The 72089-nt window shown below is 35.2% G+C and overlaps 4 protein-coding genes and 3 pseudogenes across 4 annotated transcripts in view; 3 read left to right on the forward strand and 4 right to left on the reverse strand.

Moving 5' to 3' along the window:
- Window positions 1–6249: 6249 nt before the first annotated feature.
- Window positions 6250–9503, reverse strand: LOC120183399 (wall-associated receptor kinase 3-like). The gene is made up of 3 exons (XM_039188105.1): window positions 8523–9503; window positions 7628–7744; window positions 6250–7472 (listed from the first exon to the last, which is right to left on the reverse strand). Exons 1-3 carry the CDS (start codon window positions 9457–9459, stop codon window positions 6265–6267), a joined length of 2262 nt encoding a protein of 753 aa, XP_039044036.1. The 5' UTR covers window positions 9460–9503; the 3' UTR covers window positions 6250–6264.
- Window positions 9504–29056: 19553 nt separating this feature from the next.
- LOC120183392 lies at window positions 29057–32694 on the forward strand (annotated as a pseudogene).
- Window positions 32695–32802: 108 nt separating this feature from the next.
- On the reverse strand, window positions 32803–34066 carry LOC120183401 (annotated as a pseudogene).
- A 20672-nt stretch (window positions 34067–54738) lies between these two features.
- LOC120183402 (wall-associated receptor kinase 2-like) lies at window positions 54739–55459 on the forward strand. Its single transcript, XM_039188106.1, has 2 exons — window positions 54739–54971; window positions 55027–55459. Exons 1-2 carry the CDS (start codon window positions 54739–54741, stop codon window positions 55457–55459), a joined length of 666 nt encoding a protein of 221 aa, XP_039044037.1.
- A 1457-nt stretch (window positions 55460–56916) lies between these two features.
- Window positions 56917–58198, forward strand: LOC120183393 (wall-associated receptor kinase-like 2). Its single transcript, XM_039188103.1, has one exon. The coding sequence runs from the start codon at window positions 57031–57033 to the stop codon at window positions 58189–58191; it is 1161 nt and encodes a 386-aa protein (XP_039044034.1). The 5' UTR covers window positions 56917–57030; the 3' UTR covers window positions 58192–58198.
- A 9776-nt stretch (window positions 58199–67974) lies between these two features.
- LOC120183394 lies at window positions 67975–70503 on the reverse strand (annotated as a pseudogene).
- Window positions 70504–71645: 1142 nt separating this feature from the next.
- Window positions 71646–72089, reverse strand: part of LOC120183403 (MO25-like protein At2g03410) — a gene marked incomplete at its 5' end in the record, with an annotated part of 2888 nt that continues 2444 nt past the window's right edge. The window contains 2 exons of the mRNA XM_039188107.1: window positions 71646–71701; window positions 71806–71908. Coding sequence (XP_039044038.1) covers window positions 71646–71701; window positions 71806–71908 — 159 coding nt within the window. The remainder of the gene's footprint in view (window positions 71702–71805; window positions 71909–72089) is intronic.

Genomic DNA, 72089 nt, shown 5'->3' on the forward strand with positions numbered 1-72089 from the left:
TGTAAATGCACTTGATGTGTGTGAGGAGGAACATTCAACCCTTTAACTCAAAAGAAAAACAAAACCTCTTGAAAAAAACTTGGACAGATCTGAAAGCAAAAAAATCAAAATGATAGTAAGACAATAATAAAATGAAGCAATTAAAAACTTCAATAAAAGGATCATAAGTTAACTAAAGACTCGAACTCATAATTTCCACCAAACGACAATGTGTAAACGACTTACAGAATGACTCTCAAAAAGTAAGTCCCCAGCGGAGTCGCCAAGCTGTCGTAACCGTTTTTTCTGTGGGACAATCGTTTAATTGTTTTAGAAAAATAGTTACGACTTTTAATTTTAGAAAATGGTTGATTTTGAATTAATTTGGATTAAATTGGAAAGAGTCGCCATCGACCTTTGGGTTAGGTAGGTCGAATACCTAAAAACGTCTTTTAAAAATAATTTTAAGAAAAAAATCATTTTTAAGACAAAAGTTGGTCTGCGTTTACCAGAGGTTCATTTTAAAGGGTTCGGGAGTCGGTTACGCGTGGGGAATGATTAGCACCCCCACAGCGCCCAAAATTGGTACTGTATAGCTTACATATCGTCGTAAATAGTAGAATTTATGAGTTGAATATAAAGTTAAAATATGATCCGTTTATTAAATATTAATTAATTTTCTTCGTAAATTAATGGAGTAAATTCAAAAGGACTGAAATGAATATAAATGAATATTACAATCCTAAATACAAATAGAAAAAATAAGTATTTGAATTTATAAAGACCAATATAGAAAGAAAAAAAAACTTTAAGGATCGAAATAGAAAAAATAAAAAATTAAAGGACTAAAATGATATAAATGAAAACTTTAAGTCTTAAAATAGTAAATACCAAAATTTAAAAGTTCAAAATAATAAAAACAAATTCTAAAGGGATTAAAATGAAACATTTACTCATGCTAAAACTTAAACAATAACTTTCAAAAAGTAAATAATAATTAATAATTTTAGCCGAATCCATTTACATAAATAAAGAATAACGTGAAATCAAGAAAATAATAAAAATGAGGAGTCATGTTGCAAAGGTTAAATATTAAAAAAATAGAATGGTCACATGCAAGCATAATATTCATTCTAAACCAAGTATCTACCCACGGATTAAACAGAGCACTATAAGTTAAAATTGTCATTAATCATGCACGCTGCCCCAACAACAAAATTATAGTCAAATATTAATAAAATATTAAAGCATATAAATGGTGATTTAAATTCAAAAGTTAAAAAATAAAATCCCAAAACACAATAATACAATACTTAAATTATTGGTTAAAATGAAGTAATTGAAAATATTGTAACCAAAATTAAATATTCACAATAATAATATATCATGAAATAATATGACTAAAATATAAATATTAAAAATTAAATGCTAAAAACGAAATAAAGCAAAACTTCACTTAGTGGCTAATATATACAAGGACTAAAATAATAAAACTAAGAACTTAAAAGACTAATTCCGAAAACATCAAATATTTAAAGGATTAAAATAATAATTAAACCAAACAAAGAACAGTGATAAAAATTAATAACATTAAAATAACATAACTAAATTAAAACAAAACAAGGCAATGACTAAAATGATATATTTTCAAATGTTATAGCTTAATTCTAAACATCCCTAAAAATACACAAAACACTAAATTAGTGACCAAAATAAACCATTTATAAATATAATGACTAAAATCGAATATTCACATTAATAATAAAATAAACAGAAAATATGACTAAAATATAAGTATCTCTCTTTTTCTCATGCTTCTTCACCGAGAAGAATAAACGCGGCTCCCCGGCCACCGTAAATCGGTGGCCACAGGGAGCAAAACACAAGGTTGGATCTGGCTAAAGGTATGTCTCTTTTTTTCGTTCGAATCTGCCCTTTTATTTTTCTATTCGAACCCCCTGTTCGAATATCTCTATATTCTTTTCTTTCTTGTTTCATCCCCCTCCCTCTCTCTGGTTTCCATGCTTTTATAATGGAATTTTGGTTGCTGTTTTGATGGGTTTTCCACTGATATACGTATGGTGGTAGGGTATATTAGGTAAGAATACCTAATTTCTGAAATTTTAAAATCTGTTTAGTGGATGTATGATTTGGATGATAATGTCTTCTTTGTTTCGTGATTTTTGACGTAAGTGATGATGCTTAGTGGTTGTTGTTGGTACAGTGGCTCGTCGTTTCGGTGAAGAAGTGCTCGACATTTACTGTTGTGGCTGGGTTCATTGGCGGCAGCAATTTGTTCCTATCATTAGAGGTGGCTGGACTTTAGGGTTTCCAAAACCCTAGTTGAAAATGGGTCGGATCCGGGTCACGGGTCGGGTTACTGGACTCGGGTCAGATCTGCTGTTGGGTGTTGTTTGGGTCTTGAGACTTGTAATCTGGGCTCCTGATCTGCTGGGTTTTGGTGTAATGTGGGCCTGCAAACATTGTAACCAAAATTATTATTAATAATAATACTAATAATATTAATAATAATAAATATAATAATAAATATAATAATATAATATTTTTAAGCCCGGTCAAAAACGGGTGTCTACACACACCTAATGTACATGTACAATCTTAACTATTTTCAATATTAACACAATAATATATATTAAATGAGAAAAGATCTAAACTTCATTTTTAGTTCATTTGAGATATTATAGTGACAATACGTAATCTCACATATACTTTTCGATGATTCCTACGGTTATTTTTTTTTAAAATATCGAGGATTCCTACGGTTACATTATGGGGATTCTCACAGTTACAGTTCGATTATCCCTACAGTTCGGATATAACAATCTCATTTTCATCCCCATTTGAGCTTAGGGGATAAAACTTCCCCTATTCACATTCTCGTAGGTGAAGATTCGATTATTTTCCATCCCCATCTATTCAAATCCCCACGATTTTCGATTTTTATTCACCCTATGGCCACCCCTACATTTAACGAAGCTTTACGTCTATTAAAAAAAAACCAACAACAACAACAAAAAAGCTTATAGTGATGGCTAGAACTGTCGGTATATCGCCTGAGGTAATATACAGACATTTTTGGCCCAAAAAGGCAATATCGACCACATTTTAACAATAAGAAAAAAATAATCAAAATCTCAAGAGAATTGAGGTGCTATACTAACGAATTCTTTTAACTCCAGTTAATGTTTACTTTCCAAACAAAAGTTTATTTCCAAACTAAAAGTAGTGTTACCGACTGATAGCCCTAGGTTACTCCTAAAAGGTATTATATTTCTAGCATCACATGTCCCAAAATATAATCCTCATTTTAAATTAATCCTTAAACTTTTGGATATTTCAATTTCATCCTCAGTCTCATTCTAAATTAGTCCTCAAATTCTGAATTCATCCTTAAACTATGTCCCTCTTTCTAAATTGGTCTCCATACTTTTGAATATTCCAATTTCTTCCCCAAATTATCTAAATATGTAATTAGTTTCAACCATAGTTTAACGTAATTTTTTTCAAACATGTAATGATATAACTTGGTCTAACGATTTATTAACAATGGATGTGAGTAATATAAGTACTGTTCAAAAAGTTTGGAGACCAATTAAGAATGAAGGTCATAGTTTGGAGATGGAATTAAAATGTTCAAAAGTTTGAGGACTAATTTAGAATGATAGTCATAGTTTAGGGATGAAATTGGAATATTTTAAAGTTTAGGGAGCAAATTAAAATGAGGACCATACTTTGAGGTCATGCAATGCAATTAACTATTATAAAATTTCGTTTTAATCATGAAATTTTATCTCTTAACCCTTAAGAGGGTCTCCAGAATCTCCCGATTAAAGAGGACATAATTCACAGATCTTGTAATACTTATTTCATATGTCAAGTCATTATGCATAAGACCCAATCAAAAGATTTGGAGACTTGGAGGACCGAATTGAAGAGCGAGGAGAGCTTGGAGGACCAATTGGCGTGAAATGATACAATTGGTGGCAGAATGCGTTTGGTGGATTAGAATCCGTGCCCCAAACCTTGAAGGGATTGCAAATCACCCATGGCAACACCAAGCTTGGCTCGGCGGTACCCTTGGTGCTTTGCAAATCCCTTTAACCCCTGTGGGTTCTGTGGCCCTAAGCGGTCATTCTTCTCCCATTTGAATTTATCCACCAATTTTGCCTCATTGATCTTCCAAGGTTTTTCCTTTTGTCAATTTGGTCCTTCAGGTCTCCAAAATTTTCAAGTAAGCTCTCACATTGTGGCTCAATATTCAAGATAAGTACTTACATGATCTACCGATAATATCTAGGGGTGGTTATCAAGTGAGTCGATCGCGAGATAGGCAACCTCGACTCGTGCTCGTTAAAAAATTTTGTTGCTCGACTCAACTCTTTACTCGTTAAGCCCATTAAAATATTTCTTGACTAATGCTTGTTAAGAAAACTTGTTGCTCGACTCATTGCTAATTAAACTCACCAAAATTTTTATTTTATTCTTTAACTATAGGTAAAATCTACTAATATTATATAGAGCTCAATATAAACATAAATTGACAAATTTAAACAACAAAAAAATATCAAAAGAGTGTAAACAAATTCAAAGTCTAAACTTCAAAATAACAAAAGAGTGTATGAAATAAATTCAAAGTCTAAACTCCAAAATAAAAATTCACAAACACATTAAAATAATAATTATAGTTTAATTTTGGGTGTAGTAAAATAATAATTATTAATTAATAATTTAGTATTTTTATTAGAAAATTAATAGATTTTTCATTTATCATCTATTAGTAAATTAGTAATTCTTTAATGAAATAATTTTTAAGATAACTAGTAAAATATTAAAAAAACTGACGAGCTGTTCGCGAACTTATCAAGTTGAGTTGGACTTTACTTAGCTCAGTTCGTTAAGATATCGAGTTGAGCTCGAGTTTGAGTCAAGTCCATTTTAATCGAGCTTTTACCGAGTTTTGATCTAGTCGAGTTTGAACTGCTCAACTCATTAAGCACCCCTAATCGTATCCATGGTTTCCAATAGCAAACCGCTAACACTATAGCGACCACTATTTTATGGTCGCGCCACTATTCGAAACCAATATTGTTGAATTTAATGGTGGGTAACGGAATCACGTCGATAGCGGTCCGTCGTTCCCGTAATTTAACGGGTAACGATAAATAGAACCGATAACGAGACGCTATTACCGTTTTTCAACTGTTACTATAAAAAATAAAAAGAATAAAAAAAGCTGGAATTCTCAATAAAAAAACACAAAGCTCATCCAGCAAAAATAGAGAATGAAGAGAAAAAAAACTCTGTAAACATAAAAACCAAAAACAAAGAGCACATCAAACAAGACTCACCATTCACGCAAAGATCAAACCAGAGAAGAAATTGAGCAGCAATGGAACAAGTTTCGAATTCCATCTAAGAAGGTAAGAAATTAAGAAAAACAAAAGTTTTCATCCCTAGATCTAATTATCTCCACCACCGATGAATATGGTGGAGTGGACACTATTAAAGAAGAAAGCACGAAAAAACGAGAAGGTGGGTGGGGTGGTTGTTGGGGGAGTGTAGGATTAAAATATTTTAGGGTTTATTGGGCTTAAAACATAATTCGCTCACGTTCCTATTTTCCATTTATAATTTTTAATGGATATATTAATTTGTCATCCCTACTACTTTTTAAAATTTATAATTTAATCCTTAGTTTAGAATATATTTTTTATTTTTTTATTTAATTTAGTCTTAATTTCAATCATTTAAATAATAATGTATTCACAATGTTATCTTTAATTAATTATCTTATTCTATTACCAGATTTTTAAAGTCTTCTATTTAGTTATATATATATCATTTTCACTTAAAAAACATTCAAGTTATTAAAAATAATTCCTTATAATTATAATTATTATATTTTAGGATAAGTTATGCGAAATTTAAAATAATTCACTATCGCGGCACCCGCAATGGCATCCGTTATGTCCGCAATCGCAATAAACACGACGCGACCGCGAACACTATTTAAATCCCTGATCGAATCCTCTTTAATCGAGGTGTTCGTAAGACTTAAAGATTGAGAGACAAAAATTTGAGAGCTAAAACAGCAGTGCAGGGACCTCAGGAATACAATACCCCTTTCGGTTTTTGGAGGTTCTAAGCGAGCAATCTGAAGATCCCCCAACATAAATAACTAAAAATCCAACATTATTAGAAGAGACAGACACGAAACAGTAAAATGGACATGAAGGATTAAAACAAAATCTGCTATGCGAATGATCACCGAGGGAAGTTCATTGGAAACGGCTCTGAACTGTGAGTGCTAAATGGCATATCTGACATGTTGCTACAAAGTTCCACTGTTGAAGAACTCTCAGCTACGTGTAACTCCAATTGTTTATCGAGCAAGCAGGTAGTCTCCTCATGGTTGGCATGATCCCAAGGATGTTTGGAAATCCCTCTTGACCCTTCAAGCTCCAACACCACTTCTCTCATTGTAGGCCGTTTTTCGCCCTTCAATTGAACACATCTCATTGCAAGATTCGCAACAGCATTAAGTTGTTCCATGTTCCCCTCATTTGCGAGTCCAGGCTCGAGAATTTGGAAGAGAGGATCCTGTTGCATTGCAACAATGAAGTAAGAAGATAAGTTCCTTTTGGCATCAGGCCTTGCAAATGACACCGGCAACTGTCCTGTTAGTAGTTCCATTAACACCACTCCGAAGCTGTAAACATCGCTTTTCCCTGTTAGTTGACTTGTTTGGAAGTACTCTGGGTCCAAGTACCCGAGTGTTCCTTTAACTAGAGTCGTTATTTCAGTCTGATCAGCGGGAATTAGCCTCGAAGCTCCGAAATCCGAGACTTTTGCGGTGTACCTTTCGTCCAATAATATGTTGGAAGACTTGACATCTCTGTGAATGATGGGAATTACAGCTGCAGAGTGGAGATAAGCGAGAGCGTTCGCGGTTTCGGCGGCTATCCGTAACCGATCTTCCCATGAGAACGAGCATGCCCCATCAGGATTGTGAATATGGTAGTGGAGGCTCCCATTAGGAACATATTCATAAACCAACAGGGGAACCTCGGTTTCCAAACAACACCCCAAGAGCTTCACGACGTTTCGATGATTGATTTGAGTGAGAACAACAACCTCATTGATGAACTCCTCGATATGGTTCTTGTCAACCATTTTTGACTTCTTCACTGCCACCACTCTACCGTCGCATAGGATTCCTCTGTAAACTGTTCCATTGCCTCCTTGACCAATCACTCGACTCTCTGCGTAGTTTTCAGTGGCCATAGCTAACTCTTGTGTTGTAAAGATTTTTGTGGGCTCACCAGAACTTTCATGGAAAGCAATTCGCTGCTGCAACAATAAACCTCCATTTTGTTGGAAGAATTTTTGTTTGAGTTTGATCAACTTTCTTCTCTTCATGCAAATGTATAAAGAAGGGGTTAGGAGAAGCAAGAACAAGGGACAGCCTATACCTGCGGGATAAATTAATACGAAATGATAGTTCAAATAGGGATAAAATGTTTAGATATCAAATTGAAAAAACCGGAATAATTCAAGAATTAAATCATGCATAAGGTTCTTCTTTTTCTCCCGAAAACAAATCATTATATCCAAGTAGGAGGTTTACCGAGAACAAGCTGCAATGTTGGAAACTTTGAAACCTTGCATTTATATCCACCATCTAAGTTAATGCAAGTCCCTTCGCCTTCACAAGGATTGTGTGGACCCTTACACTCATCGATGTCTTCAAGAATCAATATTCAACATTATGTGTCAGCTGGTAAGTAGACAATTTGCTAGATGTCTCTCAAAATAATATCTTTTAGGGTAAAATACACAAATGATTCCCGATTATAGGGTGTTATTTTTATGAATCCATCGATTATAGGTTGTTGTTTTGTTGAATCTTCTGACTACTAAAAGTTACAAAATAGTGTACTAGATTATTCATACGTTTCAAACTCATCATTCTCCGTTAAAAAATTGACAATAGCCTGAGTTGGACCTTAACCTGCTAATTGAGATATGATAATCATATTTTAATTATGTCTACTGACATCGTCGTTGCGTTCAAACACTGGCTCGACGACGTAATGTTTCAAACACTAGCTCGACTTCATAATGTAAATAAAGAGTCGATCACAAAATACAACTCAAGCGATTATGGGACCAGATTTTATCATATTTCAGTCAACAAGTTAATGTCTAACTCAGACAATCACTAATTTTTTAAGGGAAAAAGGACAAGTTTGGAACATATGAATAGTTGGGTGACCATTTTGTAACTTTTAATAATTGAAAGACTCAACAATGCAACGCACTATAATAAGGGATCATTTTGTAACTTTTAATAGTCGAGAGACTAAATAAAGTAGCACTATATAGTCGAATGACCATTTGTGTAGTTTACCCTACTTTTAAGAATTTAATATGATATGATCCGATTTAGTATTTACATAAAGCCTTTTGACCATGCTTTGAGTACTTCTAACGTGAGAGTTTTAAGCAAAGATTTTTCATACCATCGCATCCTGAGCTGTTATAAGGGTTCCCTTCATAACCCTGTTTGCAATTGCAACGATAACTCCGACCACCATAGAATGTATAGTCCCGGCAGTCGCTGTTTATCCCCTTGCAGGCATAAGTATCCAAACTTTTGTTAGCTGCTTCACAAGTCTCGTCAGCAATAACCCAATCAAGAACCAAGAAGGAATTCTCGATATTCGACGATGAACAATTACGATTGAGATCCGATGCCTTGAACCTGTAGCTCTCTTGGTCCACAATGAAACCGTATCCGCAATTATTAAGAGGTTCGGAGATACGTGATGTGTTGTACAGATCCCTTCTCAAAGAATCTGGAACGAAGTTCTGGATAACCATCTCAATTGTTTTAACACCGACATTAATGGAGCTTTGACAGCAGCCAAACCCAGAGCAAGACCCGTCCATAACTCCCACGAGGTTGTCGTCGCAGAGAGACAAGCAGCCTGTAATGATGTTTCCATCTCGAAGGGATAATAGACCAACGGAGTTACAGCCTGTGACGGTGAACTTGTTTGCAGTGTTGTTGAGAACGAATGGTGTACCGGTCAAGTTGATGCTGGCTTCACTCAAAACTGCAGTTCCATTTGGATGGTAACCTCTGGCATCGATCCTAGGGCTCCTTACACGAGCCTGGTTGTGAGCTACGGATATGTGGACAACCTCGTGCTGCGTAGCTCCCGAGTGTAGGAATGGTTTAGGTGGACTGTAGGAAGCATTACAGGTTATTTCGAAGCCGTGCATGAAACATCCTTCTCCAATACCGAAAGGGTAATCGATTGTGACATTCCCACAGCTCCGTTGGCAGCTGGGCATCGGGTTTACCACCTCGGCTGCTGCCGATGATAAAATTGATGCCAAAACAATAATGCACCATGTTCGAAACCTGAGCAAAGGATGCTGAGATGAAAACATTTGTTTTTGGTCGTATGTTGTTTACTATCAATTGTTATTGATGAAGTAGGCGACCAATTCTTTATTCTTATACTGTTCTATATGCCGTAAGAAAGAAGAGAACATTGGAATTTCAGACTTTCATTGTTTGAAATTTATTATGTTCACACACTCGTTTTCCAAGAAATTTCAACAATTTCTAATTTTTAAAAATACACGTATCTCAAATTTGACTCTTTTTTTTTTGTTAATTTGATCATAAATATTTTTAAGGGTAAAGTATACAAATAGTCTCTGAACTTTTAGGGTACTTGCATTTTGGTCACCCAACTTTTAAAACTTGTAATATAGTCACCGAACTATTAGTTCATCTCAAAAAGGTCCCTCTCATTACCTTCCGTTAGTTTTATATGACGTGGCACAATTCGGATAACCCTCCTTTTTCTTCTTATTCTTCATAAGTTGGCATCTTCCAAATTGCTAGGAAACAGTCCATTGACCTCAATGAGGACTCAATGAAAACAAACAAGCCTACAACCCGGGTGCCTCTGACATATTTGAGATTCGGCTTCAGTGCGCATGAACCCTGCATGTCAAAGTTGGGTTTTGGCGTCTTACTTTGTTTAGCATCGTGTTTATTAACTAATTTTTGTATTCCTTTCATGGATATGGATGTTTCACATTCCTTTCCAAATGACAAAAGTATGCAGAAAATAAAAAATAAAACTCCAACTTCATATTCTAACGACTGTCTTTAAATTTCCATTGTCTATTATTTTTTGAGATCAACATTATCCCAAACATAAAAAATTCATATAATATATGTTATATAGATTTTTGTTCTCTCTCTAAAAGTTGGCTGCTTGGGAAAATGGATCGTTATGAGATACAGGAAGATATCGGTTCAGGGAACTTTGGTGTTGCAAAGCTGGTTAGGGATAAATAGTGGCGAGCTTTATGTTGTCAAGTGTATTGAAATAGGACCCAAGGTTACGTGTTCTTTTCAATGGTCTTCCATATGTTTGCTTTTATATATTATTCACTAAGCTTCAGTGGCCGGAGCAGCATATTAGAGAGTGACCATCATGAAATCTAAGTTTTTTTTCGATTAGTTACTTATTTTACTATCGGTGATCACTCTTAAATTTTTCGTTTACTAGTGAACCCCCACCAAGTTCACAAGCCACGTGAATTATACCATATCGTTTAACTCCGACGATATTCTCCACGACAATAGTATTGAAGAAACCATCTAGACTGACGAAAGCGCCGATGAAAAAAATTAAAAATATCAGATGAAATAAAGAAAAATAGGTAAAAAAAAAAAGAATTACTCAATAGGGCATATGTTGGCGCCTACGATGGTGACTTGAGAAGTGCAATTAATGGATCATTTTTGGTGAGAGAGTAAAGAAACAGTGACAGACTCTTTGTCTTGGGTTTTGATTTGGAACGACTGTGCATTCTCTGACATGGCCTTAGATGGCGCGACGTTTTGGGCTGGTTGGTGGAGCTTGGATGGAGGCTTCAGACAAAATAATGAGTGACAGGGGAATCAAAGGTAGAAGGAGGATGCAGAAGAAGGAGAAGAATGGTTAACCGAAGGTAAAGTGCCACGTCATATTAAAAAGGTCATGTCAGAGTCCTTTTTGGAAATTAACTAAAACTTTGGTGATTGTATTGTCAGTTTTAAAAGTTGGGTGACCAAAATACAAATGCCCTAAAAGTTCAAGGATTATTTATGTCCTTTACTCATATTTTTAAAGGTAAAGTACACAAATAACCCCTCAACTATAGGATGTTTCTTTCTCAAGTCCCACAACTATTAAAAGTTAACAATGATCTTCGATTATAGGGTGTTGTTTTGTTGAGTCCCACGACTATTAAAAGTTACAAAATGGTCATCTGACTTTCATATGTTCCAAACTCATCCTTTTTCGTTAAAAAATTGGCGGTCATATAAGTTTGACGTTAATCTGTTGATTGGTATATCATAAAATCTGATATCGTAACCATTTGCATTATGTCTCCACTATTAATATTTGTGTTGATTTTTTAAAAATATGCAGTTTAAGGTTTTGTGTATTAAGGTTCATGTTCAAATTTGAGTTTGAGGTTTCAATCAAGTTAAATTTAAGATTTTTTTTTCCATTTCGAGCTTTTACGAGCTTCAGTTCATGATTTCGAGTTTGAGACGAGCTTGTACATTTTAGGCTCGCGAATTTTCGAGTCGAGTCGAGCTTCATTTTAGAATCTTCGAGTCAAGCTCGACTAGTTTACAACCCTTATTGGAGTTGAACAATTAACAGTTGAGCAATTTAAATATGCAAAACTTTAATAGTTCGACTAGCAAAACAGGAGCACACTAAACAATGGGTAGCTAAACATGCAATTTATCCTTTTATAATTTTATTAGGGTAAACTATCTATCTGGTCAACCGCCTATTACTTAATTTTTATTTTGGTCACTCTATTATTATTTTTTCTAAAAGCTTATAACCTAATATTACATTTTGGTTCTATTTTGATCATCCTCACGTTAAAAAAATAACAGTGATGTTGACGTGATATTTTTAATTATTTTTTAATACTGACGTGATATTAGATTATAGTGACGCATCAACATCAACATTAATTTTTTAACGATAGTGACTAAAACATGACCAAAAAATAACGTTATGTATGATTTTGATAAAATAATACGAGGGTGATCTAAACAAAAACTAAGTAATAAGTGGGTTACCAAATAAAATTTTACCCATTTTATTAATGCATCAACTTCATAACCGTGGAAAATAATCAAAGATATTTAGCAAAATTGCCAACACGTGTATGGTTCGTTTTCATATGTTCTAGTGGTGGAAAAATCAAAGTACGAGGCTCATAAGGCCAAGGGACAATACACCGATATGGATTTTTCTTTTGCTGGTTTCGGTAATTGTTGGATTAATGCGAAGGAATTTGATAATGATGGATTGAAATTATTGAAGGAAAAATGATAGATTTAATTTTTATATTTTTATTTTTATTTTATTTTTGTATTTATTTTTAATTTAATTTGATAAATGAATTTAATATATAAATAATGAGAATCAAATATATATAATTATATCAATTTTATATATCACTTTAATTTTTTTTGGCTTAAATACACCTTTGCCCCCTAAAATATACCATTTTTACCGAGTTGTCCCCTAAAGTTTAAATTATTACCTCATTTGCCCCAATCTGTTAACTCCGTTAAAAAATATATGGGTAAATTAAATATTTAGTCACTCAACTATTCATATGGTTCTATTTTTGTTTTCAAAATCATCACTAAACTTAAATTTTTGTTTCGTTTTGGTCACCCAATTCGATTAGATTTATTTTTTAAATTTACAATATATAAGAATTCATTTATATCACATATTTTTTTACTCAACACATAAATTTATGGATAATAATAAAATAATATTATAATGTAAATAATGTACAACATATTTAGTTGTTTGTAATTAAAATTTTAATAAAAGAAATATTAAATCAAAATATTACATTCATATAGCTTCAACCTTTCCGCATGTTTATGGTAAATAAATTAGAAGCGATATTCTTCCAATTAAAAGAAACCAATTAAAGCTTGAACATTACTTAACATTTCTGTTTTTGAAGAAGAGAAGTATAATTGTTGGGCTTTGCGGAAGCTCGAATCGACAACCGAAAGGGTTTCCAAAGAGGGGTTGAAACGATTTTTGTGTTTAGGGAGTAAGGAGATTGAAAGATAGAGAATTGCACAGCGATTTATAGTGGTTCTAATTCTCAACCAAGTACATCCACTGCGTTAGCTCCTCACCAAGGATTTTCCAACAAATTCACTAATTTGTTCTTTCTTTTGAGGATAAAGAGATAACTTTTACAACTCCCTAGTTTTTCACGGGCTAAACTAGAACCTTTCCCTAGCTTTTACACGGGCTAAGCTAGAACCAAAACCCCTTTACAATAAAAGGAAATATAAACAAGAAAACCTCTCTAACGTAGGTGTTTACAAGAATTAAGTTCACTAGAACAATATTTACAAGAGAGAATGAAAATAAGAATGAAAAACTTCTTCTCTTGTTTTTGATTGCTTGGATAGTTGTTCTCTCACTTCTTCAAGTGTCCTCAACTTGTATTTATAGCTTGGAATGTGTTTGAAGTCATATAGCCGTTGGGGATGTTTTGGAGCCATTTGGGGATGATTTTTTGCTCAAATAGGCTGCCGAAAACAATGTATCGGTACACTATCAAGGTGTATCGATACCCCTTCATTAAATTCAAATTTCATGACCGTTGGGCTGCGTGAACAGTGAGTATCGGTACACTGTAGCAGTGTATTGGTACACCTTTTACATTCGATTTTTTTGAGCATCGGGTACTGTTCATTACCGTTCATTACTGTTTACACAGTATCGGTACTATTTATACAGTACCGATACTATTCATACAGTACAATACTATTCATAAAATATTTTTGTGCTCAATTCCAAATTAAGTGGACTTTGAATTATTTTTGTAAACTTTGAAAACTTTGAATAAATTCAATTCAAGTCCAAAAACATTTTGTCATAAATTGTTACATCAAAACATAGTTCAAAATAATACCCTAGGCTGAATTTTTACTCGAGTTTAAAAGTAAACCAAAACTGTGCAAATCCTCTATCTAATAATTAGAAGAAAAATATGTTACATTATGATGTAAATCAGGCTACCTTAATCGTTCTATGTCAAGAGATTCAGAGGAAAACATAATAAACTCACCAAAACATTAATTTTTTTTAAAAGTCACGAAAACATTAAAATAAGCAAGAACACATGATTTTTTCGTTGGTGATAACACAAACATCTGCAACATACCCTTTCTTGAAGAGCATGTCCCATGTATCCTTTGTTTCTTTAGGGGCAAAAATACATTCATGAGGCCTCTTGGAATACTCGGTTCTCGTACAAATTTTATATGGGAGAGGTGGTGGTTTTGGAATGTTAGAGTTATCAGATGCAAAGGGAATAGGATCATTCATCACATGTAAAATATCAGCTGGATTTGCTTTGTCTACTCATACATTTGAAGATTTACAAAAGGGCTAATTAGATGAGGATAGCCATGCAGAATTAATAGCCGGTGGAACCATCAAATAAAACTGCTTCCCAGAATATATATTTACTAAAGTTACAAATAAAACCAAGAAATGAGAATAGAACAACCAAAAATGCAAAACATAAAACAAATCTTACACAGAAAGGGAAAACACAAGTTTAGAAGCATCAAAACTATTGCGTTTGAAAAAGTTTTGCATTGCCATTGATAAAATAAGAAGCACGAAAATCATCAAAAAGAAAACTGCATAAAATTTTATCCAAACATGTATATTTACAAAATGGATAATTTAATATTTAATATTTCTTTTATTAAAATTTTAATTACAAACAACTAAAATGTTGTATATTATTTACATTATAATATTATATATTTTTATATATTAAATTTATGTGTTGAGTGAAAAAATATGTGATATAAATAAATTCTTACATATTGTAAATTTTAAAAATAAATCTAATCGAATTGGGTGACCAAAATGAAATAAAAACTTAAGTTTAGTGATGATTTTGAAAACAAAAAATAGTTGACTGACCAAAATAGAAACGCACGAATAGTTGAGTGACTAAATATGTAATTTACCCATGTATTTTTAACGGAGTTAATAGATTAGGGCAAATGAGGTAACAATTTAAACTTTAGGGGAAAAACGTCTCGAAAAATACTTTATGGGACAACTCGGTAAAAATAATATAGTTTAGGGCACAAAAGTGTATTTAAGCGTTTTTAATTAAATGTTAATAATAGATGGTTATATTATTTAGATACTTAGATGATTTGATTGATAAAATTAATTTATCAATTATCAAATTGAATCTATCTCATAATTATGTGGTTATTCTTTAATTTAACTTCAATTGTGATGTTAACGAAAGTGATCACATTGACCATACTACATTTAAAAAATCTAAAAAAATCATGGACAAATGATTTTTTTTATTTTTTTGTTTATCTTAGTTTGATCATCGATTATGAAAAAGCTACGTTCTAGTCACCTTTGTTTTCGATCTATCTTATTTTGATCACCGAAACGTTAACTCTTGTTGGTTCGTTGACATGTCACACTAGTAAACATGGTTAAATTTTAACTTGACTCTTGAATTTTAGACTAATTTAACACTAAAGTTTAAGTACATTTATTAATTTAATAGTTAAACTTTAAATAAAATATAAATTTGACTATTGAATTCAGTCAAAGTCTCCCTCCATCGATTGTCACTCAGGTTATCAACAAATTGACAGCATTATTTTGATCAAACCCATGTTAGGCTGGGTTTTTCTCTTGGATTGATTTTTTTGGGTTTGCTTGATTATATAGATTGATTAACTTTCCCATTCCTTTGGCCATTTTCAATTTCTTCGAGCACGAATCGAAGTTGACGGCATTATTCCAGCTTTACTAGTGAACCCCCACCAAGTTCACAAGCCACGTGAATTATACCATATCGTTTAACTCCGACGATATTCTCCACGACAATAGTATTAAAGAAACCAGCTAGACTGACGAAAGCGCCGATGAAAAAAATTAAAAATATCAGCTGAAATAAAGAAAAACAGGTAAAAAAAAAGAATTACTCAATAGGTCATGTAGACATCAATTTTTTCATTTTAAATTTAAATTTATTATTATTATTATTATTATTATTATTATTATTATTATTATTATTATATTATTTATTAATAATACAAAGCCCAAATCATAGCCCAAATACAAACCCCAGCCCAACTAGAACCGGCCCAGACCAGATGGAAACCCTAAATATTTAGGGTTTCAGCGAAGGTTTCTAAACCCTAGCATTTCAGCCGCCAATGATCCAGAATCCTCCACGCCGCCGCCGCACTTGCTGCCAAATGCTCCAACCAGCTGTTGCCGACGCCCACTGCCACGACTCCACCCTAGCCGAGGACTTCAGAAGCTCTGCTGCCACGACAACGTTCGTCCACGTTGAAGCTATTATGGTGAGTCACCACATAGTTCGGTGACTCACCGAAATCAACCCTTGGGACCGGTCCGAGAGCCGCACTGGTGAAGGCTATAAAGCCTCAACTTACCAGCAAGAAAAAAAAACCAACAGAGGGCCACGGCAGAAGACAACGAACGGAGAACAGAAACAACGAGTAAACAAAGAGCAATAAACAAACACCCACATTCCAACAGTAAGCCAAAACCAGAAAACAAAGAGAGAAAAGCCGAGATATTTACCTCATCGGAGCCTCCCTACGCCGTTGAAACCGAAACATCGGAGGTAGATCTACATGTTTTGGTAAGATTTTAGGCTAAAACAACTTTAGATTCGAGCATAGAAAATAGAGGCTTCAATTTGGGGTGGGTTTTGTAATTTCCGGCCACCGGATACGGTGGCCGGCGACGGAATTAACGGAGGCGAACGGCTGCCGGTCGGTGCCGCTTCTCTCGTTTTAGAGAGAGCCAGAGAAAACTCTGGCTCTCTCAGCTTTGAGAGAGAAGAAAGGGAGAAATGAGAGAATGGCCCGTAGGGCCAGCCGATTTTGGGTATTTATACCCCTTCCCAAACGATGCCGTTTTGGGAGGGGTATATCTGTAATTTCGTGCATGGCCAAACCCTTTCCGCAGCCATCCTAGTTTGTAATCCTTACATTTTAGTCACTAAAGCAAATTTTAGATCCTTTTAATTCGGTATTCGAATTTTATATATATGTATTTTAGTCTTTAACCGTAATTATAAATATTTTAGGTAAATTACTGATTTAATCCTTTAATTTTAATAATTATTTTTTTAATCCCGAATGCATGTTTTTAATTTATTTTAATATGATATTCGAATTTAAGATAATTTTATTTTAGTCACTAATTTTAATACTTTAAGTTAATTACTAGTTTTTTTTATTTATAGTTTTAATTTCATTATTTTTAATTATTGTTTTATATTTTATTATTATTATTATTATTATTATTATTATGTATAAATATATATATAATAAATAATATATGTTTATTTATTTTTATAAAAATCCTATTTATTTAATTTTATAAATTACTTTTAAGAAATAGTCATATTTTGATATTTTTTTTTATATCAAAGAAAAGAGCTGTCTTAAAGCACCTAGAAGCCCTTTTATGATATTTCTAAATAATTAGATATCTCTTATATTTATATATTTTTATAAAATTATAAATTTGAAATAAAAAAATATTATAAGTTAAATATATCTTTGAATTCTTAAATTCTATTATTAGAGACAATTTATAATTAAAAAGTACTAATTTTGGGCGTTGTAGGTGTGCTAATCCTTCCCTAAACGTAACCGACCACGAGTCCTTTTTTATTATTAAAAAGAAAGAATTTTTGGTTAAAACGCATATCAGTTTATCTTTTAATCGATGTTTTCTTAAAAACTCTTTTAAAGGATGATTTTTAGGTATTCGACCTACCTGACCCAAAAGGCCGATGACGACTCCCAAATTATTTTAAAAACCATTTATTCACATCACTTTTCCCGTCAAATAAAAATTTCGCGCCCGGACAAAAATCGGTTACGATAGGTCATATGTTGGCGCCTACGATGGTGACTTGAGAAGTGCAATTAATGGATCATTTTTGGTGAGAGAGTAAAGAAACAGTGATAGACTCTTGGTCTTGGGTTTTGATTTGGAACGACTGTGCATTCTCTGACATGGCCTAAGATGGCGCGACGTTTTGGGCTGGTTGGTGAAGCTTGGATGGAGGCTTAAGACAAAATAAAGAGTGAGAGGGGAAACAAAGGTGGAAGGAGGAGGAGGAAGAAGGGTTAACCGAAGGTAACGTGCCACGTCATATAAAAAAGTAATGTCATGGACCTTTTTGGAAATTAACTAAAACTTTGGTGACTGTATTGTAATTTTTAAAAGTTGGGTGACCAAAATACAAGTGCACTAAAAATTCAAGGACTATTTATGTACTTTACTCATATTTTAAGGGTAAAGTATACAAATAGCCTTTCAACTATAGGATGTTTCTTTGTCAAGGCCCCAACAAAAGTTAACAATGATATTCGATTATAGGGTGTTGTTTTGTTGAGTTCTACGACTATTAAAAGTTACAAAATGGTCATCTGACTTTCATATGTTCCAAACTCATCTTTTTTCGTTAAAAAAAATTGACGGTCATCTAAGCTTGACGTTAACCTGTTGATTGGTATATCATAAAATCTTATATCGTAACCATTTGTATTATGTCTCGACTATTAACATTTATTTGCTGATCTTTTAAAAAATACAGTTTAAGGTTTTTATGTATTTAAGGTTCATGTTTGACTTTGAGTTTGAGGCTTCAATCAAGTTAAATTTAAGATTCTTTTTCCATTTCGAGCTTTTACGAGCTTCAGTTTATGATTTCGAGTTTGAGACGAGTTTGAAAATTTTAGGCTAGCGAATTTTCGAGTCGAGTAGAGTTTCTTTTTAGAATCTTCGAGTCAAGCTCGACTCGACTAGTTTACAACCCTTACTGAAGTTAAACAATTAACAGTCGAGCAATTTAAATATGCAAAAATTTAATAGTTCGACTAGCAAACAGGAACACACTAAACAATAGGTAGCTAAACATGCAATTTATCCTTTTATAATTTTATTAGGGTAAACTATCTATCTGGTTAGCCGCCTATTACTTAATTTTTATTTTGGTCACTCTATTACTATTTTTTTCTAAAAGCTTATAACTAAAATTACATTTTGGTTCTATTTTGGTCATCCTCACGTTAAAAAAAATAACAGTGATTTTGACGTGATATTTTTAATTATTTTTTAATGTTGATGTGATATTATATTATGGTGACGCATCAACATCAATATTAATTTTTTAATGATAGGTGGCTAAAACAGGACCAAAAAATAACATTAGGTATGATTTTGATAAAATAATACAAGGGTGACCTAAACAAAAACTAAGTAATAGGTGGGTTACCAAATAAAAATTTACCCATTTTATTAATGCATCAACTTCATAACTGTGGAAAATAATCAAAGCTATTTAGCAAAATTGCCAACACGTGTATGGTACGTTGTTCATAGTTCTAGTGGTGGAAAAATCAAAGTACGAGGCTCGTAAGGCCAAGGGACAATACACCGATATGGATTTTTCTTTTGCTGGTTTCGGTAATTGTTGGATTAATGCGAAGGAATTTGACAATGATGGATTGGAATTATTGGAAGGCAAAATGATAGATTTAATTTTTATATTTTTATTTTATTTTTGTATTTATTTTTAATTTAATTTGATAAATTAATTTAATATATAAATAATGAGAATCAAATATATATAATTATATCAATTTTATCTCACTTTAATTTTTTTTTACTTAAATACACCTTTTCCCCTAAAGTATACCCTTTTTACTGAGGGACAACTGTAGACACTCATTTTCGTCTATTTTTTATTTTATTTTATACATATATATATATATTATATAGTTTGCAAAACGGTTTTTGAAAACACGTATATTATATATAGTTTTTAAAAATATTTTGAAAATGTACATAATATATAGTTTTTAAAATATTTTTGAAAACTATATAATATATAGTTTTTAAAACATTTTAGAAAATATATATATATATTTTTAAAATTATTTTGAAAATTTATATATATAGTTTTGAAAACGTTTATGAAAACATTTATATATTATATAGTTTTTAAAAATATTTTGAAAATATATATAATATATAGTTTTTAAAACATTTTTTAAAAAATATATATTATATAGTTTTTAAAACGTTTTTGAAAATATGTATAATATATAGTTTTTAAAAAACATTTTGGAAATTTATATATTACATATTTTTGAAAATATTTTTATATATATAATATAGTATTATTATTATTATTTATTTTATTTTATTTCTTATATTATTTATGTTTTTTGTATGGTCAAAGTCAAAGATCTGTTTTGGGTCTAATATGGTCATAGTTCAATCCAGAACATGGCTTGAACCAGCCCAACAGGGAAACTAGGGTTCCCTTTCATCTCAGTCAAGCGCCGTAAGTCATGAAACCAGAACCACACAGAATCATCAGTACCACAACGATCAAGGGACGAAACGGCCGACCTGAAATCCCGGGACTGACCCATCCCGGGATGATCGGCCACAACATCAACACGAGCCCCGTATTTTTAAATTTCAATTTAAATTCTTGATTTTCGCAATTAAAGACAATTGAAAAATTAATAAGTACCGAAAGGGCGGTTCAAGGGTGTTAATCCTTCCTTGACTGTAACCGACTCCCGAACCCGACACGTTTCTTGTACGACGCAAATCAGGTAAGATGGTGTCCGACCCACCTAAATTCGTTTTAAAATGGTCGGTGGCGACTCCTAATCCATTTTCCTAAGTTGAAGCCTAATTTCGAGCCGAACCAAAAGACGGTTCCGACACTTACCTTTGACCGATTGAAATTATCCCTAAAACTAGATTAATGCTAAATGATAAAATAAAATAAAACAAACAAAGAGAATGTTAAAGATAATAAAAAAAATTAAATAAAAGATTTTTAAAAGAGCTAATAAAATAAAATGAAATTGAAAGGAATTAGTACTAGAGTTAAGATACGATAAAATATAAAAAATAAATTGAATTAAGGCGAAATAATATTGAAAATGAAATAAAATAAAAAATGAATAAAAATTTAAAAGAAAATTCGAATTAAAGGATTAAATTGAAAGGAACTAAACATCAAATACTAAATTGACATTAATTACCGGTTGCAAGAAAAAAATAAGAAGTTAGAGGGCTTAATTGCATAAATATAAAAATATGAATATAGATTAAATCGAAATAATTCAAAATTCAAGGGTAAATTCACAACAGGTGACCAAAATGAATTACGCATCAAAACTGCAGGGACTGCAGAAATAATTTAAGAATTTCATATTTATACAAAGGTCCCTCAGTTATAAATACCCAAAAACCTAAAAAAATATCATTTTAAACCTTTCACCCAAAAAAACAAAAACCTCTCAAAACACTTTCCCCTCTCCCTTTAACCGGCCTAGTGCCGATCACACTCCGACGACGCCCCGCAGCACCGACCACCGCCTCTGGTGGCCGAAAAAAATAAACTACCTCAAAATGTTCTCCTTGATCCTGTGATTACAAATCCAAAGCCTGATCATCCTAAAACAAACCGAATCGGCGTAGATTTAAACAAAAGGTTTCAGGTTTTACCTTTTCGACTTTTCTTCGCCTTTTCCCAGTGACCGTTGGTTCTCTGTCGTTTGTGATTTCTTCTGCCTATCAAGACCGAGGCTTGCTTGGTTGTTTCCTTATGATTTTCTTTACTGTTTTTTAAGCTTTCTTGCTTATGTTTTGAATGGTTTTGTTCGATTTTCTCTGGTGATTTTTCGTGCGCTTGTTGTTTTCTTTGTGTGTTCTTCGATGATGTCTTGCAGGGAATTTATAGGCCCCTATCGTGGTCGTTCCCGATTGCTCTAGTGTCATTCTCGACTGTTTCTGGGTTACTTGACCATGTTTCCCGATTTATTCAGAGTTGTTGCTTGCTTGACCGACTAAAATAAGATGGGTCAGTCCTGATTTAGCCGGGACTCATCGGCCTTGGTTGTTTTGTGACTGATTTTTTATCGAAATCCTCACCTGGTCACTTGGTGTTCTCTGGCTGCCTTTGTGGCCGTTGGATCAGGTGGCCAGATCCAACGATCCTCATGCTACGGCGCCCTTGCTGAACTTGCAACTCTAATGTTTCGGATTTAGTTCTGGGCCGGGTTTTGTGACATGTTGGGTCAGGCGGGTCTGGATCCAGACCTTGATTTGGGCTCCTTGTTGAACTATTTGGACTTATTGGACCCTAAATGAATGAATAAACAAAAATAAAAGCGTAAATAAATATAAACGAAAAAATATTATATTTTTTCGAAATCATACAGAATATAAAAAATTTCCGAATGTTTTCTAAAAATATATATTATATATATTTTCTAAAACGTTTTCAAAATTATATATATAATATTAAAATATTTTTAAAATATATATTATATATACAAAAACTATACTATTTATTATATATATTAAAAAAAATTCAGACGAAAATGAGTATATACCGTAGTTCCACTGCAACGATAACTTGGACCCCATCTGGTCATATCCAACGCAGTCGCTGTTCATACCTTTGCAGATCCCTATTTTTTAAGCTGCTTCACAAGTCTTATTACCAGCAATCCAATCAAGAACCAATGAGGAATTTTTATCTTCGACCAGGAGTAACTTTTATTAAAATTATTTATCATTTAAATATAATATTTTTATTAATCTAGGAGAATATTTGGTTGCAGGTGGTCGTGATATCTCGGCGTCTTCTTCTTCCGAGATTCGTTCTGCATGCGCCTCTTCTTTGTGTCCGAAGCGTGAGATTCGTCTGAAACGTGAGATTCGTCTGAAGCAAGTTGGACTCGAAGTCTTCAATTACTTGTTATAAAAGAGGGGTGGGTATTGTATTTCATTGCATGCAGTTTGTTGTAACTTACAGAAGCAAGTGAGGGATTTTTTTTTGCATTAGATTCAATTGAAGCTGCTGCTTGAAGTGATATTGGAGATTTTTGTTGGTTCGGTAATTTTTCGAGCTTTGGTTTAACGTCGTTCAAAAACACGTAGTTCTTTCTCGTTTCCATGCGAACTCTGTTTTTTTCGTGTTGAAAGAATGCTTATATGTTAGGAGAATGATACATTTAAATTTTGTTCATGAGACCATAGTAATGAATTTAGAGTACTAATGATAATTTAAAATTAGAAAATGTAAGTTTGATGATTAGGTATACAGAAAATTTAAGTTTGAGTATTATTGTTAATTTAAATTTTCGTGTAATTTTTAGTTGTATTTTTATATAATAAAAAAAATAAGTCGATCATATTACCAGTTCTCCCAAATTACTCGAAATGTGTCGACCATCTAGCCTCAAAAGAACATTTTCTTCGGCCATGTTTCAACAAATCTAGACAAAAAAAATTAAATATTACACTCAATTATTACATTGTTTTATTCAAATAATCAATTGCATGTTATCTACTTTAATAAAAAATAAACATCAAATATAAAATGATCCCTAATTACTATTTGCTTCTCAACATTTTCAAACTTTGCAATTTAATCACTAAATTTATAAATTCTTTCAAATTTAACCAATTAAGCATATTAATACTAAATTCAAGCATAGTATACCAACTTTTTATAATTTACTCTAATTTCTTAAATTCCTCAAATTTTGCAAAACGATCCCTAATTACTATTTGGTTCTCAACATTTTCAAAGTTAGCAATTTAATCCATAAATTTTAAATTCTTTCTAATTTAACCAATTAAGCATACTAATACTAAATTCCAGCATAGTATAGCAACTTTTAATAATTTACTCTTATTCCTTAAATTCCTTAAATTTTACAAAATGGTCCCTAAAACTTTACAATGTTCCAAAATGGTCCCAACCTTATTTCAAATTATGTAACAATATAAATTATTATTTCAGAGTGTAACAACATATAATCACAATTAATAAACTATGAAACTAAAATTATGAGATCAATATGAAACCATAAACCTTTAAAATAGAATCAAATGAGATATAGGGCTTGAGTTTAAATTACCTCAGGCTATGCTTTGTGATCAATCTCCCTCTCAAGCTCTCACTGCTGATCAATCTCCCTCTCAAGCTCTCACTGCTTCTGTAATTGTGAATTGCCTCAGCCTCAGCCGAGCATCTCTTATAAACACATTCGTAACTCATCCATATTTATTGTTAAGAAGACGCCGAGCTATCCAGCTTTCCATGCAAAGACGCCGAGAAATCCTTACCTAAATGTAAAGAAGACGCCGAGAAACCATCAGTTGCAGCCCCCCACATGCAGACGTGCAGGACCCCACATGCAGACGTGCAGCCTTGCAGGACCCAGGACCCGTGATTTCTCCTTGCAGAACCCGTGCTCTCTCCTTGCAGAACCCGTGATTCTCACGTCCAGTCCCATGCACAGCACTGAAGACGCCGAGAGTTCCTATGAAGAATCCAACTGAAGACGCCGAGAGATCATGCACAGCTCCCACGCTTCCACATCTGCTGAAGACGCCGGGATATCCAAGTTGAAGACGACGACAGCCTAAAGACGCCGAGCTTTCCAAAGAACCACATTAAGCACTGTATATTTCACCCCATTTGGGGAAATAATAGGCAAAGGGCATTAGTTGGGGAAAAAATATTCCCCACATGCATTATTCTGGCATTTTTGCCATATTATATATACTTTCAAAAACTATATATTATATATATTTTTTTCAAAAAATTTTCAAAAACTATACTATATTATTATATATATTAAAAAAAATCCAGACGAAAATGAGTATATACCGTAGTTCCACTGCAACGATAACTTGGACCACCATCTGGTCCATATCCAACGCAGTCTTTGTTCATACCTTTGCAGGCATAAGTATCCCTATTTTTTTAAGCTGCTTCACAAGTCTTATTACCAGCAATTATATTCCATCCGTCCTAAAAATTATCTCCGGTTGATTTTTAAAAAGTTAAAATTTTTAAATTTTGACATTGATTATTTTAAATAATTAAATTTTATAAAATACATATTTGAAAAATATTTGATCGAAAGTTTTTAAAATACATTTTTACATATTTTTATCAATTATAAATTTAAAATAATAATTAGTCAAAATTTTAAAAAAATTTGACAAAAATATTAATAATAGAAAGTTTTTATAGGAGAGGCAGTAATTATTTAAAACTTACCATGAATGCTGAATATATTCACGAGTTAGATGCTGGTCTTAATCAATGAATATAACGTGATTACTATACATTGAAAGTTCAAAGCAAAAAAAAAAAAAAAAACTTTCACTTTCTTAGATTATTTCTATGATATTTTGTATCTTACTTTTCGGAAACATTTAATTTTAGGGTAAAATCCACAAATGGTCCCCAAACTATAGGATGATTTTGTTGAGTCACTTGACTGTTAAAAGTTATAAAATGGTCCCCTAACTATAGGTATTACTTTGTTGAGTCCATTGACTATTAAAAATTACAAAAATGGTCATCTGACTATCCATGTGTTCCAAACTCGTCATTTTTCTTAAAAAAAGACTGTAGTCTAAGCTGAAATTTAACTTGTTGATTGAGATATGATAAAATCTAATCCTAGAATCTTAAAAGATTATCTTATCTCGGTTAGTGTATTAACGTTCCACTTAGAAAATCGTTATTTTTAACGAAAAATGACGAATTTGGAACATATGAATAGCCAGATGACCATTTTGTAAATTATAGTAGTCGAGGGACTTAAGAAAACAACTCCCTACAGTCGATGATCCATTTGTGTATTTGGTTTGAGTTTTACTGTTTTGATCATCCCATCATTATCACGATTTGAAAATTATGCAAAAAGAAAACTGATTTTATAAATTTATGGAAATTCAATGAAACTTTCCTTTTAAATTCAGATTTTTAATTTCTATTCCTTTTGATTCACTGACGCTAAAGAGTTCCTTACAAATCCAAATGATGAGGAGATTGAAAAAGAAAAGAAAATCAATTCATCTCGATTTCACATAGAGTAAACAATGAAGATTACAAAGCAGACCAATATAAGATTAAAAATTTGATTTGAATTTATCAATTTCATGGAAAAAGAAAATGCTTTGGAACAATTGTATTGTTTGCTGCGATAGCTACAGTGGATAATATATCGGCCATGAGAAGGAATAATGTTAAAATTTTAGAAATAAAAAACCCGAAACGCAATTAAACAATTAACGGTTGAGTGACTAATTATACAAAATTTTTATAACCGAATGAGTAAACAATGATACATTAAAGAAAAATGACTAAATATGGAATTAACCCTTTTATAGTTTTATTAATGCATCAACTTGTGAAAAATAACCAAAGATATATACCAAATTGTCAACAAGTGCATAGAACGTTGTTCATATTTTCCAATGGTAGACGCTAAAATAAGAGGCCCACAAGCGAGAGACAAGAAAATTGGATTTTTCTTTTGTTGGTATCCGTCATTGTTGGATTAATAATGTCTTATTAGAAGAATTGACAAGTCTAACTTCTATATTTTATTTTTGTCTTTTTTAATTTGATTTATAATATTTTTTTGTCGATTTCTTTAGTTAAATCGTTGTGTTTTTTTTATAGAAACATTGATTAAATTATTAAGGATAACAAGGTGTTCTTTTAGTGAAAGATTATGATATTAAGAGGGTTTGGGTTGTTACTTCTATGGCTTATATAATGACGTGTCTCTACCTATAGAGATAGTATCGTTGATGGGCCAGTCGACCATCATACTACCTATGACACTAGGGTGTTGGCTTAGACCAGACAAAGTGGTTAACCAACATCTTTAATATTATTTAAAGACTGCCAAGATGCCAGAGGAGTGGAGAGAGTCTACGGTGATATCAATCTATAAGAATAAAAGAAATCCCCAATGTTGTGGTAACTACAGAGTATTAAACTACTCATCATACCATGAAGCTATGAGAAAGAGTAATAGAGGCTAGGTTGAGACAAGTTACTAGGGTTTCGGAAAACCAATTTGGCTTTATGCCCGCAGGTCTACTACGGAGGCGATTCATCTACTTCGACGGCTTATGGAGAAATAGGGGGAAAATAGAGATTTTCACATGGCGTTCATTGACCTTGAGAAAGCGTATGATAGTGTTCCCCGTGATACGATCTGGAAGACCTTGGAAACGAGACAGATCCAAAATTCTTATATCCGGGCGATTTGTGATATTTACTGTAGATCTACTACATACGTCAGGACTACAGTTGGCGACACCGAGGCTTTCCCGTTGGAAATCGGACTCCACCATGGGTCATTTCTTAGCCCTTACATCTTCGCCTTGATTATGGACGACATATATTGTGCGACATCAGACGGTGTTCCATGGTGTATGCTTTTCGCTGACGACATTGTCCTAGTTGCTGAAACAAAAACTGAGCTAAATAGTAGACTGGCGACCTGGAAGACTGCTTTGGAAGAAAAAGGTCTAAGGATCAATATGGAAAAGACAGAGTATTATGTACAAACTTCACTGGGAACCAAAACGAGGAAGATGTAGGAGTATGCATAGAAGGACACGTTCTCCCCTCAAAGGATTGTTTCAAGTACCTAGGGTCTATGATTCATAAAGATGGGGGTGTAGATGATGACGTTACACACCGTATTAAGGCGCTATGGCTAAAGTGGAGGGCTGCTACTGGAGTTTTGTGTGACTAGAAGGTGCCTCTAAAACTTAAGGGAAAATTTTATACAATGGAAATAAGACCAACGATGTTGTATGGATCAGAATGTTAGGCAATCAAAAAGGATCACGTAAGGAGGATGGAGGCCGCAGAAATGAGAATGCTTCGATGGACATGTGGTCGGACTCTGTGGGACATGACACCAAACTCTACAATTAGGATGTCTTTGGGGGTGGTGCCTGTATCCGAAAAATTGAGGGAGTGAAGACTTCGGTGGTTTGGGCATGTCCTTAGGCGACAACCCTCGGATGTGGTCAGGAGGGTAGAGTCGATTACAACCGACGGTGTCAGAAGGAGAGGACGACCGAGGAGGAAGTGGGTAGACTACTTGAGATCTGATTTGAAGGATTTAGCCCTTACCGAGGACATGACCTCTGATAGGAAATTATAGAGACTTAAGACCAGGATAACCCAGTAGTGTGGGTCACAACCATAGGGTGTAGCATCTCTGTCTTCTTTTTAATGCCTTTGTAGTAATTTCCATGATTTCCATTTATACATTTCTCTCTTTGGAATCTATGAAGGCTTAGAACTAGGGTAGCGGATTAGTGTTGTCTTAGTTTAGGTTTTAATCCATTTGATTTTTATTCCTTCTCGTAGCTTGCTATCGGTGACTATTGTGTATCATTCTCTTCATGTTTCCTCTTTTTAAATTTAGTCGGGTCTTACGTTTTCTGTCTATATGCAGAGAATTTTTTTTTACGCAGGGATTTATTTGCAGGGAATACTTCCCATTACAAACTCGCATATGAAGACTGCATAAGAAGACCGCATAAGAAGACTGTTCAACTATGTATTTATTTATTTATTTATTTATACATGCATTGTATTTTATCTTTATTTTTAATTTTCTAATTTTCGGAGGTCTTCGACGGAAGCTGCTCTCAACCTGGAGTTGGGGGCAACCTACTACCCTCCCCCTCTTACCCCATTACATATGGAAATAGGGTTTTGTTGTTGTTGTTGTTGATTAAATTATTAAGCTTTATAAATATGATAATTGTGTGATAATTCACACAAACTTCATTCTTGATGCTTATAATCAATTTATTCTAAATATGTTCAAAATAACATGCACACAATCGGTGACTAAGTGAAGTTTCGTTTCAGTCGACTATAGCAGTCACATCTAGTTCAGTAATTACATTGACTGACCATATGTATCCGACTTGCTGGAGTAAACTTTCTTACAGTGTATAAGAACTAGTACTAACTTATCACCAAATTCATCAAAAGCAAGTCGTTGGAGTATTAAACAACTTGCGACGAACAATGTTTGCATCTCAGCGTCCTCTGCTCATGCTTCCATGGATTGTTTTGGCTTTGTTTTTATCATCGGCAGCCGGAGATCCGAATCCTGACTGCCAACGGAGCTGTGGGAATTTCTCAATCGATTACCCTTTCGGTATCGGTGAAGGATGCTTCATGCCTGGCTTTGAAGTAACCTGCAACGCTTCGTACAGTCCACCGAAGCCACTCTTACGCTTGGGGGCTGATCTGCATGAGGTAGTCGACATATCCGTACCTCATAACCAGGTTCGTGTACGGAACAAAGTGTTCAGTGGCACAGGGTACGGAACTCCAGTTTCGAGTGTAGCCAGCATCATTTTGACCAATACACCGTTCGTTCTCAACAACACTGCAAACAATTTCACCGTCATAGGCTGCAACTCCCTCGGTTTATTATACCTTCAAGATGTGAATATCACGACCGGCTGCTTCTCAGTGTGCAACGACAAGCGTCGGGATGTTACCAGTGGGTCTTGCTCGGGGCTCGGCTGCTGTCAGGACTCCATTCCTGAGGGTACTAAAACGATTCACGTAGAAATTATTGAGAACCTTCTCAACGATTCAAAGATAAATGATCTATACAGTGTCTCCACGCCCCATGATAATTGTGGATATGCTTTCGTGGTGGACCAAGAGAGCTACAGGTTCGAGGCATCGGATCTCGATGGTTGTTCCTCGTCAAAGATTGAGAGTTCCACATTTGTTCTTGATTGGGTTATAGGCAATGAGACTTGTGAAGCAACTGGAACAAGTTGCAAAGGATTGAACAGCGACTGTGTTGGATATGGATCAGGTAGTACGAGTCGAGGTTATCGTTGCAGATGCAGACATGGTTATGTAGGTAATCCTTATCTAACCTCAGGATGCCCAGGTATGTAAATCTTTGCTTAAAACTCTAATGTTAGTAGTATTCAAAGCATTATCTTAAAGATCATGGAAGGCTTTGTTTTTTATAGGTTCAACTACGTCAAATACTACTAAACTTTAACAGGTGTATCATTTATACCACCTAATTTTTAATTAATTCAATTAGCATTAAATTTTGACTTTGACTTCAATTATATGAGTCATTAAAATTCATCGTTTTAACGGAATGATGAAATGTCCAAAATAACATCGTTTTGATGCAGCTATTTATACCTAAAATAACATTATTTTAGGTATTGAACTTTAATGTATATCAATTTTGTCACTGAACTTTTAAACAATAATTTTTTGGCACTACACTTTTCTGGTCGTCGTTGGCAGCCAATCGACACCCATCGTCGACTGTCTTTCATGGTCAGATTACTATCAAAACGTTCACATTTCACCCATCTTTTTCTCATAAGATTGATTTTCCAGGAAGTACACTCCAAATCGATTAAATTAAACAAAAACTCTATCATTTTTAAGAGTATAGGGGTTTCTTAGATTTGAGTGATGTTTGTTCGAAAATCCAAACAGTGAAAAATATTATTTAGAGACGATGAACAATATACCTCAAAACTAGCATCATTAGATGGCCATCAAAGGAGATAAGAGTTATCATATCAAATCTTTAGCTTGATTTTCGTTGATTTGGAGTGGATTTCGTGGAAGAGAAGAAAGAGGGGTGAAATGCGAAAGCTCTAATATCAATCTTGTAGTTAAAGATGACCTGTGACAAGTGTCAGCGGCGGCGAAAAATGTTTAGTGCCTAAATCTAAATCCTCTTAAAATTTAATGGCAAAATCATTACATTTCTAATGTATAGTGCCTTGAACGATATCTTTATGGGCATAAATAGTCGTGTTAAAATGTCATTTTGACCATGTTATCACTGTGATGGAAATATTTGTTCATGTCATCGTGCCATTAAAATCTAACAATCTAGTGATATAATTAAAATTGAAACAAAAATTTAATGTTATAATTGGAACAATTGGGAATTCAGATTTCAATAGGGTTTTTTTTCATAATAGTCTCAAATTTGATATTTATTTTCTTTCGTCTTAATCATTTTGATCATGCGACACTTTCCTTCAATAATCTTTTATATGTCATCTAGCAAATTATTTACCATCAACTAACACATAGTTTTGAATATGGATTCTTGAAGGCAAAGACGTGGCTGGCCTCAGTCATCATCAAGGCAACGGTACTTGCACTAATTCATTTGGTAGCTATAGTTGCAGCTTTCCATTGCCGCTTGTTCTAGGTAAAACCTCAAACTTCGATATGATGATTCAAAGGATAAAATTACTATTTACACGACCTAACGAATTCCAATACGTCGCAGTTTTTGGCTGTCTCTTGTTCGTGATTCTCCTAGCCCCATCTGTATACATGTGCACAAAGAGACGAGAGTTAATGAACCTCAAACAAAAATACTTCAGACAAAATGGAGGTTTCTTGTTGCTGCAGCAAATTGCTTTCCATGAAGGTTCCGGAGAACCCCAAAAATCTTTACTACACAAGAGTTAGCAGAGGCAACTGACAATTACGCAGAGAGTCGAGTGGCTGGTCGAGGAGGCAGTGGAACAGTTTACAAAGGAACTCTGTGCAACGGTCAGGTCATCGCCGTAAAGAAGTCGAGAATGGTCGACAGGAATCGTATCAATGAGTTCATCAATGAGGTGGTGGTGCTCACTCAAATCAATCATCGGAATGTCGTTAAGCTCTTGGGATGTTGTTTGGAAACCGAGGTTCCGCTACTGGTCTATGAATATGTTCCTAATGAGAGCCTTCACTACCATATTCATAATCCCAGCAGGAGACGGTTGATCCCGTGGGAAGATCGACTACGAATAGCCACCGAAACTGCAAGTGCTCTTGCTTATCTCCACTCTGCTGTCGTGGTTCCCATCATTCACCGTGATATCAAATCTTCCAACATATTATTGGACGACAACTACACCGCAAAAGTCGCAGATTTCGGAGCTTCGAGGATGATTCCCGCTGACCAGTCTCAAATAACGACCCTGGTTAAAGGAACCCTCGGGTACTTGGACCCAGAATACTTCCAAACAAGCCGACTGACAGAGAAGAGCGATGTCTACAGCTTCGGGGTGGTGCTAGTGGAACTACTTACTGGGCAGTTGCCGGTGTCATCTGAAAGATCTGAAGCCCAAAATAACTTATCTTCTTACTTCATTCAAGCAATGCAACAGGGTCGTCTTGTGCAAATACTGGAGCCCAGACTTGCGAATGAGGGGAACATAGAAAAACTTGAAGCCATTGCAGATCTTGCAATGAGATGTCTTTGGTTGAAGGGCGAAGAACGACCTACAATGAAAGAAGTGATGTTAGAGCTCGCCGGGTCAAGACGGATTTACAAATATCCTTGGCATCAAGTTAACCGTGAGGAGACTCGCTTCTTGCTCGATGAACAACAGGACTTACACAGAGGTGAGAGTTCATCGGCAGTGAATCTTTATAGCGACATATCTTTTAAGCAGTATAGCATTACCAGTTTAGGGTCATTTTCAATGGAATTGCCTCGATAAAACACTTGTTTCCTATTCAACCGATCAGTCCGGTCTGATTCGAACAACAATGGTATGTAATTTACTACAATTTCCCAATAGATATTTTTCGATTCAATATTGGAACCGAGTTATAAGCTCAGCAAAATCAAATTTAGATCGGCAAATGCATTGAAGCGAGTTATAAGCTCAATATTGGCTTTCCCCTCAAGAATATAAATGTTTTCAACAATCTTCCCTTACAAGAACAAAGTAACATCTGCATATCAAACAATGGTAGATTACACAGAAGAGCATCCTCATTCCGTTTGCTTGAAAACCTCGACAAATGCATCTTTGAGGAATGGATTTGTAGAAGCAACTTTTGGAACCGTGATTTCGAAATCTTTACCGAACCTGACCCAAAAACAAAAGCCGCGACCGGTTAACATCAAGTATAAACTTTCAGTTCAGATTACAAAAGTGAAATACATAGATATGCTTGGTTAGACGTGTTAGCTTCTTAAGGATCATAAACAAGGTCTGCAGCATCTTTAACGATTAAAACACCAGCTGCTACATCCCTGAACAAAGAGGCAGACACTGTCAATCAATTTACAGAACCCTGACCTTCATCGAACATTGAAATGATTAAAAGCATATCATGGGACACCATATCCAAGTTCGTAAAACAGGTCAAACCTTCCACAAAGGTTCAATGCACAGGAACCGCTCATCCGTAGTAATCTCACCTTTTAATCAAATAAAATCGTTACGCATTTCAATTTTGCAAAATATAGCAAAAAAAGAAGGAAAATCACTAGTTTTATGTCACCTTGAAAAGTAAGTTATTGATTCGATTTGTAGTAGTATCCACCGTTAACACATCTCGTTTTGTTCCAACCTGCTCAACAGGAAAATGTTAGTCAAGCTTTTACTTGCTTAGAAAGCATTATCAGCTAATATTTTCTAAAACAGGATTAGAAGTTGGACCCAAGCATTATCAAGTTCAGTACCTCAGTTACACTCAACAATAAAAAAAAGGGGTAAAATGAAATTTCAGATCATAAGAAGCTCCACACCTCTGTTGCAAGTAGAGACTTAACGAGTTCGGTTTGAGATGACATTGCAAAATTTCAGAGCAGAAGAACATATCTTTCAGAGATTTCAGTTAAGTTTTCGGACCTATATTTATATATAGTAGGGTAGGGTAAACTACGCTGTTAGTACCTAAACTATCAGTTTTATTCCATTTTAATATCTAAATTTTTAATTTTTTTCAAAATCACACCTAACGTTTAGTTTTTGTTTCATTTTAATTCTTGTTAAAAACTTCACGTTAAGTTTAAAAAAAAATTGAAAGTTTAGGTACTAAAACGGATCAAAATTGATAGTTAAATACTAAACGCGTAATTTACTCTATATAGTAATCATTGTGCATTAGATTCACCTCTTACTGGGGTCTCGTTGAGAAAAGCACTTTTTCCATGTACAGTAGTAAAGAGCTGCATGGCATAAACCCGGCAACATTCGTTTAAATTGTGATAAAGAAAGGCAAAAGTCTATATTTCAGCCAACTTAAATGTCTTAAAGGCCAATTCTCAACTCATTCATTATTTCCTTTAAGGGTTATGCAAATTTGCTACTATATTTATTTTAAAAGAACATAGTGATATCACTTCATGAATAATATCATATTGTGCACAATGATTTAACATATTCACCATCACTATCACTTCTTTTTATCTTAATCTATTTATTAAGTTGATATTCAACTTTATTTTTATAAAAAACAAATTTTTCTATAACTTCACCTTTGCCCTTTTAGCAAATACACATTGTAATACTTTTGTTATCATCAGATGAGGTAATAAAATATTTATTCTCACTCGTTTGTGCCATTATTACGAATTTTAAGAATTTGACCATTAAAATTTTTTTAGTGTCAGTATCTTCCGTTTTGTATCTTATGTTCCATTGTTTTTCATAATTCTTTTATGGATATTGTACACCTTATATAGTGTATCTGATAATATATTCATGATGTATTTCCAATATAAAAAGTCATGATACTTCCAAATAGTAATGCATGTGATAACAACATTTATCTCATCATCTCTAATGATACAAGGATTATCCGATATTTAATCAAATTCAACATGACCAAATAAAATAACAACTCACGTTGTCATATCTTGAAATTCTATGCATAAAATTTTACAAGTTTCTTGTGATGGCTTACACCCATTAACATCGTTGAATTTTGATTCAAAATTTGAGTAGGAATCAACATTACAAATCACGAATTAGGTGAATAACTGTGATTATCCATTATTTTGTTTAACGTGAAATTAGAATTATTAATAACTCCAACAATAAAACCAAAATTAAATTTTGATTTATTCTATCAACAGAATTTAGTCATTAACTAAAATTCTGAAATAAATCAGTAACAAAGTTGTTAATTTCCAACGATTTCTATTAATAGAAATCAAATAATTATGTTTCACGACATAATTAAAATCTCAATTGATTTTAAATATGAAATCAAATATTACAATAAATAGAAAATTAATTTTCGTTTATTTTCAATTTTGTGACCGAACAAAATTAACATTTTGAAACAAAATCAGTAACTAATGTTACTCTAATGACAGTTTATGTTAAACAAATTTGTCCATTTTGAGATTTTAACAAACCCGTTAAGACGACATGATAAATCTTAAAATAAATTTATTCGCTATCTCAATATTTACCATTATATCTGAACCATTTCAGATTAAAGAAAGATAGAAGAAAGAGTTCCAAATCACTTCAGATTAAAGGAAAAAAATATTCAAATTTCTCCTAACTGATTAACTTTATCGTTGTCAACCAAAACTTTAATTTTTGATATCTTTAATAACTTCATCATTGTTAATCATAAGTAAAACCATCATGATTCAATGTGTTCCCCACAAAGTGCACAACCCCTAAGATCTTGCAAAGATTTTGTAATCCAATTATTTTAATCTTTGCACATAAATAAGTGGAATCATGTCTTACATTCAAAATTAAACTAAAAATTATTCCACAAAGAATTTTGAAATTCATAAATTCAAAATTGAATGAAACTTATATTTGGTGTAAATTCCTCTTGATTTTCGCCTAATATTTGTTTTGTTTAATTTTTTGCACTTCCCTTGAACACAATAAGGATTAAACTCAAACGAATTTTATATCATCTCGGAAATAAGAATAAAATCTTTCTTAAGATTGTTAGAAAATTCGTAATCCGATAATGATATAGAAAAAATAATAATGAAATATCATTATAAAATCAAATGGATAGAACGGGTCTACTTTGTCTTGAGATTGTTATCCGATATAACAATTCGAGACAAAATCAAACCTAAGAAAAAAATTAAACTTCTTAAAACCAAATAAAAATAAATGAAAAAAATGCTATTTTCTTTATTGTGGTCTTGTGATAGGAAACAGTTGAAGTCTGCCGCTACACAGTTTCTTTAAGACAAATTTTCGCTTTGTTGCTCGAGTTCGTTGGTCATCTGGCTCTCGGGATATAACAACTAGATAATCAACTATAGTAGCACAATAGTAGAGATCACAAATTATCCATGCATTCGTCTATCACTGGAAAACTAGTGGAAGAGAACTTTTTCTTTTGAACTTGGCAAAAAGCTTATTGAAAACTTGTAACTTATGTTTAACCTAGCATGTTAACTCAGTTAGGGGCATGCAAAACCAAATATGGAATTCGATTCGATCAAAAAATTCGGATATCCAAAAAATTTTGGATACAAAAAATAGTGATATGTATCCGATTCGAAAAAATTGGATATTCGAAATTCATGTATCCAATTTTTTCGGATCGGATATCCAGATATCAAAATCCGAATATAAAATTTAATTTGACAAAAAAATAATTTTAAAATTTAAAATTTTGTGATTTAATTTTATATATTCGATACTTCTACTATATATATATACATTTTAATTACTACACACAATAAATAATTAAAAACTCTAATTTTTATTGAGTTAGAGCTTTGTTGGGTTAGTGTGTTACTCATTTATTGGGATAAATGTATAAAATTAAAGGCCTAATTTTTCGGATTTTCGGATAATCTGAAAGTAGATTTTATCCGATCCGCATCCAATTTGATTATCCGAAAATCAAAAAATTGATCGGATATCCAAATTATCTGAAAATCAAAAAATTGATCGGATATCCAAATTTTTGGATCGGATCACTAGATCACCGGATCGGATCGATCGGATCAAATCTTTTTGCAAACCCTAAACTAAATATTTATAGAGAATTTCCAAGAGAGATTTAATTCAACTAGATATCTTTTAATATTCAATTTTAAACATATAATAAATTCTTTTAATTTGAAATATTAAAATGACAAACTCCTTTTATCATTCAAACTTAAATAGATATTATTTTAATTTGAAATACTAAAAAAATATAATTATCTTTAATATTCAAAGTTAAAAAGATAACACATATATTTTTAAATTGACATTATCAAAGATTAATTATCGTACTAACATACAAATTAAAAATATCTTTTAATTTGTAATAATAAAAAAGAATACATATCTAATATAAATATTAAATCTATCAATCTTTTTTCCAACATCATCGAGAGGATCAACTATTCAAGTAGGCTCAGTCAACTCCCATGTACCACAAGCAGCAGTGGTTTCTTCCCCAATGAACTAAAACATACATCATCTATAGCCGTATCAATAAAAGGGTTCACTTCCGACAACATTTGTATGCAAATCTTGATAGATACATGGTAGATAATTAGAAAAAGAAAAATGGCTAACCTTGTAGGGGTAATGGGGCTTGAGTTGATTAAAAACAAGGTCCTCTCGTGCCTTACCAGTCTCTTTGACCAAATCCACCTGGATTTAGATCAAATAGGCAACTTTTAAGGAGCCATTTTCGTTTCTAAATAGGTAGCAGTGTCTACTGTTTGCATTCACCATTAGAGCGGAAAGAGAGTCAGCACTCTGAGATTTTTTTTTCATAAACGAGAACTAAGGTAATGTTGCGGAAGACGGCTATCGGGTAGAACAAAATCGCAACTGATAATTTGAGAAAATAAAAATGAAGATAAAAGAGACACAAAATTTATGTGGAAAACCCCTAAAACTTTAGGGTAAAAACCACAGGCAACGGTAGAAGAATTTCACTATGAGAAAATAGGAATTACAACCTCTCTCGATCTACCAAGGAGAAAATAATGATAATTCTCTCTTGATAAAAAAGGAGAAAACAACTCTCAAGAAACTCTATAAATTCTCTGTAGTATTGGAAGAAAGCTAGAATGCTTTGGGATGGTTTTGAAGCTAAATGAGCTAGGGTATTTATAGTTGAAACTTAAGGACTAATTTGTAAATACCCTAAATTACAATGACTAAATTTGAGGTATTACCCATACCTAAAAATCAACAAAAACTGCACCACTTTTGGTACCTAATAATCCAATGCACTTTCGGTGCATTTGTTTTTTCAATAATCTCCCACTTGAAGATTTGATTGGAATAATCATATCTTCACACCATTCTTTTTACCTTGTACCTTCATGTTGCTTACGTTTCTGACAGGCCACAGGAGGATCAACACTAAGTAAATTTATCGGCATTGATCGCCTTCGTCATGAAATCTGCTATGTTGTCTTTGGTATGGATCTTCTGCATATTTACCGTCCCTTCTTTCACCTTTTCATGAATGAAATGGTATTGAACTCATATGTGCTTTGTCCTTGAATGAAATGCTAGATTCCTTGCAAGATGTAAGGTGCTTTGACTGTCACAAAACAGAGAGACATACTCTTGATTGTGCCCAAGCTCCTCCAATAACATCTTCAACCAAATTGCTTCTTTACTGGCTTGTGTAGCTGCTACATATTCTGCCTCTATTGTGGATGTAGCCAAAACTGACTGCAATTTTGAAACCCAGCTTACAGCTCCACCAGCAACTTTGAACACATACCCTGTAGTAGATTTGCTTTTATCCAAATCCCTTGCATAGTCAGAATCGACATACCCATTTATAAGTAAGTTTGATCCTCCGTAACATAATGCAATATTTGAGGTCCCTTTGATGTATCTCGGGATCTTCTTTACTGTATTCCAATGTTCTTTGCCTGGATTCGCCATGTACAGACTAACCACTCCTACTGCTTGTGCAATGTCTAGTCTTGTGCATATCATAGCGAACATTAAACTTCACACTACCGATGCATACGGTACTTGAGACATCTTCATCCTCTCTTCTTCACTGCTAGGACTCATACTGGAGGATAATTTGAAGTTAATAGGAAGAGTGGTAGAAATTGACTTATAATCTTGCATGCTGAATCGTGACAAGATCTTCTTCAAGTAATTCTTTTGTGAAAGCCAAATCTTTCTATTACTTCTGTCTCGGGGAATTTACATCCATAGAATCTTGTTTGCTGATCCCAAGTCCTTCATTTCAAATTTCCTAGCCAGTTATGCCTTCAATTCTTCAATATGATCTTTGTTGGGTCCTGCAACCAACATGTCATACACATATAACAGCAAAATAACAAAATCGTTATCACCAGACCTCTTGAAATAAGCACAAGGGTATGCATTAAGTCTGTTATATCCAAGACACATAATGAAGGAATCAAATCTCTTATACCAATACCTCGGCGCCTGCTTTAGACCGTATAGAGATTTGTTCAACCTGCAAACAAAGTTCTTCTTTTCGTCTTCTTCAAAACCTTCAGGCTGAAGCATGTAAATATCTTCTTCAAGATTTTCATGAACAAAAGTTGTTTTAACATCTAGCTGCTCTAGATGTAAGTTCAATGTAGCACACATTTCCAAAACTACTCGAACTGTTGTTAGTCGAACCACAGGAGAAAATATTTCATTGAAATCAATATATTCTTTTTGAGCATATCCTTTCACCACCAGTCTTGCACGATACCTCTAAACTTGATCGTCACCATTTCTCTTGATTTTGAAGACCCATTTGTTACCAATTGGCTTCCTTCCTTGTGGTAGTGGCACAAGGTCCCATGTATTATTTTTATTAAGGGCTTCAATTTCTTCTTGCATCGCCATCATCCACAGTGAAGCATCTGAGTTGTTTATTGCCTCCTGGTATGTTGATGGCTCACCATTCTCTGTTAAAAGGCAGTATGCAATATTACCTTCTATAACATAATCTGAGTGCCAATTGAAACGTCTTCTCACAAAATCTGATTGACGAGTTGTTGGAGCTTCAGAACTCTCTGGTTCTTGTTCATCATGTGCTGGTTCTACTTCAGAAGAATCTCCTTGTTCAAACTCTTTTTCCACATGTATCTGAGTAGTATCTGACTTTTCAGCGCTATCATCGTCTTCTTTTCTTTGTAGTTTATCTTCTACAAAGGCAACATCTCTGCTGATGATCACTTTGCAGGCAGTGGGATCTCACAAGCGATACCCTTTTACTCCATCAGCATACCCCAAGAATTTACATTTCCTGGATTTTAGATCCAACTTTAAAATTTATTGGGAGTTGTACATCACGTACACGATACTTCCAAATACATGGAGGTTTGAATAATCAGCTGGTTTACATTCCACATCTCCATTGGCATCTTCAGATCTATTGCAGTTGATGGAGCTCGATTCACCAAATAACAGGCGGTATTGATTGCTTCTGCCCAGAATGATTTTTCTAGGCCTGCATCCCTCAACATTGCTCTTGTTCTTTCTAACAAGGTTCTGTTTATCCGCTCTTCCACTCCATTTTGTTGAGGAGTGTTCGCCACTGTGAACTGTCTTTTGATGCCTTCTTTCCTGCAAAAGTCATCAAATTCTTCGCTTGTGTATTCTCCTCCATTATCTGTTCTGAAACACTTGATCTTATTTCCAGAATCAAGTTCCACCCGCGCCTTGAAGTTTTTGAAAGTTGAAAACACATCTAACTTCTTCTTAATAGGGTAAACTCAACATCTCCTGGAGTAGTCATCAATAAATGAGACAAAGTATTTTGCTCCGCCTAGGGATGTATCTGGTACTTGTCATACGTCAGAGTGAACCAATTCTAGAACACTTTTGCCTCTAGAATTTGATGTGTTAAATTTCAACCGATGTTGCTTACTTGTTATGCAATGCTCACACAAAGAAGTGATACCTTTGTTAAGCCTGGAAGTAGTTTTTGCTCCACAAGGACTTTCATTCCTTGTTCTGACATGTGTTCAAGTTTCTGATTCCATATCATTGCAGAATCTGAACTACATGAGGCAACAGAGGCATCTGCTTCTAGCAAAGTCTCTCCATTCAGCATGTACAAATTTGATGCTATCTTTTCGCCTTTCAACACCACAAGCGCTCCACAAAACACTTTCATGATTCCTTTCCGTGTTTCAATCTTGCTTGCATTATTATCCAACAATCCGTAGGATAATAAATTTTTCTTCAGGCCTTTCACATGCCGCACATCTCGAACAACTTTAATTGTTCCATCATACATCTTTAATTTGATGGTTCTCACGCCAATGATCTCTAAGGCATGATCATTGCAACTATACACAGATCCTCCTGAGACAGGTTCATACTGATGGAACCATTCTCTTCTTGAGGTCATGTGATATGTTGCTCCTGAATCAATGAGCCATATATCTGCAAATCTTTTTCTGCCTTCCATGGTGGTTGACACTTCACAACATAGAGCATCTCCATCATCTGAAGTGTTATAGTATTGCCTTGTGGATTGGAGTTTTTATTTAGACTCCAGTAATCCTTCTTCAAGTGACCCTTCTTTCCACAATTATAGCACTTTAAATTCTTCTTGCTTCTCAACTTCGATCTATCATATTTGTGACTGTTGCTTTGGCCACGTTCTGTTGATCTCCATCTCATCGTTATCAACACTTCTGCTTGTTACAGATTTACTTGTCTGTCTTCTTTGTTTTTTCGTCGATTTTCTTCTTGGAGAACAGCAGCTGTAACGTCATCGAAGACTAGACTGGTGACATTACTGTTTGTCAAGTTGATGATGAGTTGATAATACGAATCCGGTAGACTTTGAAGTAGAAGTTCAGCACGTTCTTGTTCTCCTATTTTTAGCTTAAGGATGTAAGCTGAGAAAATAAAGTGTTCAGTGTATTTAAGTTCTCCGTCAATGAAGTAGATTCTGGCATACGGAGAGTGTATAATTTTCTCTTAAGGAAAATTTTATTGTGAAACGATGTGGCCTCGTACAGTTTGGTGAGATGATCCCATATATCTTTAGCTGTCTTCTTCTCCTCGATGCTTGACAATACTTCATCTGCTAATGCTAGATGAAAGTTTGCCATAGCATTCTCGTCCATCTTGTTCCATTTGCTGTCATCTGTGAAATCCACCGACCTTTCATTGATAGTCGCTAGACACCCGTCTTTCCTCAGGATGACCTTCATCTTTAATTTCCACAATGAGAAATTTCTTCCATTGAACTTTTCAATATCAAATTTTGTTGCCATAGCTTCTATTTCGGATAGCTCCTACTATTTCACTATCGTGAATAGTTCTCTGGAACCTTCAAAGAATGGGTAATACCTTCTTACTTTCTTATGTTTGAGGATCCACCTTTTGGTGGCAACCACAAAGACAATAAGCAGATATTACACACTCAAATATGGCTCTGATACCAATTGTTGCGAAAGACGGCTATCGGATAGAGCAAAATCGCAACTGATAATTTGAGAAAATAAAAATGAAGATAAAAGAGACACAAAATTTACGTGGAAAACCCTAAAAATTTAGGGTAAAAACCACGGGCAACGGTAGAAGAATTTCACTATAAGAAAATAGGAATTACAACCTCCCTCGATCTACCAAGTAGAAAATAATGATAATTCTCTCTTGATAAAAAAGGAGAAAACAACTCTCAAGAAACTCTCTAAATTCTCTCTAGTATTGGAAGAAAGCTAGAATGCTTTGGGATGATTTTGAAGCTAAATGAGCTAGGGTATTTATAGTTGAAACTTAAGGACTAATTTGTAAATACCCTAAATTACAATGACTAAATTTGAAGTTTTACACATACCTAAAAATCAACAAAAACTGCACCACTTTTGGTGCCTAATAATCCAATGCACTTTCGGTACATTTTTTTTCAACAGGTAACTCATACTATGAATGGATGCTAAATATGAAATGTAGTGAAAAACCAACCCAATAACCTCAAACAAGATTAGATAACACAACTTCATTAGCTACTCTTAACACTGACCCATGAGCTCCTTGGTTTAACCATAATAATCAATCAACATTAATGACTTAGATTATTGAAATTGTCAAAGGAAGTTTAAAAGTTGTGCTGAAATTCAAATTTGTTATTTTTAGAATTTTATTTGAAAAAAATATGAAAAAATATATTTTTAAAACTTTCAATCAAATAATTTTGAAATATGTATTTTATAAAATTTAATTTTTTTAAAAAATTAAAATAATTATGGTCAAAGTTTAAAAAAATTAACTTTTCAAAAGTCAATAAGAGACAGTTTTAATAGGACAGAGGGAGTATTATTTACGGGTCAAAACTATCTGTAGATTAGTATTATAAACAAATTAGAGGTGGGACTTTTGCCTTTTATCTCTACATATTTTTATGTTACTTGATCAAATTTCATTTCCTCGTACGTGACAAGTGTCTGTATACAATCACTTTACCTTATATGATAATCAAGGTGATAATGTCATGCAAAACGTATTAGAAAAGGAAAGGGCATTAATATAGTTTATAAAACTATTAGGTCTTTTCTTGTTTTTTATTTGTTTATCCGGGGAGTGACACTTGTGATCTTTAATAAAATGATTGTCCTCCATATTTTATCATATTTTTTTGTGCTCAACTCTATACACTACTTACGACGAACAATGTTTGTATCTCAGCGTCCTCTGATCAGGCTTCCATGGATTGTTTTGGCATTGTTTTTATCATCGGTAGCCGGAGACTTGAAGCCTGATTGCCAACGGAGCCGTGGGAATTTCTCAATCGATTACCCTTTCGGTGTCGGTGAAGGATGCTTCATGCCTGGCTTTGAAGTAACCTACAACGCGTCCTACAGTCCACCGAAGCCACTCTTACGCTTGGGGGCTGATCTGCATGAGGTAGTCGACATATCCGTTCCTTGTAACCAGGTTTGTGTAAGGAACAACGTGTTCAGTGGCACAGGGTACGAAACTCCAGTTTCGAGTGTAGCCAGCATCATTTTGACCAATACACCGTTCGTTCTCAACAACACTGAAAACAAGTTCACCGTCATAGGCTGTAACTCCCTCGGTTTATTATACCTTCAAGATGTGAATATCACGACCGGTTGCTTCTCAGTGTGCAACGACTAGCGTCAGGATGTTACCAGTGATTCTTGCTCGGGGCTCGACTGCTGTCAGGACTCCATTCCTAAGGGTACTAAAAAGATTCACGTAGAAATTATTGAGAACCTTCTCAACGATTCCAAGATAAATGATCTATACAGTGTCTCCACGCCTCATGATAATTATGGATATGCTTTCTTGGTGGACCAAGAGATCTACAGGTTTGAGACATCGGAACTCGATGGTTGTTCCTAATCAAAGATCGAGAGTTCCACATTTGTTCTTGATTGGGTTATAGGCAATGAGACTTGTGAAGCAGCTGGAATAAGATGCAAAGGAATGAACAACGACTGTGTTGGATATGGATGTTGGATCATAAACTTGATCCATTATGGGAGCCTAAACCCAAACCCAAACTAAATTGATGTCATTACTTACATCAATTTAGTTAGGTGAAGAATTAGGTGAAGAGGTAGGTGAGAGTTAGGTATTTATATATTTTAATGGTTTAAGTTATTTTATTTGTGTGGCGTAGGATTGTTCTTGAGTAATATAAATAACCTTCCTCATTTTAGTTTAAGCATCAAGAAAAATTAAGAGCTTCTAAGTGAGTGAAGAAACAAGGTCTTATAAGAGTGAGTTGTAGTTCTTGTTTTTTAGTGAGAGTGCTCTTGTAATATTTGTTTGAGTTTCAATAAAAGTTGTTTGTGTGAGTGTTTTATTTCCAACAAGTGGCATCAGAGAGAGTTGGAAAGATCGAAGGTCTCGACGAGAAGAATCCGACGCCGCCATAATTTTCTCAATATGAGTTCTAACGCACCGCCGGAAAACTGTTACCAGAAAATCGAGTTTGACTCATCGAGTTGGATCCCCTTGATCGAGTTGTCCAAGTCCCTCCCAAGGTTTTTTGGCGTTCCGGATTCATCCGTGCAATCAGATTTTGCAAATTCTCATTATATTGAGAGATATGACAAATGGTATGACACCATTCCAAGTTTCGACACTAAACAACAACAAGTACAACAATTGGAGTATCAAAATGAAGGCACTTCTTGGATCACAAGATATGTGGGATATCATAAAGAAAGGCTATAACGAGCCTGCGGATGATGATGCTTTTGCTACTCTTACACTGGATCAAAAGACAACTTTGAAGGATTCAAGAAATAGAGACAAGAAGGTCTCTTCCTCATCTATCAAGCATTAGATGATGATGGTTTTGAAAATATTTCAAGTGCAAGCTCTAGCAATGAAGCGTGGGAGAAACTACAAACCTCTTACAAAGGATCCGAGAAAGTGAAGAAAGTTTGTCTCCAAACATTAAGAGGTGAATTTGAATCCTTACACATGAAAGCATCTGAGTCTATTTCAGATTATTTCTCAAGAGTAGTAGTTGTTTCTAATCAATTAAAAAGAAATTGTGAAAAGTTAGAAGATGTGAGGATAATAGAGAAGATACTCCGTTCGTTGGATCCCAAATTTGAGCACATCGTTGTGACGATTGAAGAAACTAAAGACTTGGAAGAAATGACGATCGAGCAACTCCAAGGATCATTGAAAGCATACGAAGAGAAGCATGGGTTTACTGAGAAACTCCTCAAGTTGCAACTCAAGGCATGAAAGTCAATGCAATGATAGAAACCAACGTGGCCTAGGCAGAGGTAGAGGCCATGGACGAGGTGGAAGTTGAGGTCGTGGACGAGGTTGGAATTACAACAATAACAATTCCAACAACAACTATGAGAAAGGAGAAAACTCAATACGAGACCGTGGAAGAATCAATCCAAACTCAAAGTATGACAAATCTCAAGTTCGATGTTATAATTGTCAGAGGTTTGGGCATTATGCTTCAGAATGTAGAGCTTCCAATAAAAAAATTGAGGAGAATGCCAACTACGTAGAGGAAAAGACAGATGGCAAAGAAACTTTTCTTCTAGTACGAAACAAAACTGATGGTGGCCAAGCAAATTCCTGGTATCTTGACAGTGGTGAAAGTAATCACATGTGCAAAAGGAAATACATGTTCGTAGAGCTAGACGAGTCAGTAAGTGGAAATGTTTCGTTTGGATATGATTCCACAATAGCAGTGAAAGGGAGAGGTAACATCCTTATCCGTTTGAAAGATGGGAGACATCAATTTATTTCAAATGTCTACTATGTGCCCAATATGAAAAATAACATATTAAGTTTAGGACAACTGGTAGAGAAAGGTTATGATATTCATATGAATAATTATAATCTTTCTATAAAAGATGATAAGAATAACTTCATTGCTAAAGTGTCGATGTCAAAGAATAGAATATTCTTGATCAACATACAAAATGATGTTTCAAAGTGCCTAAAAGCTTGCTACAAAGATGCATCATGGCTTTGGCATCTTCAATTTGGACATCTCAATTTTGGAGGTCTAGAGTTGCTATCTAAGAAGGAGATTGTGAAGGGACTACCTCGCATCAACCATCCTGACCAGCTTTGTGAAGGGTGTCTAGTCGGGAAATAATTCAGGAAAAACTTTCCAAAGGAGTCGGAGACAAGAGCCAAGAAGTCACTCGATCTCATCTATATCGATATGTGTGGACCAATCAAGCCGAGCTCTCTCGGTAACAATAACTATTTTCTTCTCTTCATTGATGATTTTTCAAGAAAAACCTGGGTATATTTCTTGAAACAGAAGTCAGAAGTTTTCGAAGTCTTCAAGAAGTTCAAAGCAGCAGTGGAAAGAGAAAGCGGAAGAAAAATCAAAGCCATGAGATCCGACCGAGGTAGAGAATTTACTTCCAAGGAGTTTCAAGAGTTCTGTGAAGAAAATGGAATTCGTCGACCAATGACAGTTCCTAGATCCCCCCAGCAAAATAGTGTGGCAGAAAGAAAGAATAGAATAATCCTCGACATGACACGAAGCATGCTCAAAAGCAAGAAACTACCCAAGTAATTTTGGGCGGAAGCAGTATCGTGTGCAGTCTACTTGTCAAACCGATCTCCAACAAGAAGTGTATGGGGAAAGACACAAGAGGCATGGAGTGGAAGAAAGTCTGACATTTCTCACTTGAGAACCTTTGGAAGTATAGCCCATGTTCACGTACCAGACGAGAGAAGAATGAAGTTTGATGACAAAAGCGAGAATTTTATCTTCATCAGATATAATGCTAATTCGAAGGGCTACAAGCTATACAATCCAGACAATAAGAAGATTGTGATTAGTCGAGATGTGGTCTTCAACGAAGAAGGAGAATGAGATTTTAACTCTCATACAGATGACTACAATTTCTTTCCTCAGTTTGAAGAAGATGAACAGACAATGAGGGAACAACTAGGTGAACCTTAACAAGAATCTCAATAAGAGCTTGAAACTCCACTTCACCAACATCAACCACTAAAAAAACTCATCACCTTCATCACCATCAAGTGGGAGTCAAAGTGAAAGAGTTGTGCAACGTACAAGAAGCCTTAGTGATCTCTATGAGGTAACTGAACGACAAGATAATCTTACATTATTTTGTCTGTTTGCCGATTGTGAACCAGTGAGCTTTCAAGAAGTAGTACACGAAAAGAAATGGAGAGATGCGATGGACAAAGAAATCAAAGCCATCGAGAAGAATGACACATGGGAACTTACCTCACTTCCCAAGGGACATAAGGTGATAGGTGTCAAATGGGTGTACAAAACAAAGTAAAACTCCAAATGAGAGATTAAAATGCACAAGGCGAGACGAGTTGCTAAAGGCTATAGTCAAAAGGCTGGAATTGACTATGATGAGGTATTTGCTCCTGTTGCTCGATTGGAGACTATCATATTAATCATTTCTTTGGCAGCTCAAAACAAGTGGAAGATACAACAGATGGATGTAAAGTCTGCCTTCCTAAATGGAGTTCTTGAAGAGGAAGTTTACATTCAGCAACCATCAGGCTATGAAGTAAAAGGGCACAAAGACAAGGTGTTGAAGTTGAAGAAGGCTCTTTACGGGCTAAAACAAGCACCAAGGGCATGGAATAGTCGAATCGACAAGTACTTCCAAGAGAATGGCTTCAACAAATGTCTCTACGAGCATTCTCTATATATCAAGATCAAAGATGGAGATATTTTGATCGTGTGCCTCTACATGGATGACTTTATCTTCACTGGATGCAACTCAAGCATGTTTAATGAATTCAAGGATGTGATGATGAAGGAATTCAAGATGAAAGACATGGGGTTCATGGCGTACTACCTTGGCATTGAAGTTAAGCAACAAAATGATGGAATTTTCATTTCACATGAAAGCTATGCAAAGGAGATCCTGAAGAAGTTCAAGATGGAGAACTGTAAGCCAATAAGCACACCGACAGAATACGGGATCAAGATGTCCAAACATGAAGAAGGCGAAAATCTAGATCCAACGTTCTTTAAAAGTTTGGTGGGAAGTCTACTCTATCTAACTTGCACAAGGCTCGGTATTCTTCACGCAATTGGATTGGTTAGTCGCTACATGGAATCTCTAACAACCACCCATTTTAAAGCAGTAAAGAGAATTCTTCGCTATCTGAAATGTACAATTGACTTTGGCTTGTTCTATTCAGTTTCTAATTATTACAAGCTTGTTGGATATAGCGATAATGATTGGGGTGGAGACATAGATAATCGAATGAGCACTACTGGATTCGTATTTTTCATGGGAGATATTGCTTTCACATGGATGTCAAAGAAACAACCGATTGTCACATTGTCCACATGTGAATCGGAATATGTTGCTGCTACCTCATGCGTTTGTCATGCAATTTGGCTTAGAAATCTATTTATGGAGATAGGTTTGTTACAATAAGAGCCTACCAAAGTTTGTGTGGACAACAAGTCAACCATTGCCTTAGCAAAGAATCTAGTATTCCATGATCGAAGTAATCACATCGAAATTCGCTACCACTATATAAGGGAGTGTGTTGCAAGAAAGGATGTGGAAGTTGAATACGTGAAGTCACAAGATCAAGTTGCCGATATTTTTACCAAGTCACTGACAAGCGAAGACTTCATAAGATTAAGGAACTTACTAGGGGTCACAAGATCAAGTTTAAGGGGGGGTGTTGGATCATAAACTTGATCCATGATGGGAGCCTAAACCCAAACCCAAACTAAATTGATGTCATTGCTTACATCAATTTAGTTTGGTGAAGAGTTTGGTTAAGAATTAGGTGAAGAGTTAGGTGAGAATTAGGTATTTGTATATTTTAATGGTTTAAGTTATTTTATTTGTGTGGTGTAGGATTATTCTTGAGTAGTATAAACACCCTTCCCCATTTTAGTTTAAGTATCAAGAAAATTAAGAGCTTCTAAGTGAGTGAAGAAGCAAGGTCTTATAAGAGTGAGTTGTAGTTATTGTTTTTGAGTGAGAGAGCTCTTGTAATATTTGTTTGAGTTTCAATAAAAGTTGTTTGTGTGAGTGTTTCATTTCCAACAAAAGATCAGGTAGTACGAGTCGAGGTTATCGTTGCAGATGCAGACATGGTTATGTAGGAAACCCTTATCTAACCTCAGGATGCCCAGGTATGTAAATCTTTGCTTAAAACTCTAATGTTAGTAGTACTCAAAGCATTATCTAAAAGATCATGGAAGGCTTTGATTTTTTAGGTTCAACTGCGTCAAATACTACTAAACGTTTTTGAACTTCAAATACTACTAAACTTTAACAGGTGTATCATTTATACAACCTAATTTTAATCACATTAAATTTTGACATTTACTTCAATTATATAACCGAGTCATTAAAATTCATCGTTTTAATGGAATGATGAATTGTACAAAACAATATAGTTTTGATGCAACTATTTATACCTAAAATAACATCATTTTAGGTATTGAACTTTAATGGTATATCAATTTTGTCATTGAAGTTTTAAACGGTAATTTTTTGGCACTACACTTTTTTGGCCGTCGTTGGCAGCCAATCGACACCCATCGTCGATTGTCTTTCATGGTTAGATTACTATCAAAACGTTCACATTTCACCCATCTTTTTCTCATGATATTGATTTTCCAAGAAGTACACTCCAAATCGATTAAATTAAACAAAAACTCTATTATTTTTAAGAGTTTATGGGTTTCTTAGATTTGAGGACTTTGTAAAACAGGTCAAACCTTCCACAAAGGTTCAATGCACAGGAACCGCTCATCCGTAGTGATCTCACCTTTTAATGAATTGAAATCGTTAACGCATTTCAAGTTTGCGAAATATAGCAACAAAAGAAGGAAAAATCACTAGTTTTATGTCACCTTGAAAAGTAAGCTATTGATTCGATTTGTAGTAGTATCCACCGTTAACACATCTCGTTTTGTTCCAACCTGCTCAACAGGAAAATGTTAGTCAAGCTTTTACTTGCTTACAAAGCATTATCAGCTAATATTTTCTAAAACAGGATTAGAAGTTGGACCCAAGCATTATCAAGTTCAGTACCTCAGTTACACTCAACAATAAAAAAAGGGGTAAAATGAAATTTCAGATCATAAGAAGCTCCACACCTCTGTTGCAAGTAGAGACTTTATGAGTTCGGTTCGAGATGACATTGCAAAATTTCAGAGCAGAAGAACAGATCTTTAAGATATTTCAGTTAAGTTTTGGACCTAGATTTATATATAGTACCTAAACTATCAGTTTTATTCCATTTTAATATCTAAACTTTTAATTTTTTCAAAACCATACTTAACGTTTAGTTTTTGTTTCATTTTAATTCATGTTTAAAACTTCACGTTAAGTTTTAAAAAAAGTTGGAAGTTTATGTACTAAAATGGATTAAAACTAAGAGTTAAATACTAAATGCATAGTTTACTCTATATTGTAATCATTGTGCATTAGATTCACCTCTTAAAAGGGTCTCGTTGAGAAAAGCACCTTTTCCATGTACACTAGTAAAGAGCTGCATGGCATAAACCCGGCAACATTCGTTTAAGTTGTGATAAAGAAAGACAAAAGTCTATATTTCAACCAACTTAAATGTCTTAAAAGGCCAATTGTCACCTAATTCATTATTTCATTCATTATTTCCTTTAAGGGTTAATTCTTCAAATTTGCTACTATATTTATTTTAAAAGAATATAGAGATAATAATATCATGTTAATGAATAATATCATGTTAATGAATAATATCATGTTGTGCATAATGATTTAATATATTCACCATCACTATCACTTCTTTCTATCTTAATCTATTTATTAAGTTGGTCTTCAACTTTATGTTTATAGAAAACAATTTTTTTCTATTTTTCACCTTTGCCCTTTTAGTAAATACATATTGTAATACTTTCGTTATCATCAAAGGAGGTAATAAAATATCTATTCTCACTCGTCTGTGTCATTATTACGAATTTTAAGAATTTGACCACTAAAATTTCTTTAGTGTCAACATCTTCCGTTCTATATCTTATGTTCCATTGTTATCCATAATTCTTTTATGGATATTGTACACCTTATATAGTGTATTTGATAATACATTCAGGATGAATTTTCCAATATAAGAAGTCATAATACTTCCAAATAGTAATGCATGTGATAACAACATTTATCTCATTTATTTTCAATTTTGTTACCGAGCAGAATTAACATTTTGAAACAAAATCGGTAACCAATGTTACTTCAATGACAGATTCAGTTAAATAATTTTTTCCATTTTGAGATTTTAACAAACCCGTTAAGACGTCATGATAAATTTTAAAACAAATTTGTTCATTATCTCAATTTTTACCATTATATTTGACCCATTTTAGATTGAAAAAAGATAGAAGAAATAGTTCCAAATCACTTCAGATTAAAGGAAAATATTCAAATTTCTCCTACCTAATTAATTTTAGCGTTGTCAACCAAAACTTGAATTCTTGATCATCTTTATTAATTTCACCATTGTTAATCAAAAGTTAAACCATCATGATTCAATGTGTGCCCCACAAAATGCACAACCCCTAAGATCTTGCGAAGATTTTGTAATCCAATTATTTGAATCCCTACACATAAATGAGTGGAATCATGTCTCACATTAAAAATTAAACTAAAAATTATTCCACAAAGAATTTTGAAATTCATAAATTCAAAATTGAATGAAACTTATCTTTGGTGTAAATTTCTCTTGATTTTTGCCCAATATTTGTTTTGTCAAATTTTTGGCACTTCCCTTATACACAATAAGGATTAAACTCAAACGAAATTTATATCATCTCGGAAAATAAGAATAAAATCTTTCTTACGATTGTTTGAAAATTCGTAATCCGAGAATGATATAGAAAAAATAATAATGAAATATCATTATAAAATCAAAGGGATAGAACGAGTCTACTCTGTCTTGAAATTGTTATCCGAAATAATAATTCGAGACAAAATCAAACCTGAGGGGAAAAAAAGAAATTAAATTTCTTGAAACCAAATCAAAAATAAATGAAATAAAAATAAAAAATACTATTTTCTTAATTGTGGTCTTGTGATAGGAAACAATTAAAGCATCTCACTACACAGTTTCCTTAAGACAGATTTTCGCTTTGTTGCTCGAGTTCGTTGGTCGTCTGTCTCTCAGGATATAACAACTAGATAATCAACTACTGTAGCACAACAGTAGAGATCCCGAATTATCCTTGCCTTCGTCTATCATCGCAAAACTAGTGGAAGGGAAAACTTTTTTTTTTCTTTTGAACTTGTCAAAAAGCTTATTGAAAACTTGTAATTTATATTTAACCTAGCATGTTAACTCAGTTAGGGGTGTGCAAAACCGGATATCGGATTCGATTTGATTCGAAAATTTGGATATCTGAAAATTTCATATACCTAAAATAGTGATTCGTATCCGATTCGAAAAAATCGGATATCCAAAATTTGGGCATTCGATTTTTCAGATAGGATATCCGAATCTGAATATAAAATTTAATTTGACAAAAAAAATAATTTTAAAATTTTAAATTTTGTGATTTAATGTTATATATTCGATACTTCTACTATATATATACATTTTAATTACTACACACAATAAATGATTAAATACTTTAATTTTTATTGAGTTAGTGCTTTGATGGGTTAGTGGGTTACTCATTTATTGGGCTAAATGCATCTAAAATTTAAAGGTACAATTTTTTTCTTCAGATTTAGGATAATCTGAAAGTGGATTTTATCCGATCTATATCCAATTTGATTATCCGAAAAATTTTGGGATATTCGATCCAAATTATCTGAAAATCAAAAAATTGATCGGATATCCAAATTTTCAGATCGGATCACCAGATCACTAGATCAGATCGAATCTTTTTGCACGCCCCTAAACTCAGTATTTATAGGAGATTTCCAAGAGATATTTAATCCAACCATATATCTTTCAATATTCAATTTTAGACATATAATAATATCTTTTAATTTGAAATATTTAAAAGACAAACTCCTTTTATCATTTAAACTTAAATAGATATTATTTTAATTTGAAATACTAAAAATATATAATTATCTTTAATATTCAAAGTTAAAAAAATAACAAATACCTTTTAAAATTGATATTATCAAAGAGTAATTATTGTACTAACATACAGATTAAAAATATCTTTTAATTTACAATAATAAAAAATAATACATATCTAATATAAATATTAAATATATCAATTAAATACATATTTTTTTCCAACATCATGAGAGGTTCAACTATTCAAGTAGGCTCAGTCAACTCCCATGTACCACAGGCAGCAGTGGTTTCTTCTCCGATGAACTAAAACAGACAGCATCTACAGCCGTATCAATAAAAGGGTTCACTTCCGACAACAATCGTATTCGAATCTTGATAGATACATGGTAGATAATTAGATAAAGAGAAATGGCTAACCTTGTGAGAGGGGCAATGGGGCTTGAGTTGATTAAAAACAAGGTCCTCTCGTGCCTTATCAGTCTCTATGACCAAATCCACCTGGATTTAGATCAAATAAGCAACTTTTAAGGAGCCATTTTCATTTCTAAATAGGTAGCAGTGTCTACTGTTTGCATTCACCATTAGAGAGGAAAGAGAGGCAGTACTCTGACATTTTTTTTCATAAACGAGAGCTAAGGTAACTCATACAATGAAATGTAGTGGAACCTCAAACAAGATTAGATAACACAACTTCATCAGCTACTCTTAACACTGACCAATGAGGTCCTTGGTTTAACCATAATAATCAATCAACATTAATGACTTAGATTGTTGAAATTGTCAAAGGAAGTTTAGAAAAAAGTGCTGAAATTTAAATTTGTTATTTTTAGAATTTTATTTGTTTAAAGAATTCAAACACATTTTACTAGTACCTTCGTCCCAATAAAACTATTCTTTATTGACAATTCTTTAGTCAATTTTTTAACTTTAACTATTTATTATTTAAAATTTATTGTTGATAAAATATGAAAAAATATTTTTAAAAACATTCAATCAAATAATTTTGAAATATGTATTTTATAAAATTTAAAATTTTAAAATATTTAAAATAATTGTAGTCAAAGTTGAAAAAATATTGAGTTTGACTTTTAGTGGAATTGAGGGAATTATTTACGGGTCAAAACCATGTGTAGATTAGTATTATTTGAGGGAGTTTTATCTCTACATATTTTTTTATGTTACTTGATCAAATTTCATTTCCTCGAACGTGACAAGTGTCTCATACAATCACTTTACCTTATAGTATAAAGCAGGTGATAATGTCATGCAAAACGTATTAGAAAAGGAAAGGGCGTTAATATAGTTTATAAAACTATTAGGTATTTTCTTGTTTTTTATTTGTTTATTCGGGGAGCGACACTCGTGATCTTTAATAACATGATAGTCCTCCATATTTTATCATAATTCTTTTGTCCTCTACTCTATACCCCACTCACGACGAACAATGTTTGCATCTCAGCGTCCTCTGCTCAGGCTTCCATGGATTGTTTTGGCATTGTTTTTATCATCGGCAGCCGGAGACCCGAAGCCTGACTGCCAACGGAGCTGTGGGAATTTCTCAATCGATTACCCTTTCGGTATCGGTGAAGGATGCTTCATGCCTGGCTTTGAAGTAACCTGCAACGCTTCCTACAGTCCACCGAAGCCACTCTTACGCTTGGGGCTGATTTTCATGAGGTAGTCGACATATCCGTTCCTCGTAACCAGGTTCGTGTAGGAACAACGTGTTCAGTGGCACAGGGTACGGAACTCCAGTTTCGAGTGTAGCCAGCATCATTTTGACCAATACACCGTTTGTTCTCAACAACACTGCAAACAAGTTCACCGTCATAGGCTGCAACTCCCTCGGTTTATTATACCTTCAAGATGTGAATATCACGACCGGCTGCTTCTCATGTGCAACGACAAGCGTCGGATGTTACCAGTGGGTCTTGCTCGGGCTCGGCTGCTGTCAGGACTCCATTCCTGAGGGTACTAAAACGATTCACGTAGAAATTATCGAGAACCTTCTCAACGATTCCAAGATAAATGATCTATACAGTTTCTCCGCGTCTCATGATAATTGTGGATATGCTTTCGTGGTGGACCAAGAGCTACAGGTTCGAGGCATCGGATCTCAATGGTTGTTCCTCGTCAAAGATCGAGAGTTCCTCATTGGTTCTTGATTGGGTTATAGGCAATGAGACTTGTGAAGCAGCTGGAACAAGTTGCAAAGGAATGAACAGCGACTGTGTTGGATATGGATCAGGTAGTACGAGTCGAGGTTATCGTTGCAGATGCAGACATGGTTATGTAGGGAACCCTTATCTAACCTCAGGATGCCCAGGTATGTAAATCTTTGCTTAAAACTCTAATGTTAGTAGTACTCAAGCATTATCTAAAAGATCATGGAAGGCTTTGTTTTTTTAGGTTCAACTACGGCAAACACTACTAAACTTTTTTGAACAAATACTACTAAACTTACCGGTGTATACCGCTTAATTTTTAATCAATTCAACTATAGCATTAAATTTTGACTTTGACATCAATTATATAACTGAGTCATTAAAATTCATCGTTTTAATGGAACAATGTAATGTACAACACAACATCGTTTGGTGCAGCTATTTATACCTAGAATAACATCATTTTAGGTATTGAACTTTAATGGTATATCAATTTTGTCACTAAACTTTTAAACGATAATTTTTTGGCACTACACTTTTTTGGCCGTCGTTGGCAGCCAATCGACACCCATCATCGACTGTCTTTCATGGTCAAATTACTATTAAAACATTAACATTTCACCCATCTTTTTCTCATAAGATTGATTTTCCACAAAGTACATTCCAAATCGATTAAATTAAACAAAACTCTATCATTTTTAAGAGTTTAGGGGTTTCTTAGATTTGAAGACTTTGTGATGTTTGTTCGAAAATTCAAACGGTGAGAAACATTATTTGGAGACGATGAATAATATACCTCAAAACTAGCATCATCAGATGGCTATCAAAGGAAATAAGAGTATTATCATGTCAAATCTTTAAATGGATTTTCGTTGATTTGGAGTGGATTTCGTGGAAGAGAAGAAAGAAGAGTGAAATGTGAAAGTTCTAATATCAATATTGTAGTGAAAGATGACCCATGACAAATGTAAGTGGCTGCCAAAAATATTTAGTGCCTAAATCTAAATCCTCTTAAATTTAATGGCAAAATCATTACATTTCTAAAGTCTAGTGCCTTGAACAATATCGTTATGGGCATAAATAATCGTGCTAAAATAATGTCATTTTATCCATGTCATCACTGCGACAGAAAGATTTGTTCATGTCGTCGTGTCATTAAAATTAAAATTGAAACAAAAATTTAATGTTATAATTGGAACAACTGGGAATTCAGTAGGGTTTTTTTTCTTTCGTCTTATTCATTTTTATGATGCGACATTTTCCTTCAATAATATTTTATGTCATCTAGCAAATTGTTTACTATCAACTAACACATAGTTTTGAATATGGATTCTTGAAGACAAAGATGTGCCTCGCCTCAGTCATCATCAAGGCAACGCTTCTTGCACTAATTCACTTGGTAGCTATAGTTGCAGCTTTCCATTGCCGCTTGTTCTACGTAAAACCTCATACTTCGATATGATGATTCAAAGGGTAAAATAATTATTTACACGAACTAACTAAACAAATTCCAATACGTCGCAGTTTTTGGCTGTCTCTTGTTCGTGATTCTCCTAGCCCCATCTGTATACATGTGCACAAAGAGACGAGAGTTAATGAACCTCAAACAAAAATACTTCAGACAAAATGGAGGTTTCTTGCTGCTGCAGCAAATTGCTTTCCATGAAGGTTCCGGAGAACCCCCAAAAATCTTTACTACACAAGAGTTAGCAGAGGCCACTGACAATTACGCAGAGAGTCGAGTGGTTGGTCGAGGAGGCAGTGGAACAGTTTACAAAGGAACTCTGTGCAACGGTCGGGTCATCGCCGTAAAGAAGTCGAGAATGGTCGACAGGAATCGTATCAATGAGTTCATCAATGAGGTGGTGGTGCTCACTCAAATCAATCATCGGAATGTCGTTAAGCTCTTGGGATGTTGTTTGGAAACTGAGGTTCCGCTACTGGTTTATGAATATGTTCCTAATGAGAGCCTTCACTACCATATTCATAATCCCAGCAGGAGACGGTTGATCCCGTGGGAAGATCGATTACGAATAGCCACCGAAACTGCGACTGCTCTTGCTTATCTCCACTCTGCAGTCGTGGTTCCCATCATTCACCGTGATATCAAATCTTCCAACATATTATTGGATGACAACTACACCGCAAAAGTCGCAGATTTCGGAGCTTCGAGGTTGATTCCCACTGACCAGTCTCAAATAACGACCCTGGTTAAAGGAACCCTCGGGTACTTGGACCCAGAATACTTTCAAACAAGCCGACTGACAGAGAAGAGCGATGTCTACAGCTTCGGGGTGGTGCTAGTGGAACTACTTACAGGGCAGTTGCCGGTGTCATCTGAAAGAGCTGAAGCCCAAAATAACTTATCTTCTTACTTCATTCAAGCAATGCAACAGGGTCGTCTTGTGCAAATCCTGGAGCCCAGACTTGCGAATGAGGGGAACATAGAACAACTTGAAGCCATTGCAGATCTTGCAATGAGATGTCTTCGGTTGAAGGGCGAAGAACGACCTACAATGAAAGAAGTGGTGTTAGAGCTCGCCGGGTCAAGACGGATTTACAAGTACCCTTGTCATCAAGTTAACCGTGAGGAGACTCGCTTCTTGCTCGATGAACAACAGGACTTACACAGAGCTGAGAGTTCATCAGCAGTGAATCTTTATAGCGACATATCATTTAAGCAGTATAGCATTACCAGTTTAGGGACATTTTCAATGGATTTGCCTCGATAAAACACTTTGTAACAACCCGAAAATTTTAAAATAATATTTAATTGGGAATTGAGGTTTTAATTAAGTTAATTGGTGAAATTTGAGGATTTAATTGGAAGTTTTTAAAACTTGTAGCATGTTTTAAAAAGTGGAGGAAATTCAGTGACCAATCACTGAATAATGCCAAGGAGTGTCGGCAGATTGTTCTTCTTCTTATATGCGTGCAAATTGATTCTGGTTTCATACCAGAACAATTTGCTAAGTTTTTACCCCACGCACCTCAACTTCCGACGACGATTCTGACACCGTCCGAATTCCGATCGTCGTTTTGAAAGTACCATCGTGTTCGTTATCGAGTCAGGAACAATCCCCTCAATTTAATTGAAGCGAAACACTGCCAAACGTCGTGAATTTCAAGTCAAAGCATCGACGTTTTTTTTTAAGCTCAATCGCCTAGAAAATCCTAAATTCATCGTCGATCGTTGCTCCTTTTACGACACCTCCCGCACCATCGTGTTCCTTGTGCCGTTCCGAGTCCGCCGGTGTCATCCTCGATCTCCGTTGACGGCGGCGCGTGGGGAGGTGGATCAGTCAAAGATTCGGCCGAGTCGAAATCGAGCTCTCCGCCGTTCAAAAATTTGAACCGATCTTTGTAAGTATCTCGAAATCGCTCAAAATAATTTTTAGAAATTTTTCCGTGATTTTTAGAGCCCCGGAGGACGTCGCACGCGCCCACACGCGCCGCCCAGGCGAGTGAACGCTGGAAACCGGTTTTGACCGGTTTAACCGGTTTTGAACCGGTTTTGACCGGTTTGACCGGTCACGACCCGTTTACCCGTTTACCCGACCCGTTGACCCGACCCGACCCGTTGACCGTTGACCGGTGCTATTCTGGGAATTAATTCGGTTTTGGTGCTATTCTGGGAATTAATTCGAAATGGGTGCTATTTTGGTAATTTTTTTAAAAAGGGTGCTATTTGTGTAAAATGTTTGACAGTTTGTTGACCTCCTTTGACCAGAACTTTGACCGGCTTTGACCAGCTATTAGACGACCTTTGTTTTTGACCAAGAATACCTATCCTGATAGTTTTCGACGTTCCGAATCCGTTTTTGGGGTCCGTTTTGCTAAATTCAAACCCGAAAGTCTCCAAATCGTCAATCAACCCCGTTGACTTTAATTTTGACCAAGAATTCGAAATTTCGGAAGGTCATACTTTATATTTTTCGACGTCCTGAATTTGATTCCGAAGTCCGTTTTGCCAAATTCTGACCCGAAATTCCCGAATCGAGCTTGTAAACCCAAAAGGCTTAATATTTTAATATTTTGATTATTTAAACGAGATTTGGTAAAGGATTTATTCAATAAAATATTTTATGAAGGTACTCGTGTTTCACCTGAACAAGGATCAATTAGGTCCGGTATTATCCGTTCGTTAGATCAGCCTGAACCGCGTACTACGAGAATTACCCGTAGGTTTCTGTATATTATTTAAATAATATTTAGATTATTTATATTAGGATTCCAATATGGATTTTTCCAATTCGTAGGATCTAGCGCTGCAGCAGAACGTGATCGACAGACCCAGCAATAGGCTTCCCTATCTGATTTCTCAGACTGTTACAGGTGTGTTTCCCGACAGTGTTATTATTTCTGTTTTAAAATATACATCTGAACATTATGTATATGACATCTGATTTGCCACATATTTCTGAAATGAATTCTGGTTACGGTATTTTATACCGATCTTCTGAATATTGAATATTCGATATCTGAAATTCTGTATACTACTGACTTGTCTTCTGATTTCCGTATTTCTGTATTTATTGTTAAGCATGAACACTTTATGTTTTAAAGATTTAATCATTGTTTTCATTCAAATACATTCATGAACATCTCCATCATTGGGGGTATCGTTGAAGGAAGTATATCCGTAGGTTCCTCGGCTTTGTGCTCAGGGCCTTATTTGTTGTGTGGGCTGGGTGTATGGTTCTGGGGAACCTACACATTCTGTTGTGATGGGCTGGGGGTAGTGTTCATATTTTTTTTTACGACATGATTGCATAAACCGACTTTACTGGAATATTTTTATCAGTATGTTTTTATATACACTGTATGGAACACACTGGGCTTTTTAGCTCATTCTGTAAATTTTAACATTTTTCAGATAACAGCAGACCGTAAGCTAGCAGATTTGGCATCAGGAGAAATCAACTACTTTATTTTGTACGAACATATATTTCTATATGTTTTTTTTTGGTTATGTTTGGTGACATGTATTTTATTATCGTTTTGGACATATTTGTATTATTAATATTATGTTCTATATTATATTTATCGTCCTATAAGTGGAAAAAAAAAAAAAAACCTCTGAATGGGATATGTGACCACTTAGGTTTGGGTCTAACTCACAGACCAGGTCTAGGGGGTTACATTTGGTGGTATCAGAGCTTTCGGTTTTAAATACTCGGACTGTATATGGGTCCTAAACTTTGAATTTTTAAGAAATAAAAAAAAAATGTCACCTTATGTTATGATTTAAAGTTTTATCGAGATCCCTGATGCTAATCTGACATATGTTTCAAATTCTTCTGTAGAGCCTTATAGATCCAACGATGAATACTGCTAGAGGTCGTAGGACAGGACGTGGACGTGGTAGAGGGCGAGTCACTCGACCTTCTGTTACGATAGAAGATCCGATGTCAGCACGTGATCCTCCTGTTCCGCAAGTAGATCCGACTCTTTCTCATGATGATCAGTTTACTCCTATGAGAGACCCTCCCATCACTGAAGATGAGGATTCTGAGATGAATGAAGACGCCATTAATAGAGCTATCTTCCGCATGTTTCAGAGAGCTGCTAGAGCCCCTAGTAACATGACTGCAGTGGAGATCTCAAATTCTCTGGTTGCTGCTGGTGTAGTACCATTCGAGGGTATTACTGGTGGACCTCCGACAGACGCTGAGTATTGGCTGGAGGACACAGAAAGGATTATGGATGAGATGGACCTCAGACCTGAGCAAAAGTTAAAGGGGGCCCTAACTATGTTGAAGAAAGAAAGCTTCAGATGGTGGCAATCCATTTCTGGTAGTATTCCGAGGAACCAATTAACATGGGATCTTTTCAAGACGCGCTTCCGAAGTCGCTACATCGGAGAGAGATATCTGCAGGAGCGACGCCAGGAGTTTTCAGAATCTGGAGCAGGGTAATATGTCTGTTATGGATTATGAGGTTGAATTTATCCGATTGAGCCGATATGCTCCTGGACTTGTGGATACCGAGACAGATCGATGCTTGAGGTTCGAGAATAGACTCAGGTATGAAATCAGGAGTCGAGTCGCTACTCACCGAGAGGAATTTTGATGCTTTGGTTGAGATAGCCAAGACTGCTGAGGAAATAGAGCGACTGGGTATGGAGCATCGGAGAGATAGTGATCGAGCTCAAACCCGATTCAGGAGGCCTTCTGGTTCTGTTAATTCTTCTGCACATCCTAGCAAGAGGGGCAGGGTGAATCTTTTCAGAGAGGTAGTGCAAGTGCCAGGCCTGTAGCATCCAGTTCTTCAGCTATTCAATCTTCTAGACCTGTTGATTCTGGTTCGCAGCCATGTAATTATTGTGGAAAACCTCATCCTGGGGAATGCAGGAGAAAATTTGGTACCTGTTTTAAATGTGGTTCTGGTGACCATTTTATAAGGGATTGTCCATTATCAGTTACTACAGTTCAGACGCCAGCTCGTACTCCCGCTCGTACTCAGAGTACTGTTCAGACTCCTGTAGGTGGTCGTACTCAGGAGAGAGCACCTGGATCGGCTAATAGAGGCCGAGCATCTCAGAGTAGGGGTCCAATCAGATCTGAAGCCAGACAACCTGCATTGGTTTACACTGCTAGACTTCGACAAGATCGAGATGGGCCTGATGTGACTGCAGGTACTGTTACTATTCATTCAGTTCCATACTTTGCATTGTTTGATAGTGGCTCTACAAATTCCTATGTATCACATTCCGTTTCTGAGGGTCTAAATATTCCTGTTAAGAATACTGAGCGTTCAGTGATAGTTCAAAGTCCCTTAGGTCAATCTATTGTGTTGGATCGTATTTTTAGAGAGTGCCCTATAGAGATCAATGGGGAGATTTTTCTGGCTGACCTGATGGAGTTACCCTTTGAAGAGTTCGATTTGATTCTTGGCGTAGATTGGTTGGACAAACATCGAGTAAATATTGATTTTGAGACTAAGAGAGCTGTTCTGAAGACCCCAGATAATCGAAAGATTGTAATGATTGGGGAACGACGGGGATTTCTGACGAATGTTGTGTCTGCCTTGGTAGCGGAGAAGATGATCAGGAAGGGTTCCGAGGCGTTTCTTGCTTATATTTTGGACACTAGGAGATCGCAATCCGATATTGAAAGCATCCGAATTGTCAAGGAATTTTCTGATGTTTTTCCCGAGGAGTTACCTGGATTACCTCCTGATAGAGAAGTCGAGTTTGTGATTGAAGTCTATTCTGGTTCCACCCCGATTTCAATGGCTCCTTATCGTATGGCCCCAAAGGAGCTTAAGGAACTGAAAGTTCAACTTCAGGAGTTGTTGGACAGGGGATTTATTCGACCTAGTGTATCACCGTGGGGAGCCCCAGTTCTCTTTGTCAAGAAGAAAGATGGGACGTTGAGACTCTGTATCGATTATAGGAAACTGAACAAGCTCACGGTGAAAAACAAATATCCTCTGCCCAGAATCGACGATCTATTTGACCAATTTCGAGGGGCTTCTATCTTTTCAAAGATAGACTTACGATCTGGTTATTATCAACTCAAAGTGAAAGATTCGGATATTCCGAAAACTGCTTTCCGTACTCGATATGGGCACTATGAGTTTTTTAGTGATGTCATTCGGGTTAACTAATGCCCCTGCTGCTTTTATGGATCTGATGCATAGAGTGTTTCGACCTTATTTGGACCGGTTTGTAGTTGTATTCATTGATGATATACTGGTGTATTCTAGAAGTGAAGTAGAACATGAGGAGCATTTAAGAATTGTTCTTCAGACTCTAAGGAGAATAAGCTATACGCTAAGTTGAGCAAGTGTGAGTTCTGGCTCAGCGAAGTGACTTTTCTTGGACATATCGTCTCCGCTGATGGCATTCAGGTGGATCCAAGCAAAGTGGAGGCTATTCTGAACTGGAAGCAACCTAGAATGTCTCTGAGATCCGTAGTTTCTTGGGCTTAGCTGGTTACTATCGTCGTTTCGTTGAGGGGTTCTCCCTTATTGCAGCTCCTCTGACGAAACTATTAAGGAAAGATGTTCCATTTGTCTGGTCTGAGGACCAACAAGCTAGCTTTGAGAAATTGAAGACTGTTCTAACTCAAGCCCCAGTGTTGATTCAGCCTGAATCTGGGAAGGATTTTCTGTCTACAGTGATGCTTCTCATTCTGGATTAGGATGTGTTTTGATGCAAGATAGGAAAGTTGTCGCTTATGCGTCACGTCAGTTAAGGCCGCATGAGCGTAACTATCCTACTCACGATCTGGAATTAGCTGCTGTGGTTTTTGCTTTAAAGATCTGGAGACACTACCTCTACGGAGAAAAGTGTTATATCTATACTGATCATAAGAGTCTGAAGTATCTGCTTACTCAGAAAGAATTAAATTTGAGACAGCGTCGCTGGTTGGAGCTTTTAAAGGACTATGATTTTGAGATAGAATATCATCCAGGGAAGGCTAATGTAGTGGCAGACGCCTTGAGCCGTAAGGCGATATCAGATCTCAGAGCCTTATTTGCCAACTTGAGCTTATTTGATGATAATAGTTTGTTAGCAGAGTTACAGGTTAAACCTACTTTGGCCGAGGAGATTAAGGCTAAACAACTCCTTGATAACTCGTTGCTTTCCATTATTGAACAAGTTAAGCAAGGATCGAGTTCGGAGTATACAGTGGATCAGGATGGTATTTTGTGTTTTCACGGTCGTTACTGCGTCCCTAAAGATGATGAGTTGAGACGGGTTATTCTTCAGGAAGCTCATAGTAGTCCTTATGCCATGCATCCTGGCGGGGACAAAATGTACAATAATCTCAAAGAACGCTACTTTTGGACTGGTATGAAGAAAAATATTTCAGATTTTGTGGCGAGGTGTTTGACTTGTCAGCAGGTTAAGGCAGAGCACCAACATCCATCTGGATTATTACAGTCAATTAAGATTCCTGAGTGGAAATGGGAGCGTATTACGATGGACTTCGTTACTGGTCTTCCTCTAACTCCTTCCAAAAAGGATTCTATCTGGGTGATTGTTGATCGACTCACCAAGTCAGCGCACTTTATCCCTATTCGGGTTAATTATTCTCTGGATAAACTGGCTAAGTTGTATATTTCTGAGATCGTTAGACTTCATGGTGTTCCGTTGTCTATCATATCTGATCGAGATCCGAGATTCACTTCCAGGTTCTGGAAAGCTTTGCACGAGCTCTGGGTACTCGTTTGAATTTCAGTACAGCTTTTCATCCTCAAACTGATGGACAGTCTGAGCGAGTGATTCAGGTGTTGGAGGATATGTTACGGGGCTGTGTGATTGATTTCCGTGGTAGTTGGGAAGATTTCTTGCCATTAGCTGAGTTTGCTTACAATAATGGTTATCAGGCAAGTATTCACATGGCACCGTACGAGGCTCTGTATGGACGTAGATGTCGTACTCCTATATGTTGGACAGAGTTACATGATAGAAAAACTTTGGGTCCAGATTTGGTTCGAGAAACTGAAGATACTGTCAGACTGATCCGTGATCGCTTAGAGAGGCATTTGATAGGCAGAAGTCACGCAGATAAGCGACGTAAGGATATCGAGTTTGAGGTTGAAGATCAGGTTTTTCTCAAGGTATCTCCATGGAAGAAGGTATTGAGATTTGGACGTAAAGGTAAACTGAGTCCGCGATTTATTGGGCCGTATCGTATTCTGAAGAAAGTTGGACCTGTTGCTTATCAGCTTGAGTTGCCTTCCCAGCTCAGTCGTATTCATAATGTTTTTCATGTTTCTATGTTGAGGCGATACCGTCCAAATCCAGATCATATCATTCAGGTTGATGAGGTAGAGCTGAGACCTGATTTGTCATATGAGGAGGAGCCTGTTCAGGTTTTAGAGAGGGATGAGCGAGTTCTTCGGAATAGGCGTATTCCAATGGTCAAAGTTCAGTGGAGTAATAGTAGCCCCTCAGAAGCTACTTGGGAGACATTGGAGTCATGGAGATCCAATTTCCTCATCTGTTTTCATAAGGTAAATTTCGAGGACGAAATTTCTTGTAGAGGGGGAGAATTGTAACAACCCGAAAATTTTAAAATAATATTTAATTGGGAATTGAGGTTTTAATTAAGTTAATTGGTGAAATTTGAGGATTTAATTGGAAGTTTTTAAAACTTGTAGCATGTTTTAAAAAGTGGAGGAAATTCAGTGACCAATCACTGAATAATGCCAAGGAGTGTCGGCAGATGTTCTTCTTCTTATATGCGTGCAAATTGATTCTGGTTTCATACCAGAACAATTTGCTAAGTTTTTACCCCACGCACCTCAACTTCCGACGACGATTCTGACACCGTCCGAATTCCGATCGTCGTTTTGAAAGTACCATCGTGTTCGTTATCGAGTCAGGAACAATCCCCTCAATTTAATTGAAGCGAAACACTGCCAAACGTCGTGAATTTCAAGTCAAAGCATCGACGTTTTTTTTAAGCTCAATCGCCTAGAAAATCCTAAATTCATCGTCGATCGTTGCTCCTTTTACGACACCTCCCGCACCATCGTGTTCCTTGTGCCGTTCCGAGTCCGCCGGTGTCATCCTCGATCTCCGTTGACGGCGGCGCGTGGGGAGGTGGATCAGTCAAGATTCGGCCGAGTCGAAATCGAGCTCTCCGCCGTTCAAAAATTTGAACCGATCTTTGTAAGTATCTCGAAATCGCTCAAAATAATTTTTAGAAATTTTTCCGTGATTTTTAGAGCCCCGGAGGACGTCGCACGCGCCCACACGCGCCGCCGCAGGCGAGTGAACGCTGGAAACCGGTTTTGACCGGTTTAACCGGTTTTGACCGGTTTGACCGGTCACGACCCGTTTACCCGTTTACCCGACCCGTTGACCCGACCCGACCCGTTGACCGTTGACCGGTGCTATTCTGGGAATTAATTCGGTTTTGGTGCTATTCTGGGAATTAATTCGAAATGGGTGCTATTTTGGTAATTTTTTTAAAAAGGGTGCTATTTGTGTAAAATGTTTGACAGTTTGTTGACCTCCTTTGACCAGAACTTTGACCGGCTTTGACCAGCTATTAGACGACCTTTGTTTTTGACCAAGAATACCTATCCTGATAGTTTTCGACGTTCCGAATCCGTTTTTGGGGTCCGTTTTGCTAAATTCAAACCCGAAAGTCTCCAAATCGTCAATCAACCCCGTTGACTTTAATTTTGACCAAGAATTCGAAATTTCGGAAGGTCATACTTTATATTTTTCGACGTCCTGAATTTGATTCCGAAGTCCGTTTTGCCAAATTCTGACCCGAAATTCCCGAATCGAGCTTGTAAACCCAAAAGGCTTAATATTTTAATATTTGATTATTTAAACGATATTTGGTAAAGGATTTATTCAATAAAATATTTTATGAAGGTACTCGTGTTTCACCTGAACAAGGATCAATTAGGTCCGGATTATCCGTTCGTTAGATCAGCCTGAACCGCGTACTACGAGAATTACCCGTAGGTTTCTGTATATTATTTAAATAATATTTAGATTATTTATATTAGGATTCCAATATGGATTTTTCCAATTCGTAGGATCTAGCGCTGCAGCAGAACGTGATCGACAGACCCAGCAATAGGCTTCCCTATCTGATTTCTCAGACTGTTACAGGTGTGTTTCCCGACAGTGTTAATTATTTCTGTTTTAAAATATACATCTGAACATTATGTATATGACATCTGATTTGCCACATATTTCTGAAATGAATTCTGGTTACGGTATTTTATACCGATCTTCTGAATATTGAATATTCGATATCTGAAATTCTGTATACTACTGACTTGTCTTCTGATTTCCGTATTTCTGTATATTATTGTTAAGCATGAACACTTTTATGTTTTAAAGATTTAATCATTGTTTTCATTCAAATACATTCATGAACATCTCCATCATTGGGGGGTATCGTTGAAGGAAGTATATCCGTAGGTTCCTCGGCTTTGTGCTCAGGGCCTTATTTGTTGTGTGGGCTGGGTGTATGGTTCTGGGGAACCTACACATTCTGTTGTGATGGGCTGGGGGTAGTGTTCATATTTTTTTTACGACATGATTGCATAAACCGACTTTACTGGAATATTTTTATCAGTATGTTTTTATATACACTGTATGGAACACACTGGGCTTTTTAGCTCATTCTGTAAATTTTAACATTTTTCAGATAACAGCAGACCGTAAGCTAGCAGATTTGGCATCAGGAGAAAATCAACTACTTTATTTTGTACGAACATATATTTATATGTTTTTTTTGGTTATGTTTGGTGACATGTATTTTATTATCGTTTTGGACATATTTGTATTATATATTATGTTCTATATTATATTTATCGTCCTATAAGTGGAAAAAAAAAAAAAAAACCTCTGAATGGGATATGTGACCACTTAGGTTTGGGTCTAACTCACAGACCAGGTCTAGGGGGTTACACACTTGTTTCCCATTCAACCGACCAGTCCGGTCTGATTCGAACAACAATGGTCTGTAATTTACTATAATTTCCCAATAGATTGTTTTCGACTCCGGTAAACTTGATCAATCACCAACTAACAATCATTCAACAAAAGCAAATTTATATTGGCAAATGCAATGAAGCGAGTTATAAGCTCAATATAGGGCATAGGCTTTCCCCTCAAGAATATAAATGTTTTCAACAATCTTCCCCAACAAGAACAAAGTAACGTCTGCATATCAAATAATGATAGATTACACATGAGAGCAGCCTCATTCCATTTGCTTCAAAACCTCGACAAATGCATCTTTGAGGAATGGATTTGAAGCAGCAACTTTTGGAACTGTGATTTCGAAATCTTTACCAAACCTGAACCAAAAAAAAAAGCCGAAACCAGTTAACATCAAATATAAACTTTCAGTTTAGATTACAAAATGAAATACAAAGATATGCTTGGTTAAACGTGTTAGCTTCATACGGATCATAAACAAGGCCTCCAGCTTCTTTAACGATTAAAGCACCAGCTGCCACATCCCTGAACAAAGAGGCAGACACTGTCAATTATTTACCGAACTCTGACCTTCATCAAATATTGAAATGATTAAAAACATACCATGGGCCACCATAGCCAAGTTCGTAAAACAGGTCAAGCCTTCCACATGCGATTCCACAAAGGTTCAATGCACATGAACCACTCATCCGAAGTGATCTCACCTTTTATTCAAAGAAAATCGCTATGTATTTCTAGTTTGCACATATAGTAACAAAGAAGGAAAAAATCACCAGTTTCAGGTTACCTTGAAAAGTAAGTTATTGATTCGATTTGTAGTAGTATCCACCGTTAACACATCTCGTTTTGTCCAACCTGCTCAACATGAAAAATTTAGTCAAGCTTTTACATCCTTACAAAACTCTCCTATCTTAATTATGTCGAATAGTCCCTACTATTATCAGCTAACAACCAGCCAGCAGTAACATGATAATATTTTCTAATACAGGATTAGAAACTGGAGCCAAACATTACGAAGTTCAGTTACACCCAACAAAGAAACAAATAAGTTAAATGAAATTTCAGATCAAAATAAGCTCCAAACCTCTGTTGCAAGTAGAGACTTAACGAGTTCGTTTTGAGATGACACTGCAAAATTTCAGAGCAGAAGAACAAATCTTTAAGAGATTTCAGTTCAAGTTTAAGGACCTATATATAGTAATCATAGAGCATTAGATTCACCTTTTATAGGGGTCCCATTGAGAAAAGCACCTTTTCCAAGTACAGCAGTAAAGAGCTGCATGCCATAAACCCGGTAACATATGTTTAACTTGTGATAAAGAAAGACAAAACTCTAGATTTAAGCTTTTTTTAAAAGTCTTCTTAAAGGGCAATTCTCACCTCATTCATTATTGGATTGTAAACAACACCAACTGTAGGAGCTTTCCCAACAGTAAAACCAATGGATACGCACACGAATGGAAACCTACACAATTGCAAACGATCAACATGAAAATGACCGAACACGAACACCAAAGACTTGAATATAAGACAAGTAAAAAAAGCCTTTACCGTGCACAAAATTAGTTGTTCCATCAAGAGGATCAACTATCCAAGTAGGCTCAGTCAGCTCTGATGTACCAAAAGCAGCAGTGGTTTCTTCCCCAATGAACTAAAACAAACAGCATTTACTTCCGAGAACACTGTATTCGAACCTTGATAGATACATGGTAGTAATTAGATAAAGAAAAATCGCTAACCTTATGAGAGGGTAATGCTGCTTCATATGATTAAAACAAGGTCCTCACATGCCTTATCAGTCTCTGTGACCAAATCCACCTGGATTTAGATCAAATAAGCAACTTTTAAGTAGCCATTTTCATTTCTAAATAGGAAAGTAGTAGTTTCTACAATTTAAAATATAGAATCACAATCAATTTGAAATGTAGTGAAAAATCAACCCAAGAACCTCTAATAAGATTAGATAAACACAGTTTCATCAGCTACTCTAGCACTAATCAACGAGTGCATTAGTTTAACCATAATAATAAACCAACATTAATAATTTTAAATACCCTTATCAGCATATATGTTTTTCATAGTAAGCTAACCAGAAATGACCAAAAAAATAAAGAATTAGAGAGAGAAAATAAAGAAAGACCTGGCCTTTATGCTCCACGTTCTTGGTTGGTAAATCCTTTACGAATTATCTTTAAAACATCGAATAAAAAAGGTGAGAGAAATGAAGTGAACAAATCGATGAAGTAAATTGCGAAAGAAGAAGAAAATGAAGATGAAACTTTTTTTAATGAACCTCGCCGGCTTTCTTAGCTGCATCGACTGCAGTTGCCAAGAACTCTTCATTGGAACCTGAAATCCACAGAATTTACGAAAGAAAAAGGATTATGAACAAGAAATCGAAATCCCAGAAAGGGAAATATAAATAAGATAAAGAAAAAAAATAGAGAAAAGCGAATTAATCAAGTTCCTACCATTGTCAGCCATGTTAAAATGGTTGGTTACAGAGAATTTAAGAAATAATAATCGATGATGGATTTGTGGGTGTTTTGGAAATCGGGTAGGAGAGAATTTCAGATACGAAGAACAAGCAGCAGAGTTAACAAACAAAAGGAGACTCGTGTGCTGGTTTATACTATTTACTGGAAATAAATGCCCTTTACTTCTTCACATTATTCTGTGATTAATAACTGTACTAGATTTACGTATGGTTTTTAATTTGATTATTTTTAGTATTTTAACTAAAATACATAAATCAAGCAAATTCGAATATAAGTGCTAAATTACGACTTCATATAAACAGGGACTAACAACAGAATTGACCTTTTACTTATCCCGTGATGAAACTGTAGCTGTTGCAAGATCAAAGGAGATTCGGCGAATGCTCCAATGTGCCTGCCACCCATTTTTCTGATTTGAAAGCTACATGAAACGAAAACGGGACATCAACTGAAGGTTCCTTCCCAACTTCCCTTCTAAATCCGATCAGACCAATTTTTTATCAATAGGTTAAATTTTTATTTTACCTTCAAAACAAATAATAATTCGCATCAGATAATGTCACGCATACTTTGTACCTAATCTTCATTATGATACATCAAGGTCGATTTGTAGTAACATCCATTCTATGCTTAAACCAATACGTAATTAAATCAATAAAATAACCGATTACTGATTCAATCCACTGATATATTCGATTCTGCTTTTATCAGCATTAGTGTTAGTCGTAATAGTATACGTTTCATCAACAAATGTGTTTCCTATTTGCAACATTGCTTTAAAGTTTGAACTTAAACAATATTTATGCCTTATTCAATTCGAAATTTCGAATCTCATAACTACCAAATAGATAACTGTAAACAATCCGTGTGCCAATCCCTGGAAGTACGGTCAATGCACACCTGGAAGAACGGTCAAATTTGGAACGGTGAGCACATAACCATTAACAACCAGAACAAGCATTAAGAATCACCAATGTAGAGCTGAATCGATCTATCTCGATTGATCGAATCATCTTATTCCAATACATAATATTATGTTATATCCACCCTACCTATCGTTTTTTTTTGGTCAGCCGATGTTTATGTCGGCAATCATCCCCACACACAGAGACAATAAGATTCTATGACCGAGGAAACAGAAATGAAAGCCTTCTTTTTTACATATTACATGCCCTTCCGAAAGTACTACAAGTCTACGACTAGGAGATCGTTATTCGATTCTGAGTATACAAGAGCTCACTCTGGCCGGTCTCTAAGCTCAAGGGAAGCGATTTCTTTCACACTTGAGCCTTGTCTGCCTCAAACGTTCATCCTCTGCACGACATGATAATCCATCAACACTCCAAACTATAATAGGAATTGCTGAGCCTAAATCTATTTCAAGCAAAAGTAATGTTACATGTGCTTCTTATTCGCACCTTTATCGGTCTTGAAGTCTGCAAACAAACGTAGAAGCTTGCTTTTATTTGCAACCAGTATGCTAAAAATGTCTGGAGGCTTGTTCTGGTTCGCAGCAAACAACTGTCGAGACATACACAAAGGATATTGTAAGCAACTTAATGTATCAAGAGTGCCCCGGAGGAGAAGAAATTAGCACCGTACCTTGAAACATGAAAAGCTTCTATTTGGATGCTCTTGCTCGATTCCTGTGTATACATGAATTCACCGTTTAGTACTTTAACATTGTAGTTGATCTTTAATA

This window comes from Hibiscus syriacus, unplaced genomic scaffold (genome assembly GCF_006381635.1).
Source record: "Hibiscus syriacus cultivar Baekdansim isolate YM2019G1 unplaced genomic scaffold, ASM638163v2 tig00112761_pilon, whole genome shotgun sequence".
Classification (NCBI taxonomy): Eukaryota; Viridiplantae; Streptophyta; class Magnoliopsida; order Malvales; family Malvaceae; genus Hibiscus; species Hibiscus syriacus.

Excerpts from the sequence above, each read along its gene's own strand:
- LOC120183399 (XM_039188105.1), bottom strand. The coding sequence starts at position 9,459 with ATGTTTTCATCTCAGCATCCTTTGCTCAGGTTTCGAACATGGTGCATT. Across the intron at positions 7,745-8,522 it reads TAACAGCTCAGGATGCGATG|ACATCGATGAGTGTAAGGGT; the intron begins GTATGAAAAATC and ends TGATTCTTGAAG. Across the intron at positions 7,473-7,627 it reads AACATTGCAGCTTGTTCTCG|GTATAGGCTGTCCCTTGTTC; the intron begins GTAAACCTCCTA and ends TTTATCCCGCAG.
- LOC120183402 (XM_039188106.1), top strand. The coding sequence starts at position 54,739 with ATGTTTGCATCTCAGCGTCCTCTGCTCAGGCTTCCATGGATTGTTTTG. Across the intron at positions 54,972-55,026 it reads TTGGGGCTGATTTTCATGAG|TGGCACAGGGTACGGAACTC; the intron begins GTAGTCGACATA and ends CAACGTGTTCAG.
- LOC120183393 (XM_039188103.1), top strand. The coding sequence starts at position 57,031 with ATGTGCACAAAGAGACGAGAGTTAATGAACCTCAAACAAAAATACTTC.